The 72,089-nt window shown below is 40.6% G+C and overlaps 1 protein-coding gene and 1 long non-coding RNA gene across 6 annotated transcripts; one reads left to right on the top strand and one right to left on the bottom strand.

Annotated features, from left to right (window-relative positions):
- Nucleotides 1-30,322: 30,322 nt before the first annotated feature.
- LOC120559813 lies at nucleotides 30,323-31,008 on the top strand. The gene is made up of 2 exons (XR_005639366.1): nucleotides 30,323-30,678; nucleotides 30,791-31,008. It is a non-coding gene; the product is annotated as an uncharacterized LOC120559813 (long non-coding RNA).
- Nucleotides 31,009-46,651: 15,643 nt separating this feature from the next.
- LOC120558307 lies at nucleotides 46,652-57,609 on the bottom strand. 5 transcript variants are annotated; one of them, XM_039799230.1, is made up of 13 exons: nucleotides 57,424-57,609; nucleotides 55,479-55,588; nucleotides 55,258-55,361; nucleotides 54,717-55,170; nucleotides 54,512-54,592; nucleotides 54,317-54,433; nucleotides 54,134-54,208; nucleotides 53,926-54,006; nucleotides 53,708-53,779; nucleotides 53,578-53,617; nucleotides 53,292-53,309; nucleotides 48,492-48,700; nucleotides 46,652-48,409 (listed from the first exon to the last, which is right to left on the bottom strand). In XM_039799230.1, exons 4-11 carry the CDS (start codon nucleotides 54,816-54,818, stop codon nucleotides 53,302-53,304), a joined length of 576 nt encoding a protein of 191 aa, XP_039655164.1. In that variant the 5' UTR covers nucleotides 54,819-55,170; nucleotides 55,258-55,361; nucleotides 55,479-55,588; nucleotides 57,424-57,609; the 3' UTR covers nucleotides 46,652-48,409; nucleotides 48,492-48,700; nucleotides 53,292-53,301. The 5 variants fall into 5 exon arrangements, with proteins under 5 accessions (XP_039655164.1, XP_039655160.1, XP_039655163.1 ...); XM_039799226.1 differs by lacking the exon at nucleotides 53,292-53,309; XM_039799229.1 differs by having other exon boundaries at nucleotides 48,492-53,309; nucleotides 57,424-57,608.
- Nucleotides 57,610-72,089: the final 14,480 nt, after the last annotated feature.

The raw sequence follows: 72,089 nt of genomic DNA, 5'->3' as shown, positions 1-72,089 counted from the left end.
AGTGCTAGAGGAATAGATGGCTCAGTAGAGCAGTGACTGTCTGTCAGCCTGGCTACAGTGCTGAAAAGAAACCTTGGGTTGTTCTTATTTTCTTCTATTAGTGATGAGTAATAGTCTGATCTGGCCTTTCTTAGGGCCTTCCTATAGGTTTTGAGACTTTCTTGCCAATCCAAGCGTGATTCTTCCACTTTGGTGGAGCGCCACCTACTTTCGAGGTTTCGCGAGATTTGTTTTAATTTGCGAGTTTGAGAGTTATACCAAGGAGCTGTTTTCCTTCGCTTCATCGTCTTCTTTTTGAGAGGAGCGACAGAGTCTAAGGTCGTCCGTAGGCAAGTCGTAGCACCGTCTACAAATGTATCAATTTGAGAGGGACTGAGGTTAACATACAGGTCCTCTGTTATGTTAAGGCATGACATAGAGTCAAATGCTGTTGTAATATCTTCCTTAAATTTCGCTATAGCACTGTCAGATAGGCATCTAGTGTAGAAGCTATTATCTAGTTTAGTATGGTCAGGTAGCAAGAATTCAAAAGTAATTAAAAAATGATCTGATAATACCAAATTCTGCGGAAATATTATTAAATCCTCAATTTCAATACCATATGCCAGCACAAGGTCGAGAGTGTGGTTAAAACAGTGCGTCGCCTTGTGCACACTCTGACTGAAACCGATTGAATCCAGTAATGTGTTGAAAGCAGTAGTAAGGCTATTGCTGTCAACGTCCACATGGATATTAAAATCACCTACAATAAGTATTTTGTCTAATTTAAGGACTACACATGATAAAAACTCTGAGAATTCAGATAAAAATTCAGAATACGGACCTGGAGCTCGGTAGACAACAACAAATATAATTGGCTGTTCTGATTTCCGTGTTGGATGTTGAAGATTAAGAACAAGGCTTTCAAAAGAGTTATAATTCAGTTTGGGTTTAGGGTTAATTAACAGGCTTGAATCAAATATGGCTGCAACTCCCCCTCCTCGGCCGGAGCCTCTAGGAATTTGAGTATTAATATGACTGGGAGGAGTCGCTTCATTTAGACTAACATATTCTTCATGGCCCAGCCAGGTTTCAGTAAGACAGAATAGATCAATTTGATTATCAGATATCAATTCATTTACTAGTACTGCTTTAGAAGACAGAGATCTGATATTTAGTAATCCACATCTAATTTTCCTATCCTTTTTTATCATTGCAGTGGTAGTTTTAATTCCAATTAGGTTGTTAAGTATTGCCCCTCTATTCACCACTTTGTGTGGTCTGTTGTTGATTATAATAGGAATAGTACTAGTACTACATGTTACTGGAATAGTACTAGTACTACATGTTATCTTGCAGAAAACATTTTCAGATTCATCCACTTGTATAGTGCTATCAGGATCAATGCCTGGGGGGCATGAGTCTGTGATATTTTCAACATAATGTCAATACTTGCCTTTCAGTGTGGTCGTTATGTTGTCAGATAGCATCCTGGCTCCGTGTCGGTTTGGGTGGAGACCATCACGCTTCAGCAGGTTGGGCATCTCCCAGAACAAGTTGAAGTGTGTGATAAAGGTACTACTGCTACCGTGGGTGAGAATGGTACGCAGTTAACAGGGGTCCCGTTCTCAATTTACTTGCAGATTACTTTGGCCACAGTGCTGTCCACGATCATATGGGAAATTAATACTGCCCAGCACTAAGGTAGCCTATATCACCATAATGAATGCTGTTAGTTAACTTCAATTGTTGTAATTTGAGCAATTCGTAACAACATTTTGGCAACAACAACATTATCTACAGTTATGAGTACATTCATTATCACTCTGTACTCAAACTGAAAGGCTCTAAGCTTTTGTCAGTCAAGTTGTTGTAATTACATTTCTGATGTGGCACAAATGTGGCATTATTGTTGTCTCCCCTACCTCCTCTTACTTTCTTCAACAATGGTATTTCTTCAAGACCCAATTTCTTTCATCCTTCCTTGCTTCTATCCATCTTGCTGTTCTATTTGTCTTTCGAATCCTCCACCCATCTCTGTCACCCCATAAATTTCCTTCCTTTAACTCTCCCCTTTCCGACTCCTTTCATTCTTTTGCATCACTTTTTGTCCCCGCCTCTTACTCTCCTGTAACAATTTTTTTGCTTTAGCTTCTGTCAGCGTCTCCTTCCCTCTTTCTCCTCCCTCCCTCCTTTCATCACCCTTTCTTCCCTCCGGTGGTTGGTCCCCAGTCCACACCTTCTCCTCTACACCCATTGCTTCTGTGTGATCTTGCGTTCCCGGCAGTACGAGAAACTCACATTGTATTAATCTTCCTCCTTGTTCCCCAGTTGTTTTTTATTTCCCTTAAAGTGATGGTTCGGAGTAATTTCACCCTAGGGTCCTTTGCACCATGACCTCGAGCCAAACACCCCCCCAGAAGCTTTTTTCACCTGGGTCGAACATTGGGAGAGTTAGCGTAGAGTAGCGTTATCAGCTGAATAGCTTAGCGCAGGGGCTAATGGATCCGAAGTGTCTCTTAACATTACCCCACTAATAATGCCCGAAATGATACCAAACGTCTACACTAGTACAAATAGGTTATGCACTCATAAAACGATGGATTGGAAAGTTTGTAAGTACACCAGAAGTTTATGTAAATAACACTTGCCTGCTGGCTTCTGCTCTCTGCTGTTGTTGTTGCTGCTGTAAGACGAACAAAAATATTTATTAATTTAATGATTAAATAAGGTAATGTCTCCAAACTTACCTCAATTATAACTTGTCTCCTGCTAGTTATTCTACAGCACTTACTTAAAAAAATAAGTTAAATTAAAAAATATTTTTGTTGCATCTCTTTTCGGTGTTGTAATTTGTAGACGTCCCTAAGCACTCTTACTGCCCGGTAGTAACAGCAGCAGCAGAGAGCCGAAGCCAGCAGGCAAGTGTTATTTACATACACTTCTGGTGTACTTACAAACTTTACAATCCATCGTTTTATGAGTGCATAACCTATTTGTACTACTGTAGACGTTTGGTATCATTTTGGGCATTATTAGTGGGGTAATGTTAAGAGACACTTCGGATCCATTAGCCCCTGCGCTAAGCTATTCAGCTGATAACGCTACTCTACGCTAACGCTCCCAATGTTCGACCCAGCTGAAAAAAGCTTCTGGGGGAGTGTTTGGCTTGAGGTCATGGTGCAAAGGACCCTAGGGTGAAATTTCTCCGAACCATCACTTTAATGGTTTCAATGTGTTCCCTCAGCAGACCAGAAACCCAACAGCATATGTCATGTCTGCATGCAGTGCAGCCTTATTGTAACACATTGACATTCCTCTTTTCCACTGATTCGCTATGATCTGCATGTAAACCATTCTCTGTTTTCCTGTTGCAACATGATTTCTCACAGTAACCTGGTTTCTTGTGTGTATGTAAATGTGTTGCCCCGTTCTCTTTTTTTAATTGCTCGAAGTTTCATATTTGCATGAATAAATCTTTTGATCTAATGCTCTGATCATAATCCTAAACAGAACATGATTAAAAAAGTGTCCTCTCAGTTGGACGTGCCTAATCACCTGACAGCCACCCTGCAAAGGAAAAAAACTGAATGAATCATTATGATTGGTGAGGGTTGGAACTCAGATCGACTGCTTCGCAGCTATGCCCACATTTATGCGAACTAGTCGTAATACCTGCATCAATCTACCTGGCGATTTTGCATTTCCATTTTACCCTCAACACCATTTCACAGCAGAGAACAGTGTATTTTACAATGTCTTCCTCCAAATTCAATTCAACTTGCTGCCTATTAATTAATTAATCACACATTAATGTCATAATGTGCTGCTGTTTTATTAAATTTTAAAACCTCTGCGCTTATGATGCATTTCTATACAGGAGTATAGGAGTAAATACATTCTTTTTTGTAACTGTCCCTTTATTTTTCCTTTATGTCTCCCTCTCTCTGTCTCCGTCTCTGTCCAGATCTGTCCCTGCTAGGATGTCATGTTTTCTCTTTCTTTGCTCGCTCATTATGAAAACATGGGCTGCCCCACTGAGGCTGTCCTGTCTGTAAAATCCCTCCTTATTAGATCCAAAACCCAGCCAGAGAAATGCATTAGCAGAACCCACAGGGCTCTCTGAATCACTGCCAAACCTGCCAAAGGGAGGGATAGAAACAACTAGATAGATGGAAGAACTGAGCGAGATGGAAGAAGCTAATAGAGGGAGGGATCGTCTCAGAGCATCAAAGAGTGTGCTGATGCTCAGACCACGGACAGTGACAGGAAGACTGACAACCCAACAATGACTCCCAAAACGACAGATATGACGATGATATTTACTGCCTCACCGGGCCATTTTAAACGTGACTGCAACATGTGACCGCGGTGGAAATTTTAATCATGTGTTCTATTTAACCCTTGTGTTGTCTTTGGGTCAAATTTGACCCGTTTTCAAAATTTCTATATCAGAAATATGGGTTTCTTTTTGACTACCCAATTTGAATTACCCAAAAATAACATGGAGGATTCCATACAACACACTTTGCAAGTACAACAAATCAGAGCTCTACTTTCATTGGATTTTGGGTGTTTTATTCAATATTTTAGCATTTGAATTTTTTTGTTAAATGTTTCAAAACAGTATACTAACTAAACGTTGACATATACCAGTCTGTGATTATCTTCCTTTAATATTATTCGAAATAATTCATAATTTCTGCTTTTTTAACTCAAGAATAAGGTATAATTTCCTATAAATGAGGTTTATTGACCATGAATTCCAAAAATAAGTGTAAAACTAGTGGTAATAAGTTGGTATTACTGGTGTTTATACATGGTAGGGAGAAGAAGCGCTAAATGTAAAAAAAAAAGCGCCAACAACATTGAAAAAAGCGCCAAAAGTGTCATAAAAAGAGAAAAAAACGTCAGAAAAAGTGTTGATTTTAAAGGAACACGCCAACTTATTGGGAATTTAGCTTATTCACCGTAACCCCCAGAGTTAAACAAGTCGATACATACCCTTCTTATCTCCTTGCGTGCTGTAAAGCTGTCTGACGGCTCCAGCGGCATCAGCCCATAACAAAACAGGCAGGTGAATGGTTCCAGTAATCCTACTGCTCCGAATAAGTGACAACATTAACGCAATAGTTCCTTATTTACACATGTTGTTTTAGAGTTACACAAAACAACGTAACATGAGACACAGCCATCTTCTAACCGTAAACAAACCGGGAACTATATTCTCAGGCGGAAGAATATAGTACTTGGGCGGAGTGATATGCTCGCAGCAAGCCTGTCTGAGAATATAGTTCCCAGTTTGTTTACGGATAGAAGATGGCTGTGTCTCATGTTACGTTGTTTTTTGTACACGCTGTGACTCTACAAATCCCAACATGTAAATAGGAACATGTTGGTGTTATTTTGTCACTTTTGTCACAATTCGGAGCAGTAGGCTAGTTGGAACCAGTTACCTGCAGGATCTGTCCTGGGCTAAGCTAATGCTGGAGCCGTCAGACAGCGTTACAGCACGCATGGAGATGAGAAGGGTATGTATCGACTTGTCTTACTCTGGGGGTTACTGTGAATAAGCTAAATTCCCAATAAGTCGGCGTGTTCCTTTAAGTTTTGACCCAGGAGGATGACAGGTGCACGGTCCAATGGAAGACAACACAAGGGTTAGGCTAACTTATTAAGTTTAGGCAACAAAAATACTTAGGTTAGTAAAAGATTAGGGATTGGCTTAAAATTAGTCACGTAAAACTACAAAAATATCATCACGGTTAACTGCTGCTGACTAAGCTGCTGACAGTTGACATTTGGTTTCACACAGGAAATAAACCCCGGCCTCCTGAGTAAAAGTCCTGTGTTTGTTTGACTCAACCACCACCCTCTCGCATTGCTAGACCTACCTCCACAGTGCTGCGGAGGAGGGTCTGGCTAGTACACACAGCATTCCTGGATGGGAGAAAAACCCCAACCTACCTCCTCACATGGAATTTGGTGCTTTGATATTTTGTCACCTCTCCTTCTTGTTTGCTCTCACAATAATGACTACAGCCACGAGTGACTGATGGAAACAACCATCTTTGAGATTGGTCCAGTATGAAGCTGACTGCAGTTGACAGTCAGCTAAACAAGCTACAAAGTAAATTAATAGGGCACCTGCATCTGCAGCTTGTATTACGTTCACAAAAGTGCTTATTTTGCCACTGAAATGCTCAGATACTTATTTATTTCAAGTGTCTGACAACATTATGGAAAGGATCCCTACAGAGGAAATTTCTGTTAAAGATTAAGATCCTTTTTTTTAAATATAAAAACATTCCCAACATCGATCTCAGAGCTGTTTCTTGTTTAAATAAAGAGGATCTTACTCTTAAAAAAAGGTCTATCTCTGTAGGGATCCTTTCCATAATGTTGTCAGACACTTCTTCAAAGTCAGTGTCAGTGGCAAAAACAGCACTTTTGGGTGATGAAATTGATAAAGCACATTTGCCCTATAGGATAGACATTGTAGCCCGGTTCGCAGCTGCGGGGCCAGCATTCTCGCTCAATACGTGACCAATTTGGAGCATTTTTAGGCCTTTATTGACAGGACAGCTGAAGAAATGAAAGGGGAGAGAGAGGGGGAATGACATGCAGCAAAGGGCCGCAGGTTGAAGTCGAACCCGGGCCCGCTGTGTCGAGGAGTAAACCTCTGTATATGGGCACCCGCTCTACCAACTAAGCTATCCGGGCGCCCACGTGACCAATTTCAAAGAATGTTGTTCACATCAGACGCTTACACACAATAACATAGGAAAATGGGGGGAAGATTGAAAACTGAAGATAACCTTTAAGGAGATTGGCACCAAACTCATGCTGCAGCATCTACAACTATTGCTATATCAAGTTAATGTAAAAATGAATTATCGATTTCATCGTGTGGTCTCTAGTCTTTGTTAAAAATCATAAAGCATCCAACGTGTTTTTTAATATTTATTCTGGCTTCTGACAAAACAGACAAAGAGAAAGACATGAATAAATGACAATGAATAAATCAACAGCTACTAATTTAAAGCTACAGAAAAGAAGCTCCCAGCTTTGACGTTTTGTCTTTTGACAGATTCCTCCAGTAACTTAAGTCTGATACATGTTCAGAGAGATCTAGCAGTTCATGTTTAGACACACATCACAGTGTGCAAGCAGCCTTATCTGGGTTATTGTAAATACTTAATGAAGTTTGCATGGAAAATGCTTCATTGAATAATGAATACTGTGATCATTAACTCAGGATCTTTAAAGGGGTAATACAATGCAAAAACGATTTTACCCTGTCATAGTTGAATAACGACAGTTTGGAGAGTAAATAGGACATACATAGAACCTCAAAATCCCATTGACCCGGTTTGACCAGGACAGTCCCGATTTTGAAATGAATGTCCCGAGTCCCGACAAAAGCCTGTCGGAACGCTAAAATGTACCGGTTTGCACCAGGAGCAGCGTGAGCCGATTTTTCCAGGGCTTCAGCCCCGAATGTAACTTTGTCCAGTTTATTCTTCCGAGGCGAATACAACGGGCAGCTATGTGAGGTGTCCGACCATACTGTATTTGTTGCTATCACCTAGCAACCGTCTCTACGTGACGAAAGCTGTGAAAGGTGAAGTTTTCGGAGGAATCATAGCCAAATCAGTGGAATACATTGATACCATCAACACAAAGTTTAGGAGCGCAATACTAATGATTTAGTTTCTCTAGGTTAGTCTACGGTTAAGACTCAAACACACGACGGAGCTCTGAAGCAGACCTGTGTGTCGCTTAGTGTCCGCTCTCTCTGTAAAATGCAGCGCAGCTTCAGGTTTATATGCGCTCAGCTGTGGACATGCTGCAGCAGATATGTTGCGTTTGAGCTCCGTGTATTTCTGCAGTAGTTTCAGGTTTCCACCTCCGATGTATAGCAGCGTACTGCCACTTCCATAGCTAAACTCTTTGTCTCATTCAGACACCCAAACGGGGCTCTGTGTCTGTCAGAAGGTCTAAGATCTACCGTATCAGCAGAGCAATCACGTAATGCACAGCAGACTATGGTGCAAGTAGCCTATAGATTATTTTCTGAAATATAGTGACTTTATTATTGTAATATTAATATTATTGTATAAATTATTATAACTTTATTTTTCTCAAAATATCACGACTCCTCCAAATCACAGTGAACACAGATATACTGTATTTTGAATGTGCACAAAGTTTTGGACATTGCTCAAACACATCTGAAATATTACAGTCCAGGGGTTTATTAATACATTAACTACAAAAGACGCCAAACAGATAGACTCAGATATCATTTCAATCAGGAGAGACTTCGTTTGCAGATATGCAAAGATATTTATTGGACAACTGTATGATATTGAATGTACAAAGTCTTTTGGAGATTGGACTCCATCGAATTAATAATCTTCTTAAAGGGGTAAGGAATAGGAACACAACCCCCCGATGGAGTCCAGACACTGGTGGCGGCGGCGAAGAGACCAGAGACCGGACCGAAGAGGCAACGGAGCGGTCAGCCGTGAGAAACACAATGACCGGAGGTGGCAGGGGAGGAGGAGGGTCGAGCGCTTTGCCTGAAACGACAGCTGACAGCACAAGGAGAGAAAAGATTTAAAGCAGAGTTGTAAGGCTGTGATTGGCCCTTGAATCTTGTGGCCAAGTCTGATTGGTTTAACTGACAGCGTCACTTCTTGAACAGCTGATTTGATTTAAGAATGAGTAGTGATTGGGTTAATGACGTCTTCCTGAAAGAATTTGCGCTGAGCTTCATTAGAGAAGTCGATCTACAGGAGAATACATAGTTGAAAGCAATGCAGAATGCCTGAGAGCCTTACTTCAATATATTCCATTATGTTTTGATTGTAATCTATGTTTCTCTTCACATAAAGATATTTGCAGCATACATTGATTCAGAAAAAGGTAGAAATAGGTGCATAAAAATTCACCAGAATGCAGGAAATTAAGTGTTTAATGCTCAAAATTTTCAATAAATCATTTTAGTTCTTTTGGAATAAATAACACTTAAAAAAATATTTTTTTAGAAAAAATCTCAACATAAATCTCAAAATGAACTGAAACTGTTGCTGTAATTTTGTTAATTTTAACGGAAAAAAACACTTATTAGATGAGGAGCCTACGATCAAAATAATGAAGTAACTGTCTGTGTAGATGTCTGACCTGGGCTGTTACATGTTCATGTTAAAAAGCGTGTGCGTGCACAAGCACTACGGTCACGCGCAAAGTGTCCCGGTTTTAGCTCCGGGAAATCTGGTCACCCTACCACTGACACCACTTTCCTCTGCAAATCTCACAATTTGAAACTGCCTCTGAAAACGGGCAAATCTGAACAAAGCTAAAAGTTGACGTCAACTTCTCAAATCCTCCTCATTTGGCTCTACCTTCTATCTTTGTAACGCCCCCCAAAATTTTACATACTAGGCCAATAACTGATCTGAGGTCAGTTAGTCTTCTGAATAGGTCGGGCAGATCTCAGAAATTGTGAAATCTGCTGTTTTACCACTAAATTCACTTCTAAGACTTTTTTATGCGAGAAATCAACTATGTAGAGGTCAAATATGGTTTTAGCTGGGCTGCGGTTACTGTAAAACACGCTTTAAGGAGCTGTGATATACATCTCGTGACGAAATTCAAACTGTAAATATACGATAGTTATGCCGAAAGTGTAGCAACGATCTTTTCCCATAGGATTAAATGGGACACACAGCCTAGCTAGCAGCTCCTCCTAAGGAGACAAAATGCACAAAAATGCATTAAATTGAAATCGGACACAATTGTTAGCTTTGTTAAGACCTTAGGGAGCTGTTATATAAGTGGTGTGACGAAATTCAAACTGTAAATATACTCTAGTTATGCCGAAAGTGTAGCTAGCTAGCTGCGATCTGTACACATAGGATTGAAGGGACACTAGCAGCTAACGAAACCCCTCATGTTCACAAAAATGCATTAAATTGAAATCGGACACAATTGTTAGCTTTATATGACCTTTGAATGGCTGTAATATAAATGGCGTGACGAAATTCTAACTGTAAATATACTCTAGTTATGCCGGCAACTGGTAGCCGGCTAGCTCTGCAGAGCCCCGAGCCCCGGTAGTAAGTAACCGAGAAACGGTGACTTTCACTGGGTATGGAGGTTGCCGCTTTCTCGTCAGACTGTGTGGAGCTCCTGAAGTCCGACACATCTTACCAAATTTGCTATTAGCCATACATTTTCATAAAATGGCCCATATTTGAGCTTTATATAGTTGATTTCTCGCATAAAAAAGTCTCAGAAGTGAATTTAATAATGAAATAGTAGACAATGTATAACTTTGCAGTGTCTGAAATATGAGACCTGCTTTCTCTTCTCCAATGTGTTTCTATGTGGTTTGCTCAAACCAGTCAGCGCACAGCTCATCTAAATATTCATGTGCATACCATATTTGGAAGAAAAGCTCTTGTTACAAATAGGGCCATATTCACAGGGTAGTTAAGGGCCCATAAAATAGCATTCGGGCAATTTTCAGCCCAACAAATGTTACATACCCTAGGAGACCTTAAGGAACAGGTTGAAATACCCTATATAATCAATTCTATCACCCCTTTAAGCTCATATTTGACTTCAGTCTACAGCCCAATTTGGAAGCATTTGATTGTGTTTGACGCTAAAATGGAAAATCATAACATTGGTACAAATATATCTTTTGGAATGTGAATATAGTCACAGGCAATTTACAGTGATTTACCAATAATTCATTCACGGCAACAGAAGTCCATGCTAATTAACTGTTTTAAAATATGCAATTACACTCAGGAAAGCCCATTTCCTCCGTATCGTCCCACTTTATCTCAGGGTGCCAGTGCAACCATTTCTTACCATCTAAACAACTGCAATAGTAGGATTTAAATCAAACTCATGACAGCAATAGTGACAAGTAATGCATGTTAATAAAAATAAAGTGGAACACATTCAGAAGACAACGGAATAACTTAAACGTTAAACACGTTTATTTCAGATCAGAGCGGCAGCTGATTTAACACATCAGACTCCAGGATTAAGCTTAGCCTGCCTGTTAGCCTGCTCTGGAGCAGGCTAGCCGCAAAGAATAAATCTCCATGGTTACTTGGCTGGGTTTACTTCAACCTGCTTTTGTGCAACCAAGTCAAAGCTAAATTCATCCAGGATAACTTGAATATCCCAGCTTAATCCCTTATCCTGGTTTTGTGCAACAGGCCCCTGGTTACATAAATGCACACCCAAAACAATAACAGAAAATCATTAAAACATACCTGGACGAAGAAAGGAACTGTTCAGAACACAGTCCCATGAGCCTTTGCAGTGCTTTAGCGCAGAGCACAATGGCGTCCTGTCGGCCGTTACGGTGCACACAACTATGCTAAAGTTAAAGAATACAAACCCCCTTGTATTCCCCGTATTAGCCTACTGCTTGTGTCACATCTTTTGCGCTAATTTACGTTTTTTTTTAATGTGCCTCTGAGCACTGTGGCATCTGTTTGGTTTGGTTGTCATGGCAATCAAAGGCAGTGTTGGGAAAAGGGGAATGGGTGCTTCGGGAATGAAAAAAATAATAATCAGATACATATTTTGATGACAATGACGTAAATTATATTTGTCAACACTAAGCCTGCTACACATCAGATTAATATTCAAAGTGTCTGACAAAATTATGGAAAGGATTTCTGAGGAGGTCGACCTTACCAAGAGTAAGATCCTTTTTTTAGACATAAAAACATCGCGTTCATGTAAGCCACCAGACTCCATGTAAATAAACAGTAATTTTAGGATTGTAAAATACAATTCAATCAAAGTCAACAGAAACAAAATAAAAAATATTAAAAGGTTGAAATAAATACATATTTTACCGATTTACATGTGAAAATATGTTTGCTCTTTACACGCTAAAAGTATTTCTTTTTTAAATGGAGTCTGGTGGGTTTAGCACTAGCGATCTCAGAGCTGTTTCTGGTTAAACAAAGGTCTCAAAGAGGTTTTAAAGGTCTATCTCTGTAGGGATCCTTGTTAGCCTACACGTCAAAATTTCAGTTTATACTGGTTCCTTATTTTGTTTACTAAAAAGAAAAAATTTTCCATTATCCATGCATGGTTTGTGTCTGTTCTCTCCCATGATCTTTCACTCTGAACTTGCGCTTAGCCTTATGAGGGGGGTGGGGCTGGACCATGGGCATAGGTTTTGTTTCCTCATAGAGAGGCGAAGTCCCTCCCCTTCCAGTGGACCTCATGGGACCTTAATTCGGAAAAAATATGAACAGTAGTGAACGGGGAGAGGCAAATTATTTGATCCCGTTTGAATTGAGCCATGGATTACAAATGGCTCAATTCAAACAGGATAAAAAAATAATTTGTCTTTCCCAATTCACTCACTTTCATATTTTTTCGAAAGATAGGTCCCATGGACTGGAAGTAGAAGGGCGTGACTTAGGCTCTCTATTGGAGGGGGGGGGGGGTGCACACAGAAACATTTCAGCGTCAAACACTTCATTTCCTGCATTCTGGTGAATTTTTCTGCATCAATTTATTGCTTAAATGTCTTAATATAAAGGAAATTATTATTTTCCTGCATTGTTTAAAATGTTTTGCATATTCAGTGCGCTACAAGGTAAGGATGGTTTGGTCCACTATAGGGGGGTCTGAAATCGTTGGGAAACATATTTAGAGGTAAGGGGGATATATATACACGTTTTAAGCCCTATGAGTGGTTATTTATAGGGATAGACTGATTTAAGGCCGTTTTTTTGCAGTTTGCAGATTGTGTACCTGTGTTTTATTTGCCTGATAACCGATAAAGTTAATTAAAAAGTGGGCTACTTTGGCTCCACTACTCTGTACTAGCTCTGTCTCAGTCCCTTTGCTTCGATTTCGCCCATAGACTGTATAATATTGATGGACAGAGCATGTGTGACGTCACCCATTGGTTCTACAGAAACCGACCTCCTTTAGCACCTGTCGACCCCGTGCTGGAATTCAGATAGAACAACCCAGTCTCATGGCAGTTCGTGAAATGGTCACTTTATTTAATCTATTGATTCGTGTTCACGGAGACCTTTTTGTCGTTTTTTTCATGGTGGCCAGCACGAAAATGTAAACTAATGTATTTAAATGGGAAGCATATGTCGTGGTCACAGCATGGCTACGGTAGCGAGTAGTATGAAATGCCGAAAATCCGCGTAAGGAGGTTGGTTAGTTGGTGGTGGATGGGTCAAACAATTCAGGACTTTCACCCGGGAGGCCGGGGATTGTGTCCCGCATGTGGCGTTTTGTTTGTTAACCGTCCCATTATTGTCGCACGTTCCCTGCGGCCGTCTCCCGGCGTGTGAGGCATCCTTTCCCCGTTGTTTTTTTCCTTAACCCAACCTCTGCCATCCCGTTATTGTCGCGCGTCCCCTGCGGCCGTGTCCCAGCGTGTGAGGCGTCCTTCCCCGTTGTTCTTTTCCTAAACCCAACCTCCGCCATCCCGTTATTGTCACGCATCCCCTGCGGCCGTCTCCCGGCGTGTGAGGCGTCCTCGCCTGCGGCCGTGTCCCGCGTCCTTCCCTGCGGCCGAGTCCCGGGGTGTGACGTTTGCTTTCCCCGTTAATCTCCGTATAGACCATTTCGTGGTGGCCACCACGAAAAAAACGAGAAAAACGTCCGAATCAATAGATTAAAAATAACGTGACCATTTAACGAACTGCCATGAGACCATGTTGGATAGAATGCAGGTTTAAGGCACTTCCGCATTTGCAGCACTTCACTGAACCGGATTTTTTTTTCCATTAATATTATACAGTCTATGGTTTCACCCAAGGGGGTAAGCTTTGCTTCAGAACTCGAGCCTCCTATGGCGCCATTTTGATGCTACAAAACTATCACCTCCTGTTAGCATTCCGTTGACTGCCATTCATTTTGACGTCACTTTGACAGCAAATAACTTTACATCTGAAGTGTTTAAAGACTCTATTTGTCCATTGTTTATTTCTAAAGAAACACGACAATGTATAAAAGGCTCCATTACCTTGTACCTCACGTTATGGCTCCATAGCAGACGTTTTTGTAAAAATAGGCTAACGATTGTGTCATAACCAAGCAACTTACTGTCACATACTAGAGGAATTAATACAGGAGAAGCTCGCAGGCAGTTTTGACTTACATGAGCTGTTTAGGTTTAATTACTAATGTTAACTAGCATTTTAGTTAGCAATAATTAGCCTGTGCCCATGTTATCTCCTTACATATACCTACGCTCTCCGTCTCTGCAAGATTCAGAATTATTGAGATTTCTCTTGGCACAGCTACCAGAAGACTTACAACTTTCAGACACGTAGCTCACGTCACATTTACGTCATCTCTGTAAGTTGGAGGCTGCGCAGTAACGCTCAGCGCTCACCGGATAAGTGCTTCTAATATCCTTCACTGGTCTCTGTCCAGAGCAATGGGATCTGTTGGTCCAGTTTATATACTGTCTATTGTTTCACCCCAACTCAGAGTAGTTTCCTGTATCTGTCACATGGGCTCCCCCACCGCCAGGCCTCTTTAGGAGACTAGTGACAGGTCCTGAGTGGATTGATTCCAACGGAAGAAGTGAACGCGAAAACAGATTATGAGCAATTCTTTCGCCCCAAAGTGATCAAAGTATATATTGGACCGATTTTTCACAAGCCACATATCTCCAGAACATTCTGACACTAAAATGGCATTTTTCAGATGGACACATCAGGAGAAAATTAACTTAGTTTGAGACCTGTTTCTGTCTCAGGACCAAACTCTCGCGAGATCTGGCAACAGAGAAGCTAACGTCAGCTAACATTGGTTAACGCCCTAACATATATAATCTCTGTGATGCTAAATATGTCTTTTAGCTGTGTAAATATCTAACGTTAGCAAAAGAACATATTAATAAATTATTTAAATATAACTTTTTATTAACTTTTTATTCAAATGAGGCCACGGCCCTTTAGGAGACTGGAAGTGAGGACTGTTTCACACCATCTGTAGTATAGAGGATCTTTGGTTTCACTCACCACTGAGTCGGACTTAATGTCACAACACTATCTGACTCTCCGTTATTGGGTATTATTTTGAAAGTTTCTAATTTATTAAATAATTGCTTAAATCATTTAAACAAAGTTTTGTGTTGGAGTTTGTAACATTCCAAAGTCTTAATTTTGACTTAAAGATTTTCATTTTCACAGTAAATGCATATCGGTTCCAAATATCGGTTATCGGCATCGGCCTTTAAAAACCAGTATCAGGCGATCCAAAGTTATTTATACCTGCTTTGGGTAGTGAGTTGTCTGTCATGTTTTTGAGGGGGACAAATTTACCTCTTCTAAAGATTGGGCCCCCCCCCGAAATCCACGCCTATGAGCTGGACCATAGCGGGGATGTTAGCTGGACCTAGAGGTCGAGCTGGACCAGCTTAATGGCACTGCAGTGAGCAGCTTCTCCCTTTGGCTGCCATGTTACTGATCAAATAAGTAAAGCTCACTCACAATGACTCACTCTGAATAGGAGTCATCTCACTGCTGTAATATAAAAGTAAACTGGCCTTGAATGTTCTACAGAAATTGAAAATGTAGTTAAACATTCACTGAGCAAATAGAATATAAAAGAATGTTAACTTATTTTTCACAGCTCAGTGGGAAACAACGATTGAAGAATTTACACAAGCATGTAAATGTCAAAAAGGTGAGCTCAAGCACAAAACTTTGATTGCAGCAATGTTGTTTTATTCCTGACATCAATGTCATACTGGAAGAGGTGGAAGAAGGCAGTTCAACTTCAATTTCATTTTTCTTACTTACTCAAATGTTGAAACACGTGTTCTTTCTCTAAGGATCCTTCTTTAAAGTTTGCAGCCAAAGATAATGCTGCCAACCTAGCACATAACACCATCTAATATTCATTTTGTGCATCATTCATTTCATTTGAATAGGTGTAAGTTGTTTGCAAAGTACCGCCAGCTCTGTGAACACTAAATAACAGGGAGTGAGAAAACAAAGATGCGCTGCAGATTTTAATGCAAAATTTGAAAATTTCTTGATCAATATGTGTTGGAATGATTAATACAGAGTGATTCTTTTTCATGAAAGGCAGTTTTATCAGATTAATTATTTTTGTGACAAAAGTGATAATAAATTAAAAAAAAAACATAACAGGCTCATGAATAAATCAGGAGCAGATCAATAGGCCTTCTGTCTTTCACATGAATCATGGCTATTAGGGGAGAAAAAAATATAACACAGAGGGTCGATTTCTGCAAATGAATAGAGTGCAGTTAAGACGACATACAGCCGAGGAACACACAAAGAATGAAAAAATGTTGCCATGGTGAGGATCGAGGTCAGCTCTGTAATGTTTTCTGAGAATTGGTCCAATAACTTAGATTTGTTTCTAAAAGGAAAAGGTCTTAAAGAAGAATCATTGAGCGGAGATTTCTTAGGGTTTAGTCATCTGGGTATCATAATGTTTCTTTCAAATGTTGTTTTTTGTTGTTTTTGCAGATGTGTGGCATGTAAACAGAAGTGTTGTGATTTAGATTTTTCTGTTGATAATACTGATAATTGCTTTGCTATGTTGAGTTTATGGCTACAGTTTTTCTACAGCAGCAGTGGTAACTCCCAGTCAAGAGACCACAGACACAAAGCCATATCTGATGCAACACATATGTTGTGAACTAATAAAATAACATTACTTTTTCGAAGAAGTGTTTGGTAGTTTTGGTCATCGTCCCTGTTGGTTAAGATGACATTCTCCAGTGTTACAATAAAACAAACATCCGTCGGTCCATCCATCGCTAGACTCTTAAAATTGTGTGTATCATCCATACATCCGCCCAGCCATCAGTCTATCTATCTAACTATCTATCTATCTCTAGACTCTTAAAATTGTGTGTAGTGATGTTACCGTATCACCAGATCTCAGCAATAAAAATCAAAATTCAAATGATTTGAGAAATTGATATTAATGACATTGATTATTTTTCATTTCTACAAATTCCTTCAATGTTCGGAAATACACAGAATGGCACACATGTACATCTTTATAACATGTTTGTTCCAATAGCTGATTCAAACTTGAGTGAAATACGGTATTCAAATATGTCTTTTTTGCCTCCATTATAACATAATTTTTTACACATTTCTTTTACATTTCAATCCAACATCTTTGCTATCTTTGGAAACGTTGGGATCTCCTCTAGGATTTCAGAGATAATTAACAAGGAGAGAAACAAATTACTGTAATCCTAGCCTGAGCAGTTGCTTTCTTTTCAAATACCACCATGACAGAAACAGCTGACAACACAAATGTCAGAGTACAATTAATTTCAACTGTCATGTGAACCTTTTGGTTGGCCTAAATTAAATGAATTACAATGATGATACATTTCGAGTGCCTTGCCTGATTAAAATGTCATGTTCCCTGGTTGACACTTGACACTGGCCAGCAAGGTTGCACTGGCACTTAGATTATTTGCATTTTGTCTGGTGAACACTTTTGCACTCAATGCCAAATTAAGACTGGCTTTTAAAGCTTTTCAAATGGACCCATTCTTTGTCATTCTCCACTTCTGATGGTCTGCACACTAACAAACCACACACTCATCAACATTGTTTGGCTTCTGAGAACAAGTTAATTAGTTGTAATCAGGAGGGAGAACAACCTGTTTGTAGTGACATTATTTCGGATGTCAGCTGGCATTACACAGTGTGTGTGTGTGTGTGTGTGTGTGTGTGTTGTGTGTGTGTGTGTGTGTGTGTGTGTGTGTGTGTGTGTGTGTGTGTGTGGTTAATACATAGAAAGAATTACAGAATAACAAGATGACATTGAGAGTCATTTATATATTCCAAAGATGTGAAGTGAATGCCATGAGAGATATATGAGTGTCTGTAAGCTGCTTTGCCGCTAATAAGATCATAAGCAGGCATATGGTCTTAATTAATGCCAAATGCAAGTACTATTATTGGACATAATGAAGAGGGTAATAGGATTTTCACAAAGCATTTAGACATGTCTAAGTGGAAACAGTAATTTGTATTTATATAAGGGAACACATTCCAAGGTAAACCTTCATAGTGAGACACTTCTTACAGCGAGAAAAATGTGTATTGGCATTTGTTTATTGACCCAGTTAGCACCTGCAATGTGCTGCACACTGCTCCTGACAGTACGCCTCCATTGTAGCTCCACTGGAAGGAAAACACACACAGGCGTTTTCACACCTATAGTATAGTTTGCTTTGGTCCGAATCAGTTGGAGCAATTTCCCCTTGGTTCGGTTTCGTTTCATAGCTGGAAAAATCCATGTGTACCAAAATGCGTCATTACAAACCATGCAAGAACGTCCACTTATTATCCGACCACTCTTATTGGTCGGATGTGTCTGGGCCTGGAGCAAGAAAGTAAATACAGGAAGAAGGTCCTGTGTCTACTAGTGCATATTTATTGCATCTCCAAGCTCATTTCATTTAAATAATCAGACCTGTCACCGAGACTTCCCTCTGCTGTGCCGGTGTCTGTCTTCAACTTCAGCGGCGGCTGGTTTGACTACTGAGATGAGTGACGGACGGCGAGCTTGACCGCAGTCTGTTTCTGGGAGAGAAACATTGCAAGCTGCTACAGTTTGCTGCTCTGGTGCATTACATATTGCTAAGCACACCTGACTACAGGAGACATTAGCTCAGACTGAAGGATTATATATAGTCGGATCACGTTCTCACCACAAACGAAGCGCTCCAGTGTTGGATTGAAAGCGTACCGAGACATCATCAAGCAGGTCTCAGTACACTTGTTTGTTCCGCTTCTGGTGCGCATTTGAGTTTGATTGCTGTGTTCACACCTGCCCAAATGAACCGCACCAAGGGGGACAACCAACTCTAGTGCCATAGTGCCAACTAAATGAGGCAGGTGTGAAAGCCCCCTTTAGTTATGTTATTGTGTCTTTGCTGTTTTCTGTCACTGGATCTGCTGTAACTGCAGTGAATCTACGATGAATAGCTGCTCTCCTCAGCAGAAGACTACAGGGGTTTAGTTAAAAAAAAAATACAGTATGCAATACAGTACATATACATAGTGGAGCATTCCTTTAAATAATAGGTGTAAATTGTGAATGTCTTTAAATGATAGGGTATATCGCAGCCACCGCACTTGGCAGGACTTATGTCCTACTCCTTATGTGGGGTGGCACCCCACTTCACCGGTGTTTCGTCAACTAGCCCACGACACCTCAATGGGGCTTGACAGCAGAACCAGCATCCTGGAACTGCTGCCTTGGCCATTCAAGACTTCACCACTCAGCTCTGACCCCCGCCTCCTCTGCCAGCCTGGTTTAGCCACCGCTCACTCCTCTTTAACCACAGCCATCTGGACGCTGCCTCTGCCTGCTTTGATATGTTGTTGGGGTTAGCCCAAGCATCCCCAATACTCTCCACAGTGACTGTCCCGGGAACCCCCTGCAACCCACCTCCACAGGTAGATTCCAGGCTCCCCAACCCCTCTGCTGGCTCTCAGAGATGAGGGACTGATACTTCCCTAGCTTGCATTCATGTGCCTCCTCGACAGTGTTGGTCATCTTACTTTAAAAGAGTAATTAGTTACAGTTACAAATTACTTCTCCCAAAAAGTAACTGAGTTTTACAATGTGGTAACTGAGTTAGTAACTCAGTTACCACATTGTAAAAGTAATTAGTTACTCAGCAAAGTAACTGTGACGTTATTTTTTATGTTCTACGGTATAACGTTATTAAGTTCTATAACATCTTTAACATCAAAGATGTTTATATTAACTGACTGAAGAATAAAAACACTATTTACAGTATTTTAGAACATTTGGTATTTATTTGAACTCAATAGATTGCAGCCTGCCATATGATATGCATAGAAATAAAAACATAAAAAATAAATATTGAAAATAAAATTCAAGTGCAAAATGAAGACACACAAATGTAAACTTGGGTAAAAAGAAACAAAGGAAAATCTGCAAATCTCTGTAAATGTATATTAGGCCTACTGCACAATAAACAGAACACTATCCAACTCGTTTAACAGAGTGGCTCCGTCTCCTTCGCTGGAGCTCATACTAGCTGCATTTGGGCTTGGGGTTGGGTTAGCAGCAGCAACAAGTGTCGTGTTAGCATGTGTTGATGTGAGGTGCTTCATAAGATTCAAGTTGCTTGAGGCAGACGTGGATAAAGTCTTTTTTCCTGGGCATAGCGTGCATGTTACATAAACATTCTTGCCTTTAATTTCAATGAGCAAGAAGTAGTGCCGGCACTACCAGTTCGAGAACGCTACCTTTGAATTTCCCTGGCTCGTCGCCATTGTTGCTGTCTTGTGTTTAGTGGTAGTCAGAGCGTGCAGTGAGACAGCATGAGCAGGGCATCCGCCCACCCAGCCAATCATCATCGCATCTCTCCAGACAGCTGATGTGTAGCCAAAGCCTGACACCTCGCGCTTCATTCAACCAAATTGTAGTAACGCGCCACTTTACATTCTCAGTAATGATAACAGCGTTGCAACGATTGGAAAAGTAATTAATTAGATTACTCCGTTACTGAAAAAATAACGCCGTTACTCCCAACACTGCTCCTCGATCCTTTCCTCCCAGGGTACCGTCAGCTCTATTAGGGCCACCTGCCTTGTTGCTTTGGGACCAGAGCACGATATCTGGTCGGTGGCTGGTGACGGCAATCTCCTCTGGAAACTTGAGTTGCCTTCCGAGGTCAACTCTCATCTCCCAGTCCTCTGCCGTACCAAGGATCCCTAAACATCTGTCCTCCTTGCCTGCCTTCTCCCCAGGCCTGAGGAAGCCAATGAAGCGGGGGGCTTTGTCTTGGACCTTGGCGCTTTTCCACTTCCTCTCCTTCTCCAGTCCATCGGCCAGTTGCGCCAGCACATGATCATGGCGCCACCTGAACATCCCCTCAGTCAGTCCTGCCCGACAGGACGACAGAATGTGCTCCAGGTTTGCTGCAGCTTGCTCAGCTCTTTTGTCAGGTTGATATTGACAAACTCATTTAGCTGTGATTGGATAGTTGCTGACTGAGTGTGAGATTGGTGTTCTTGGATGAGTGTTCTCGGCCCCTGAAGTACATAAATTGAAGGAAAACTGTGTAGTGAAGCTGGCCAAAACAAAAACACATTCATTTGTATGTGAATACAGAGGTTTGCGGGAATTTTGTCTTGGGGTTTTTGCTCGTGTGTATTTAGTCTGTTCTCTTACCAGATTATCATGCATGAGAGGAGTTATTACATAACCATGTAGTTGTTAATGTAACCATGACAAATGACTCTACGAAGTGTAACGTTAGACAGCCAATCAGCACCATTATTAGATCTTGTTAGAAGCATGCTGCATGCTTATTGGCTCCCTGACGCTGATGAGATTTACTCCTCAGGTATTAAATTTATTAAATGATGAGACTTTTATCGGGGGCACCGCACATTATAAGGCAGCAAACTCAGACATATAAGGGCCAGCAGCCATTGAAAAACTCCTACCTAACAAATATGAAGAAAACCAATCAAGGGCTCTCCCAGAGATGCCCACCCAGTCTCTGAGCCTAAGGAATTTCCCCAGTGTGGGATTAATAAAGTCTATCTTGTCTATCATGATGCAATGATCAACAGTATCTGAATGCTGATATCAAGCAGCACCAGAACAGAATTATTTTCAGCATCAGAGGACATCATAATGTCATTTGAAATTTTGAGGAGACTGGTCTCTGTGGAGTGCTTCTGACGAAAACCTAATTTATTAATTTATTAAGTATATTGTGGTTTGAGAGCTTGGGTAAGCTGATTTGAACGAACCTTTTCTAAAAGTTTGGATATAAAGGGGAGCTTTGACATAGTCTGTAATTGTCGGGTAGGGATGGATCTTGTTTATTTTTTTTTATGACAATTCTTTCTACAGAACAAAAAAAAAAAAAAAAGATTACAAAGGAAATAAACCCTCTATCACCCCTCACCCTCTGCGGTCTTGAGGAAAACAAAACAAACTAACCAAAATCCCACCAGCAGCAACCTGAAGTATTTATTTTGTAGACAATTTACAGTACATCTCTTTTACGTAAATGTGACTCTTGAATAAGCGGCACGTCTATGTTCTCCCTTCTTAAATAGTCCAGGAATTCAGCTTGTTTAATAGGCCCATTCAGCCCCTGAGAGGATTGAAAGCTCAGCCATCCTCAACATTTACACATATACATGTCTTGATTACCCTACCGGCATTTGCTTGTAAATTTGTAGCAAAGGGTGAATTGTTAGGGCTAAGCAGAAACATAAAAACATTAAATAAATCCCCTAACCCTCTGAGACCACAGACCTCCTCCCCTCTCTGTAAGATATGTGGCCGCAACAAATGCTGCTCGCACAAAACCCCAGCCCAAAACTGCCCCCCCCCCTCACAGTCTAAAGTCACAGGTTAACTGACACAGGTCTAGTCAGTCCTATGTTAAACATGAGCAATGTTACAAAAACCCTAGAACTAGGTCTCACCCATATATAGGCTATATAAAAAGAACAAAACCAGCCATGTAAGAGTAGTAGACATAGATTATAACATTTATGTTCATCCTGTTCTTTCAGTCTAGAAGCACACATAGGTTTTATATATATATATATATATATATATATATATATATATATATATATATATATATATATATATATATATAAAAACCTATGTATACATATACATATATACAGTATATATATATATAAAAAACAGCCATGTAAGAGCATTAAACATAGATTATAAATTGCAAAATCCACGGTCATCATGTTTTCAGCCTAATCAGATGTCCCTTTAAAGCTTGGCTCCCAGACTTACATACAGTGTCTTCGAGTCAAACGTGGAAGTCACATCTTCATCGTCCATATCCAGATCTCGACAGAACATGTCCGCATCCTTGGCTGTAGTGAATGTGATCGTTCTCCCTCCGCGGTTTACTTTCAGGGTGGCTGGATAAATCAGAAAGTTTGGGATGCCTTTTGCATGTAACTTTCGCTGTACTCCTATAAATTCCTGGCACTGTAGTCAGGTTTAAAGCGCAGCGTTGCATTGGAATCCCGAATCTGGTCAGCCTGTTGTACTTGTCTTGCCCCCTGAAGGATTGCCTGATGGTCCTGGTATCTCAAACACCTGAAAATCAGCGTACCCTTGCCGTAAATTCTGTGAGCTCTGTCAATTTCGATGATAGCCCTGTTCAGCAAGGAGGGGATCCACACCGGTAACTGCTTTTACAGGAATCCCCCTGGGTCATCTTTTTCGCTGCCCTCCTTCAGTCCAATGATGCGCACGTTTTAATATGTCGACCTGTCCTCCATTTTGGCTAGCTTAAACTCAAATTTCTTCTGGTCATCAATGCAGGCTTTCACCGCGTTTCTCATCTGCCTGTTGTCTCCCTGCGCTTTATCTAGTCGTTCAACCAAGTCCTGTACCGTAGCTCCCTGCCTCTCAATCTCTGTCGTGATGTGTTGCAGCGAGGTGTCAATTTCTATCACACTGCAGTGCGATGCGTACCGCTGATCGAAGCGCATTTTGTTGCTTTTCCAGGACCCTTGTCATAGCCTGCTCCATGCATAGGTCCGCGTTAGCATCAGTAGCCGTGCTAGCTGTCGCCCTGTTAGCCATGCTAGTAGACCTTTGTTCTCGGGTAAACGGCAGCGAGAACGGTTTTTTTGCTCCTGAAGGCATTTCACATTTTGAGGTCCATCAAGGTAATTAGAATTTGTCTTCTGGAGATCATGAAAGCCTTTACAAAATGTCCATCCAATATTTGTTGAGATATTTCAGTCCAGACCAAAGTAGTGGACTTCCAGTCCAACAGTTCCGTGACAAAAGAGAAACTCAATCTGCTGATGAGAGCATGGTTAAAACGCTTTGAAACAAGCGACCGATTTCCAACATCAAGCATGAATTGTCAACCTCTTTAAATAATAATTTGGATGGTTACATCACTGTAGCTCTTCATTTGTCGCTAAAGCAGGCTCACAAATGATTGTCAGCTTTTTATGTGGTTGCCTAGCAATGGCAAGATACCTGTCACTGCCAATAATATGTCAATGTGATGGGATCAGAAATCTAAAACATGGCAGTGCTTTTTCTCTCGTGGAGGCAATTATTGCCCCTTTGGAGGACAAAGTAAAATGTCAAGCATAAAATCATCTCAAGCCACACACTCTTAAGGCAAGGTTTTACATGTGTGATTTATTCCTAATTGTTTTTCTCTTTTCTTTGCAATGTAAAATGTGTGTGTAAGTGGGTTACACAAAGTGAGCAGGGAGGGCTGTGAAGAAACAGAGGTGTGGTTGCTCTTGACATCAAAATGAATCATATGACTTAAAAGGATGGAGTTGAAAGACAGACAGAGAGATGCCGAGGCGTTCCCATTTGGCCACTCAGACTGTTTCCCTGCTGCTTTCTTGTCATCCTCTCTCCATCTTCCGCCATCTGGAAGCCAGGGTGATGCAAAAGAGAAGTAGGAGGAGGGATGGAAGTAAATGGTACAGGGAGAAAATTCTGACTAGTCTGGAGGAGATGAAAGGAGTGGGGGGAGGCAAGCAGCACTAATGGAGTTGGGGTGAAGCGTATGTGGTGACTCAGTGGGCAAAGTAGCTGCATCCAACCAGAGAGGAGACCTGCCAGAGTCACTGCTGCGGTGGCGATTAGAGAGCCATTAATAAACTCTAACATTTGGTTACCTGCAATCCTTCAGGATATGGGCTGATGCTGTTTTTAAAAGGGCAACATAATACACCTACAGTGAATATGCCTTGACTCTCAGGAGTGTGAAAAAGTAAAATAGAAGATTTTAAAGACAAATGCAGGCCTGATACGTAAAACTGCATGAGACAGTGAGTTCTTTTAACTCTTTGTAATTATCTGTCCATCTCCTTATGCACCTCCCACCCAAGTCATGGCCTGCTTTACTTACTGCAAGCAAAACTTTTTAGTATCTAATATCGCGTCTCATTTATGTACACAGTCTTGTACTTTTGTATTTTTTGCCATTCTAAAAAAGAAAATATTTTTGCACCAGATCAAATGTTTTATGGTCATGAGTCCTCTCGTAGCATGTTGGCTTGGTTCCAGACGTTAAAGCGCCCATATTATGCTCATTTTCAGGTTCATAACTGTATTTTAAGGTTGTACCAGAATAGAGTTTACATGGTTTAATTTTCAAAAAACACCATATTGTTGTTTTACTGCACAGCTCTCTCTCACTGCTGCAGATCCTCTTTTCACCTGGTTTCTGTTTTAGCTACAGAGTGAGACCTCTTTTCATCTTCTTCTTCTGTACTATCTTTGATTGCACTCGCACATGCGCAGTAGCTCAGATGTAGAGCATGTCAGCTAGCTAACTCTAGAGACAGTAAAAGAAAGGCTGTTTCTTCAACTTTGGTCAGTTACAAGGCAGGATTAGCTGGGAGACTGCTCCCAGCACTACTTGTGCTGGGAGCACATGTAAGTAGTTCTTTTGTAGATTATGGTGAACTTGTGTGTGTTGTAGCAGTGCTTTGCTATTGAGAACGACGTAGCATGCTAGCGTTAGCGTTAGCCGGCTAACGCTAACGCTACGAGCTAACGGTTGTGGTTAGCCAGCTCATTTCGGACTGTGACGTCACAGTCCGAGGCCGATTTTGAACAGCTCACTAGGAGACTGAAAGCAGGACACATTCAGAAACCGTATCTCACTCAAAACAGCATGGATGGATTTTTTTCAAAGTTTGTATGTGTGTGGAAGCACCAGAGACACAAAAGAACACCCCAAATCCCAGAAAAAGTGTTTTTTTCATAATATGGGCACTTTAATGGAACAATTGAATGGGGAAAAACACTTCTGAAACCAGAGCCGTCGTTGGTGGTAGTTAACATGTTGAAGAAGCAGGGGGAACAGTAGTCAACAGTGATGGCAATGAATCATGCGATTCACATTCATTTTTATACACTGCTAGATTTATAATGTGATGATCTTCTGATTCCAGCTGCAGGACTTGAAGCTCTGCGGTGTGAATTTCTAACAATCTAGAACTAACAATCCTGCAGGTTTCAAGATGCTGCTGATGTGTGTGTTTCGCCGCTTACCTCTGCTGAGATTGTTGTTGATTTTCCTGTTTCTACTACTTGTCACTCGAAATGTGTCACCGCTGCTGGTGTATGACCGCTAGACCCGGTTAAGTATCTGTAATTCTATGGAGAAAGTGCCGATCTATGGCTCTGGCGGACAGTCAAATTTCCTGGCGTCCATACCGGCCTATCCACTGCATGAAAAGTGGGATTTTCGTCAATAAGCGGCACTGTAGATTGTCGTGGAACTTCAGGTTTACGACTGTACACGGCAATTTACAGATAACACCGAAAACTGCCGTCCGTCCAAACGAATTCTGTAAACGTACGGCCTGAAAACGCACTTTTTTTAAACCTGGTCTCAGGGTCTCTTTTGGCTTCGTTTGGATGGCGAATACGAATACGTCCGTATCGATGATGTCATCGCCACACCCCTCGACCTCTAGTGCACGGCCACACACAACTTCACTCACTGCGGTGAAGCTAAACGAGCATATCCCATCTCCACGGTCAAACCAGCTCACTTCATCTAGCTAAATAGTTTGTCTCTCCTCCCTGACACTTCCCTCTGCTCTGCCGCTCCTGGATTCTACACAAGATATATTGCTAACGTTATGTAGCTAACGTTAAACATCGCTAAAGTAGCTGACTGCTACAGCAGCGACGTAACGCTAACGTTAGCTGTTATGGTTAGCTGTTTATAAAGTGGAAGTAGACAACTAGCTAGCTAATCTGTCTGCTTATCAACTCCTTGAACAGATTATAGTAACTTTTACCACGGCTTATTGTAGAAAGCAGGGCTGGACTGGGACAAAAAATTGGCCCTGGCATTTTTGGCCCAGGCGGCCCACACCCACCGTGCTTGGTCAGACACATTCCCTGCAGACAGTCCTCTTAAAATATGCGTGCATTCTATGATATGAGTTGCCTAGTGTTCTGCGTTCATGTGATCATTTTGGATCCTTCAAGAGGGGTCTAAAGACTTATCTGTTGATTTTACACTTAAATAATGAATTCATTCTTAGAGTTATGATTTGTATATTTATGGTATTTTTATTATTTGTTATTGATATTTGATATTGTATTGCCATTATTGTTATATTACTATTTTGCTTAATACTACAACCATAACCCTTCCCAAAAGCTACAATAAAGCTGAGAGTAGTACAGTAGGCCTATATGCCCTGGAAAAGAGCACCAATACAAGAGAAGCTAACTAAGCCATTCAAGGAACACTGATGCTTGTATCAACACTGATTTTATAGATCACACAGACTTTCCAGCTACCCAACAGGCCAACCGCTAGCATTTTCAATGTAAGCTTAAACAGTTAGGTTACCTGACAACCACTAACTTGAATGTTACTGCCAAACTGCTTGTTATCGTTATGATGTGACACACCCACACACACACACCCACGCACACACACACACACACACACACACACACACACAAACACACACACACACAGTTCCTGTTAATTTGCCTACTCCTTACCACGTCGTCATCTACTCTCTCTTCCATCTTTTCCTCACTCGCACCCATGGCCCTGTCATGGTCAATCTCCTCCTCCTCGGCTTCTTCATGTCACGTCATGATGCTGTTTCTGCTTCTCTGTATAGCCAGCCATCTCTCTTACCTCCTCGACTTCAGGTAATGCTGATGTTGAAGCAGCTACTGCTGTAGTAGCTGCTTCAACATGTCAGAAATGTTGGCACATTTTGAGGAATCCGCCTGTAGATTTTTAATCTTTTTCTCCTGTAATTTCTCTGCACCTCCCTTGCACTTTAGTGTTCGTTTGTCCATATTAACGTGGATGCTAAACTTCCAGCATAACTATTTTACAGCTCGTGTCTCACGGCTGGGAGGCGTGGCCATAGTGGGAATCATAAATTTGCGGCCCAGAGTGGGGAAGGGGGGTTCCTGGATTTGATTGGGTCAGGCCAGTGCCAATAAAGAAAATTAACCAATGGGCCGCTGTGAGTTCTTTATGGGCTGGCCTGGCCATAAAATAAAAAAAGGCCTATTTATATCAGTGATTCGGCCCAAAAGTGCGTCGGCCCACCGGGAAAATGCCCGGTATGCCAGATGGCCAGTCCAGCCCTGGTAGAAAGGCTACCGCAAGAAAAACGTGTAGATTATCAAAAAGACATTGGATCATTAATGTTTGTTTGACTGCCGATGTAAGCTAGCAGAGCTAACGTTAGCGCGCTAATGTTAGCTCTGCTAACTAGCGCGCTGCAATCATGTCTGATGGCAGACAGAATTGCAAAATAAAAAGCAATCCAACAGTCCCAACCATTTGTCTTCTTAAAATACTGACAAATTCAGCACCATATTCACATGTCCATGGCATATGAAGCTGTTGGCTCTGCTGAAATGGCCTCATAATCTAGACTTCAATTTTCCTATTGTTATTAATCTTTCCCAGTATTCCATTAAAACTCTATTAAAACCTATTTTTACAAAAACGTCTGCTACGGAGCCATAACGTGAGGTACAAGGTAATGGAGCCTTTTATACATTGTCGTGTTTCTTTAGAAATAAACAATGGACAAATAGAGTCTTTAAACGCTTCAGATGTAAAGTTATTCGCAGTCAAGTGGTGATGGCCAGGTAGCAACAAAATGGCGCCATAGATGGCTCGAGTTCTGCAGCAAAGCTTACCCCCTTGGTTCGCACCCTGCTGGTTAATCTGCTCCTCTTTGTCTTCTCTATCACTCTGCCCCGCCCCCTACCACCCACCTTCACTGCTTCGATTTGAAAAATAGGGAGGGTGATGACTCCGAGAGTTAGAGCAAAAGCTTCCAAAGTATGGGAGTATTTCAGGCCAACTAGTAAAAGAGTTGTCTGTACACTCTGTCAAACTTCACTTGGAAACACACAGGAGTTGTTCAAGATGTATGGAGAGTTTTTTTTTTCTCTTCCATCTCGCCTCAGGGGCTCCGTAAAGATGCGCCCACAGAAAAGAAAAAGACAATGTAAGTATATGATTATTAATGAAACGGCGAGCTAGTCTGTACTGTTTATTAACTCCTGAGAAGTACAATGACTGTATTTGGATGTTAAACAGGCTACTTAGACTTGGCAGTAATGTTTTAAACCCCACCATGCACACAAGTTTAAACCATTAAACTAGGGTGACCAGACGTCCCGGTTTGACCGGGACAGTCCCGATTTTCAATTGTTTGTCCCGAGTCCCGACAAAAGCCTGTCGGGACTCTAAAATGTCCCGGTTTACACCAGGAGCGGAGTCAGCCAATTTTGCCGGGTCTTCAGCCCTGACTTTTTTGAGTTTAGCCCCGAATGTAACTTTGTCCAGTTTATTTTTCCGAGGCAGGGTCCGACCATGCCGTATTTGTTGCTATCACCTAGCAACCGTCTCTCCGTGAGGAAAGGCCATAGACAGTGGGAAAGCCGGGTGAAGTTTTGGGAGGAATCCTAGCCAAATCAGTGTAATATATTGATGCCATCAACACAAAGTTTAGGAGCGCAATGCTAATGATTTAGTTTGAAGTTCCTGTGACGTGACTTTTCCAGTCTACGGTTCAGACTCAGACACAAGGAGCTCTGAAGCAGACCTGCTTGTGTCCACTCTCTGTAAAATGCAGCGCAGCTTCAGGTTTATGGACGCGCTCAGCTGTGGGCATGCTGCGGTAGATGTGTTGCGATTGTGCTCCGTGTATTTCTGTAGTTTCCGTTTTCCACCTCCGATGTGTATGGAGCTAGAACAGTCTCAATAAAGATAAATGCACACACTACATGCACACACAGGATTCATAAATACACACACAGGATACACAAATGCGCACAAAATTCACAAATACACACACGGAATTTAAAAAGCACAGGAGATTCACAAATGCATACAAAATTCACAAATGCATTTTGAGACTCCCCTGACGTGGCTCAACACACAAATGCATTTTTTTAAACAGGGAATGAATTTTACCCAATCACAAGAACGCACCCCACATGACATACGTCACGATTTGGGAGGTGCCTATGGCCTGAGCCCGTCCACCATTTCGGCATACCTACGCTATCGGTAACCAGGGGCAACCATAGACTGTATAGGGGGCAACACTGTGAGCGCTGCATTTCAAAACACTTGAAGAAATTGATGTGGAACTGTGAACTGGGCTTTTTAATTTGTTTTGTTGAGTTGGAGAAAGTGAATCAGCGTCAGTCTGCTCGCAGGAGGAGAATATTCTGTCGGCAACTTTGGCCGCAATGTGCGAAGTTAGGTAACATTACTGACACTGATAGGCTACCGTTTTCTCTTATTTATCCCATGTCAATGAATTAAAAACTTTTCAAACGTTCATGTTTGTACTTTGTGTTATGGGAGCGGTTGTTCTCCCATCCTGTGTGTGTTCTCTCTCTCTCTCTCTCCCCTTTTCCCTGTCTGTCTGTTTTGCTGGAGCGGCTGAAAGTAGGTCAAGGGGCGTGGCCGGGCGATCTACCTACCTGCACGGCTGCTGGCAATCCTGCAATCACCTGCTGCTCAGCGGTTGCTGATTCCCCTGATCACGGCTGCAGTATTTAGACTCGGTTGGAACCTGTCTTCGGGGACAAATCGTTACAGCTACCAAAGTGGTAACTTGGCTCCCAGTTGCATCGTCATTTTTTCTGTGCTCGTATGTTTGCCTCAGGTTTTTTCCCTTGTGCTCCACTTACCTGTGTGTTTCTTTTTTGTCCTCTGATCCAGACCTACACCCCCCAACCTGTTGCCTTTAGACCGCTGGTCCGCCAGCCGTTCGTTTCTCAGACCTACTATCTCCCTGCTTGGATTCCTGTGAGAGTTGTTTTGGACACGCTACATTCTGCCCACGCCCACTGCAGTCCTGTCTTCCCCACCTGCGCAGCTAACTGTCCCTGGCTGCTTTGTTTGTCCTGTGACGATCATTAAAAGACTTTCGAAACGTTTTCCTCCGTGTTGTGATACTCTGTGTTCTGGGTCATAGCCACAGCCATAACACTTTGTAGTTGTCATAACACTTAAATTACATTAAGCTTACAGTAGCTAACAGTTAGCACATTAGCTAGCTTGTAGTTTACTGCATGTATGTAACATTAGCTCGTTGTCCAGTAGCTTCTATCTTTCAAATAAATGCAGTGCAAAATATGATCAGCAACTACAACAAGGTAAACACTACCAGCTAATGGAGGTTGCCACAGGTACTATGATATGCTGTAAACTGCAAGTGAGAAAGGTTAAATAGTACTGTAAACATACAAGGCTACAACCAACATAAGAGCTAGGTGTAGCTAAGTGTGTTAAATGATCAACAGTCAGTTAAGACCATGATAAATAAACTACACCACTACACATTTACATGAAGTACCTTAATGTTACATTATGCTAAAATATACTTTATATACAATTCTAATCTTACCAGGACAGGTTGGATAACTACTGGACTAACCTAAAGCTTTCTCCTTCTGTCTGCAGCCTGGAAGCAACACCATCATCGGCAGCTGAGTCTGATCGTCGCTTCATGTTGAATATACTTGTGTTCAGTATATAGTCATTTTTGAATAAATGTTAGATACATGTTTCGTTAATGTCTTTTAAGAGCTTGTATACCTAACTAAAACAGGTAGCATCTGAGTATAATTATTCAGCTAGAAGTTTCCTGTCTCCAGGTCACAATTTGATGGAAAGATAGACATTGAAAAACTGTTTACATATATATATATATATATATATATATATATATATATATATATATATATATATATATATATATATATATATACACAAAAGACACAGACAAATCAGTTAATTTGATGCATTTATTTTTTAAATGGAAATCTCTAATATAGCAAATAATCTATTCAACATCTTTATTTGGCCTCTGCCTCCCTGCTTGTCTTTTGCTTTCCCTCTCCTCCTCATCTCTCCCTTCTGGTGATGCTAGTGCAGCCTCCGTTTGTTCATTAGTCCCTGTTAAAAGACAGCAGCAGACACAAGACAAATGTTTACCGTTATGAATGCTCTTCACATGGGAAACTACTTATACATTTTAGCTTTCATTTAACGTTGCTAGTTAAGTAAACAAGGTGCAGCTCTACCTCCCATCCTGCAGCTACAACTGATAAACACACATTTCTAAGTCACTGCTAACGTTACGCATATACAGTAACAGCTTATAAAAAGAGATGAAAATGCCACCTGACATTAAACTTTACAAACACAAATGGCACGAAAGACAGCAACCCAGCTAACAGCCTTGTGTTAAATGATTAGCATGGGTGTATTCACTTATGCTTAGCAAGCACTGTAGTCAGCTAGCAGGCTAGGCAACAACGTTAGCTAGGTGCACTTCGTGGCTTTAAGAGCCGACAACATAAACACATTTTAAGAGAACTTACCCGAATGAATATGAAGAGAACACACTCCCATCAACTGGGAGATGAGGTCGAAAGTAAAGTTCTTTCTTCTAATTGCAGCCACCCGATAAATACGACGTCTCTAGAATAAAGACCTCCGCAACCAACATAAACAATGAACATGAGCAGTTCAAAATGGAGGAAGGGGGATCTCTGGGGGCGGGGCGCTGTTCCCAAGGGGGTAAGCTTCGCTTCAGAACTCCAACCTCCTATGGCGCCATTTTGACGCTACAAAGAGATCACCTCCCGTTAGCATTCCACTGACTAGCATACATTTTGGCGCCACTTTGACAGCGAATAACTTTACATCAGAAATGTTTAAAGACTCTATTTGTCCATTATTTAGTTCTAAAGAAACACGACAATGTATAAATGCTCCATTACCTTGTACCTCACGTTATGGCTCCGTAGCAGACGTTTTTGTAAAAATAGGCTAACGATTGTGGCATAACCAAGTGACTTACTGTCGCACAGTAGAGGAATTACCGTATAGTACAGGAGAAGCTCGCAGGCAGTTTCGACTTACGTTAGCTGTTTAGGTTTAATTACTAATGTTAACTAGCATGTTAGTTAGCAATAATTAGCCTGTGCTTATGTTATCTCCTTACATATACCTACACTCTCCGTCTCTGTAAGATTGGGAATGATTGAGATTTCTCTTTGCACAGCTACTAGAAGACGTATAACTTTCAGACACGTTGCTCACGTCACATTTATGTTGTCTCTGTCAATTGGAGGCTGCGCAGTAAAGCAAGAGATCACCGGAAAAGTGCTTCTAATAGCCTTCACTGGTCTCAAAATTCACACACAAATGCAATGAAGTTCACAGACCGCAAGCCGTTTGTAAATCAAGATATATTTGTGTGTGCATCAGAAATACATTTCTGAATCTTGTCCTGTGCATTTCTGAATCTTGTGTGCATTTGTAAATTTTGTTTGCATTTCTGAATTGTGTGTGCATTTATGAATTTTGTGTGCATTTGTGAATTTTGTATGCATTTGTGAATCTTCTGTGCTTTTTAAATTTTGTGTGTGTATTTGTGAATTTTGTGCGCATTTGTGTATCCTGTGTGTGTATTTATGAATCATGTGTGTGCATGTATGAATCCTGTGTGTGCATATGTGAATGTAGTGTGTGCATTTATCTTTATTGAGACTGTTCTAGCTCCATAGATGTGTAGCAGCGTTCAGTTACTTCTCTAGCTAAAACTATTTGTCTCATTCAGAGACCAGAGACCCAAATGGGGCTCTGAGTCTGTCAGGAGGTCTGAGGTCTACCGTATCAGCAGAGCAATCATGTAATGCACAGCAGACTATGGTGCAGCTATAGATTAGTTTCTGAAATATAGTGACTTTATTCTTGTAATAGCCTACTAACCTAACTTTATTTTTCTCAAAATGTCACGACTCATCGTCTCCTCCAAATCACAGAGAACACAGATACACTGTACTTTGAATGTGCACAAAGTTTTGGACATGAGCAGAAATCTTGCTCAAACACATCTGAAATATTACAGTCCAGGGGTCTATTATAAATTAAAATGAATTAATGTATCATTGAGGTGAATAATTGTCACATGCACATTTAAGGAGGTTACTTCCTCACCAAAAGACGCCAAACGGGAGGGAGGACTAAATGATGCCTAGGCTACAGATATTTGCAGGTTTATTCAGAAAAAGATAGAAATATGTGCATAAAAATTCACCAGAATGCAGGAAATGAAGTGGTTATGCTCAAAATTTTCAACAAATCATTTTAATTATTTTGGTGTTATTGGAATAAATAACACTTAATAGAATCTTTTTTAGAAAAAATCTCAACATAAATCTCACACTAAAGTGAAAAAGGCTGTTGCTGCAATTTTGTTAATTTTACAGGAAAAAACACTGTTATTATTAGATGAGGAGCCTACGATCAAAATAATGAAGTTACTGTCTGTGTATATGTCTGACCTGGGCCGGCACATGTTCACATTAAAAAGCGTGTGCGTGCACGAGCACTACGGTCACGTGCAAAGTGTCCTGGTTTTGGCTCCGGGAAATCTGGTCACCCTAGTTTAAACGTGAGCAGCACAGCAGTGTACCTGGGGGCTTTCAGTGCGATTCAATAGCAGAGCTAAGCGGGTGAGTTGCTTTATAAAAGTGTATTTTTTTGGTCTTGTAATTTACAGGAAGCAGTACGCAGTCTTCACAACTCAGAGAAATTGTAGCAGGCGCTACAAACGACACAACAACAACAAGGGTAAGATTGAAAGAATGTTTTCATTAAATGAATATCATTCATTCTGCTGTATAAGGACATAGATACGTTAATAGATACTGATCTTAACCGTACATTGTTTTTTACAGACTAACCTCGCCTCATAACGAACATAAATTTGCTCGGAGCTATGTCTGCAAGTCCAGATTTACATGACGCTGATAATGACGCCATTGTGTGTAAGTAACGTTTACTGTTTTATCCGGATCCTTGTTTAATTTTACTGTGACTTATGTTTTTTCTTTATTCATACCACTCTCATTTAATTGTTTTCCAGCTGCCTGTAAAATATATTACGAGACAGTACGCACAAGCTTCAGGTAGAAAAAAACAGATCTGGCATCACGGGTAGAAGCTGTGAAGAGCTCAGCTCTGAGTCGGTCGAGAAGAAAAGAGGGTAAGATTAGATCAATTTGTGGTTAATGTGAATATTTTTCAGGTGCATTCATAGATGTGTTGTGTCCATAAGCAGTGCATCGCACAGTACTGATTGTCTTTATTGATTGATTTTACAGCTGCTGGAAGCTAGACAGAGTGTGCTGGCTGCGGTTGAGGTGGACATTTGGAAGTGCGCCACCATAGACCTGATGATCCGAAATACAGGGCAACACACCACAGTCATCTGCAAAATGGACCATATTCAGATAGAATTCCGCCAGTTACCTACAGTTCCAAGGTGGCCGCGGCAGTCAGACAGTTGACGTTGAAGTTGATTTGGCTTCTCGTGAGCGTGGGATATTTGCTGTGTGTGCTGTATGTCTCCTATGCTTTGTACATAGTTTTTTTCTGATTGCGATTGTGTTTTGTGTTAATAAAGCTCTATCTTTGAATAAACAGCACGTTCCTGGCAACTCATTTTCCTTAGGATAACAAGGACATGAAAATACAACATAGCATATATGAAATAAATAAATATATATAGGCCTAAATATATTATTATTATTATTATTATTATTATTATAATGACCCAGGGTGACGAATAGCCTAACCCATTTCAGACCTGCCAACCAATCAGGAGTGTAGTGGTATCATCCAATACTGAGTGAGGAAATTCCAGCCAGGCCAGACATTCTCTGGCCAGGCGCGGTGTCGCTGCTATTCATATGCTAATTAGAGCCATTCACACCACCGCGGGAGCTCTCCACATACGTCATGGTTCGTTTCCATCAATATGTGGCACAGACGAACGCGACATTCACAGGCTGTAAATTGTCGTTAACTGCCAAAAATTAGGCCGATTTCCGGGCATTTATGGGGACGAAAATCCCACTTTTCATGTATTGATCTACGGCGTCAGCCCTGCCTTCGACTCCGCAACAATCGCTGCATCATCATCTTGGCCACACCTTGGATCTCATCATCTCCTATGGGCTTTCAGTTTCACTCTGAAATAACAGAAACTGATATCAGGTTCAGGTTACTTTATTGGTACCCGTAGGTAAACTAGGTTTACAGTCTAAGAGGCAGGCCATCCTTAAAGCTTTGTAGACCACCACATAACATGTAACACACAAAACATTAAAACATATAAAACAGGCAGTAAAACATAGATAAAAAGAATAGAAGACAGTACATGACCAAATTGCTTGTGCGTTTTGTGCAAGTAATTTTACAGTTTGTTTAACAGAGTGATTGCCGCTGGGACAAAACTGTTTTTAAATCTTGTAGTTCTGCAACCAGGAACTTTTAGTCTCTGTCCAGAAGAGAGATACTGGAATTCCCTATTCAAACGGTGTAGGCTATCTTCTTTGATAGCCAAAGCTATCCGCTGTAGTTGTTTAGCATACAGGGATGTGGGGTGCAGCTGGAACTCACCAGTCAGCTTACTTGACCATTTTACAATTAGGCAATTCTTTTGCTTGACTGAAACACACCCAAACAATGCCGAAATATGATGGTTTCGATAAAAGCATGATAAAATAATGTCATCAAGGTCTTGTCTATATGAAAATGGTACAATTTTCTCAAACAGTATAGACGCTGTTGTCCTTTTTTACAGACAGCTTCACAATTTTCCTGGAAATTTAATTTAGAGTCAATAATTGTCCCTAGATATCTATAGGATTTTACTTGATCCACTATTTGACCATTTATAGTTATGGCCTCATATCCTGGCATTTTTTCCAAAATCATTGTACATATCTTTTGTTTTGGATATGTTCAATTGAAGGTGTGACTCCTCACACCATTGGACAAAGTCTTCAATTATTGGACCGTGGCCTCTGTCATTTTTATGGAGCAGACTCGCTATGACGGAGTTGTCCTCATATGTAATGATGGTCCTATTTACATTTGCTCTGACACGTGTTCGTATATAGAATGAACAGAAGGGGTGAAAGTACCAACCCCTGTGGTGAACCTGTAGAAGAGCAAAGCTGACCAGACAGAGCTCCATTCACCTTTACTCTCTGTGTCCTGTATGTTAAAAACTCCAAAATCCAACCAACGAGATTAGGACAATAATCAAATTGCGGTTGGCTAAAATATAAGGTTCAATTGAATTAAAAGCGGATGAAAAATCAATAAAAAGAATTTGTGCATGGGACCCATTTTCCTCAAGGTGTTTGAAGAGAAAATGAAGCAAAGTAAGAGTGGCATCTTCTACACCCCTGCGTGGCCTGTAGGGAAATTGCATGGGATCCAATGCATGTTCAGTGATCCTTAAAATCTGTGATCTTATATATTTCTCAAAAGTTTTCATTAAAATTGAAGTGAGAGCGACAGGTCTAAAATCATTGAGAGTTTTAGAACAACTACATTTAGGGACTGGAACCACTACATTATCCTTCAAGATTTTTGGTAGACATGTTGCGTCTGCAGGGATTTATTAAAAATATATTGGAATAATGTGACTCGGCTCTCTTTAAATGTTTAATTACACGCCCACAGATCAGGTCCATGACTTTTATTAATCTTTGTCCTACTAAAGACATTTTACACATCTTTATATGTGATGTTGAAGTGCTAATTATCCTTGAGTTTGTGTTGGAGTTCTTGGACCTCCTGGCTGAAATCAAACTCGTCAAAACGTGTATAAAAACAGTTGATCAGACTAACTCCGGATTTCCACTGAATGCAGAACGTCTGCGGACCGGCTCCGCTGCGTGTTGGTTGCGTGCTCCGCCGTCCATCCACTAGGTCCGGATTTGTTTGCCGCACGGCTGTGGCCATGACTGATAGCTGTAGTCACGAGGACCCACAAGATCGTGAATTCACATAGAATAGAACCACAAAACAAACATTTTATTTTGAAAATTAACCGGATGTTTATTTTGTTTCTGTGCTCGACTTCCTGTCCCGCACTATCTGCCGTGTGCTGAATTGCTGCGGAGCTCTCCGGCGTCCGGCAAAAATGCGTATCTGCGTATCCGCTCCGGAGGGCTGCGGATCGCCCGAGCTGTGCCGGAGTCGGAACACAGCCGTTCTGCAGTCATTGGAAATACACACATTGACTGTAATGGAAACCTAATGACTTAGTTTCAAGGGTTTTTTGTAACATTGTTCATGTTTAACATAGGAAAGCATTAGACCTGTTTCAGTTAACCTGTGACTTTAGACAGGAGGGGCAGTTTTTGTGCGAGCTGTATTTGATGCGGCTACGTATCCTACAGAGAGGGAAGGGGGTCTGCGGTCTCGGAGGGCTAAGGAATTTATTAAATTTTTTGTGTTTTCACCACACTGTGCTTTGATCTAACAGCTCACCCTTTGCTACAATTTTATCAGTGAATTCCGGTAGGGTACTTGAGACATATATACACGTACATTTTGAAAATGGCTGAACTTCAATCCTTTCTGTTAACATCAGGGCCTAAACGGGCCGATCAAACAAGCTAAATTCCTGGACTATTTAAGAAGGAAGAACATAGACGTGGCGCTTATTCAAGAATAACATTTGCATAAAAGAGATGTAAATCGTCTACAAAATAAGTATTTCAAAGTTGCTGCTGCATCTAGTGACGACACCAGAACCAAGGGCTCCATCGTTTTGCTGTCACAGAGATGCACACTCACCATAGACAAAAGTAGTAAAGACTCTTCAGGCAGGATATCATATATATGTGCTACGATAAGGAGTAGGAAAATAGCCTTTGTCTAAGTATACGCACCGGCTACATATGATGAAAGCTTTTTCCCACGCCTAACCAATGAATTCTCTCAATGAATCTCATTGAATAAAACTCAAGAATGACTCATTAATTATAGGGGGAGACATGCATGCGGTACAGACTTAAATCGGGATAGATCAGGGGTCAACCACACGAAAGCCCAAAAACACATATTGGAGATGTTTAATGCAGTTGTGGAATCCCACGATCTTACAGATATATGGAGAATGCACAATCATACATACAGCTTTTATTCAAAGCTGTATGAATCCTCCTGCAATCCAGATCCGACGGAGTGCTCAAACTACAGGCCCATCAGCCTCATTGGGACTGATATTAAGCTTTATTCCAAAGTCTTGGCACTACGCCTAGAACGCTTCATCAAGAAGCTAGTCCACCCTGACCAATCAGGGTTTATACCAAAGCGTCAAGCTGCAGATTACTCTATGTAATAGAAGAAGCCAAAAACCTCCCAACAACGGCAGCAGTTTTATCACTGGACGCGGAAAAGTCTATCTCCCATGCTATTTGCGATCTCTCTTGAACCGTTAGCCCAGGCCATAAGGCAAAATAAAATATGTAATGTCCAGATTAAATCCAATAACAACTTAATATTGTTATTTGCAGATTATATTTTAATGTACATATCTGACCTTGAGGACTCTTCCAAAAAAAAAAAAATCTTCAACGAATTTGGCTCAATCTCAAGCTCAGATTTATTCCAACTTATTTTATATCTATAAAATCAGTTGGAATAAATCTAATCTGCTCCTGTTGAACAACAAACAGGTGACATCAGCTATTAGTGATACAAGACCAACCCAAAGCAAAATTACATATTTGAGCATCACGATTCACGCATCGCTACAGCGAGTTGTCCAGGACAATTATGAAACTATACGTAGTGTTCAAAAGGATCTGACTAATTGGTCTGCGCTGCCGGCATCGCTACGGTCCAGGATTGCTGTTGTTAAAATGAACATAGTTCCTTGTGTGAACTTCTTAAGTACACTGATCCCCTTACCCCCATCAGTAAATTTCTGGAAGAAACTTGATACTGTAATCCGGCAGTATATTTGGAATGGTAAACAACCTAGGCTAAAATACTCTACCTTGCAGCGTACCACGAACACGGGAGGCCTGGCCCTCCCCAACATTAAAGTGTACCAAAGAGCCTTTCAGCTACGGGCCCTCAGAGTGTGGATAAACCCCTCATCTACAGTCCCATGGAGAGAAATAGAGCAAAACCTCACGGGAAGTCTAAGACAGCAAGACCTGGCCTTTGCAGGTGTGTGTCCAAAAACGTGTATGCTAGCCTATGGCTCTATTATCACCAGCACATTGACCAGCTTTAAACAGGTGGAGGAGCAACTACACTACACCAATAAGTGGCATTTGAGCACCCCAATTTAGCACAACATGCACTTAATGTCTGGTAACAAACCTTTTGTTTGTAACCAGTGGAGTGACAGAGGTATTTATACTCTAGACCAGTTATTCAATGGGGAAGGTATGTTGAGCTTTGAGGACCTGAGAACTAGCTTTGAGATCCCTAGGACATCCTTTTTCCTTTATCTTCGCTTAAGGTCAGCCCTAAAATGTTATGGAGTACCATGGGGAAACGGTCTTGAGACCCACCCAATCATTTAATGGCTTGTTGATTTTCCTGTGAGAGGATTAGTGTCCAGGATTTATGATACTTGATTTACTTACAAGTATCCGTAAGAGAACTCCCAATAGTAAAGAAATGGGAGCGAGAGCCGAGTCTGGAGGGGAACGCAATTAATTGGCAGACAGTTTGGGACATTTCCCACTGTTCCAAGAACCCAAATCACCAGCAGATCCACTTCAACATATGTCATAGGACATATTGGACACCTCAGAAGAGAGGAGTCTCTAAAGGCATTCCTACTCCCTATTGCATGTTCTGCCAACCTGAGCAAACTGGAACTTTCCTGCACATGGTCTGGGAGTGTGAACAGGTGCATGAGTTTTGGAATAAAACAACATCAATTATATCTGATGTGATAGGATGTTGAATTCCTACTGACCCGATTGTTTTGTTACTTAATGCCGACTCTAAATTACATCTGCTTGTGAAAAAAAGAAAAGTTTGGTTAGCCAGCTCAACCGCAACCAAGAAAATGATAGCTCAGCACTGGCCCCCCCTCCGCCCCACTTGCTTTGTATTAAACAGTGGTTGGCGTATTTTCTGGACATAGTTATGCTTGAGCTCTCTACAGCAAAGATTAACAAAGCCAAATCATCTACTATAGACCTATGTGTGGCAATGCGAGCGCTCGAGAAAACTAAAAATGTCCGACAACGCCACTTGGGATAGGCCCAAGACCTTTAAAGCACACAGATCCGTTCACCAAAATCAGGGGTCAGAGACAATAAAGTAATTATAAAAGTATACAGTTTTATTTAGTTAAATATTCTTTTTAAAATGGCAAGATGTTCTGTTAAAAATGACTATATGAGTAATATTAGAAAAATAATAAACAAAACAATTCAAAATCAATAAACCATCATGCATAATGAAAAGAAAGAAAAATCTAACAAAATCAACCAAAATAACAAGTACAAAAACCCACATGCAATATGTACAACAGTTAATACAATATATACAGAGCCAATTTTGTACCAGTTTCCAGACTGCTTTTGTACTAGTATTCAGACCACTTTTGTACTAGTATTCAGACCAGTTTTACCGGAGTCCAGAATGCTTTTGCCGGAATTCGGAAAGTTTTTCCAGTATCCAGAACAGCACCAGTGGGTTGAAGAACGCGCCGGGAGTACTGGCCCTTTAATCAGTTGTGGCACCACGATAGCCCCACAGCAGCATGTATGAGACTGCAGCACGGTCCAGCTGTGTGGTGAAACACACCGTTAAAACAGGACCACAATGAATTTAAAGCAAGCAGGCAGACACAGCAACTTACCGATATATAGGACATGCCGCCCTCAGACCCCGGCGGGGGCACCCAGTCCGCGCACGCACGCAGCGGCCCACACTATAACAAATAAGACCTATGTCAGATCTTGATAACGCCCAAATGGGTCGAAACAGGGAGGCATGCAGCTTACCGAGACACCCAACGCCAGCAACACAGGTAGGCTATGCACACGGGGACATCCCCAGCCAAGACAGGGTCGGCTCACACCGCAGCAAACGGACGACCTAGGGCAGTGGCAAAAGGTGTACAGCACGCCAGCCCCGACACACCTCCAACAGGAGAAGACAGAAAAAGAACGAGTCTACACACAGGCTTAAATAGAGCCCCGACCTGCCCCCAATTAAAGGGAATGAGCCCCAGGTGAGCTAGTGCGCACTCTCGTACACAGGGAAGGGGGAGGGGCAAACCTCATCCTGTCACATATGGAAAGGTACAGCAGCACAGGTATCAGTCCTAATGACCTCAGCATCACAAGAAGTAGAGGAGGGAGACTAGGCAAGGTGTGATTAGGGGTCCAAGCCCGAGGCTGGAAGAATCGGCGGTAGCGAAGCTACGCCGTTCGCACAGCAGGGCTGTGGAACCCTATTGCTTTTCTAAGGTTTCTTTTTATTATTATTCTTTGGCCGATAAAACAGATTCTACAGCCTTATCAAAAGAATTTTTGTTGGATGAAAATTTCGTGAATTACGCACAACCAAATTTGTGTAGCTAGCTACGAAGACACAAACATTGCCATATCCCGGCCAAAATAAATGGTATCATCGCGAATCTTTAGAATCTTGTTTGGCATGACCCGCTAAGGCTCCCCAACCAGTTTTACAAAAATTGGCCACTAGGGGGCGCTACAAGTACAAAATGTTTATATCTCATGAACGGCTCATCCGATTTTTACGAAATTTTGCGTGTACCATCTCGGCCCGCTCCTGAGGCCACGCCTACAGTGGTGTACTGATTCGTCAAAGTGGGCGTGGCCTATGGGATCCAGGTTTGGATTCACCACTTACACTAATGTGAGCAACTTAAAATTTACAGCGTAGATGGGCAATGGGTCATGGACCTTACCTACCAAAAATTACACACATGCACCACTAGGTGGCGCTATAATGACGCAAACCGTGTTTTTGCCTATAACCCCCACAGTCTACATCGCAGATTATAAAACCTTATATCCACGTGTTCCTTGAATCCATCTGAGTCTGATGACATAGGCCTCGCCCATCTGGGCTAAGATGTTTTTTCGCAATATCGCGCAATGCGCAAAACCAACGTTTCGAACTCGTCCTAGGCCGTGCGAGATATTGGTATGAAACTTGGCAGGTAGCATCTCCATACGGACCTGACCTAAAGTTATCAAAAGAATTTTGCTACGTTACACCATTCGCAATTTACAAGCAAACTAATTTTCGTAGCTAGCCACAAAACACGAATGTTAGCATATCTCAACCAAATTAATAGGTATCGGAGCAAAACTCGGTATTGTTATTCGACATCCCACTCTGAGCCTCGCTACCAAATTTGGTGAAAACCGGCCGTTAGGGGGCGCTATAATGAACGTAGAGGCCTTTTGGCAAATAAGTCAATGCATTTAAATGGGAATAATTTGCAATGTAATATCTCTGCTGCAGTAAATGCTATCATCACAAAACTTGAGATTATTGTTGGACCTGCCACTCTACGGCTCTCCACCAGATTTGGTGATGATCGCCCTTTAGGGGGCGCTGTAATTGAGGTAGAAGTGTCTCGGTCTTTTACGCGATGAAGAGGAAATTTGCAATTGCATTTTACTACAGACTTTGGAGCTCGCACTTGGTCAAATTTCCTGACTTTTGCCTCGCCGCCATCGTGCTTTGGGTTCTCCTTTCGCGGGCTCCGCTTCCGTGGGCTTTTAGCGTCGTCAGGGGCGACTCGCACCAGGGGGGACTGGCGCTGGGGAATAGGTATCAGAGCTTAACTTTGTATCATTGTTCAACATCCCACAACGATGCTCTGTACCAAATTTCGTGAGGATCGGCCATCAGGGGGCGCCATAATGAACGTTGACACGTTTTGCCAATAAGTCTATGTATGGCAAATTTGCAGTTGCAATTTCTCAGCCACAGTTCATGCTATCAACGCAAACCTTGAGATTATTGTTTGACATGCCATTCTGAGGCTCTGTACCGAATTTGGTGACATTCTAAAGTTCTATACCAAATTTGGTGAAGATCGGCACTCGGAGGGCACCATATTCGAGGTACTGTGCATTGTGGCCTGTAAATCAATCAATGTAAACACACACACACACAAAAATATAAAATATAATGGAATATTATTATAGTCAGTAGTCCAGGAAGGGGGTTTTCACATCGGGGACATGGGCCAGATACGACAACACTTGACCCCCACAGTCCAGTTGTTTAGTTAGCATGAACAGGGCTTCATGGTAACTTTTTTTCCCCTAAGGAGCACGTTTTGCTCCCAAGTTGAAGAATGTAGGATTGACTTACAGAGGCTACTGCTTTTACTGCTAAATTGTACAATAATACAATCATGTTACAAAACGTTATGAAGTGTAATTCTTTCTACATTCTATTGATCAAAAATTATCAGTGATGAGACTACAGTGAAATGGACCACCACAGTTTATGCATAGCCTACATGTGAACCGCATTGCAGAGTTTAACCTTCATAGTGTAAAACGTGACACTACGTGAATGGGGCACAGTAGAAAGATGGAGCAGAGAGACGCTGCTTGTTCAGGGTTGTCATGTGTAATCCTATAGGCCTACACTTCGCATTAGGTCTTAAAACCAACTGTACCAAAACAATACGTTTTTAACCGGTAATGAAACTGTCAATTGAATACTGATGCCGTCAGATGGCCGCGCAGACAGACAGCAGTTGGAGCTCCGGCGAAGCTCTGCGCCTGTCAGCAGTGGCTTCTCGCTGCTGCAGCCGGTCCCCCAGAGCAGCATGATCACTGGGAGAGTCCGGTACAGCCTGAACCATGCAAACAGAGATCCCGTTTGAATGTGACGTGCTTGATTTTGACTGAATGTCCCAATTTGAGTAACTTCTGATTGGGTGGGTCTGCTCATTTCTGGACCAGGTCGGCCGTTGTCGACTGACCAAATGCTTAATATGCATTGTTATTATTATTATTATTACCATAGTAAAATCGTGCAAGCGATAAAAACCCAATCCTATGCGCTGTCGGCCTGTAAAGACAATTTATTTGTATAATACAAAAATAAATCTAACCAGCCCACATTAAAAAAATGGTCCAGCCCCTCTGGCATTTGCCAGAATTGCCAGATGGCCAAGTGGTGTTCTGTATGTGTCTCAATAAGTACAAGTATGTCTATGCAGACAGTAGTGTGTCGAAGCAGCTGACAGATAGAAACATGTCAGGAATTAGTGTTTAGGCTTGTTTACATGTAAAATTTGATCAGCGGTGGAAAATAATTATACCGTACTATTGTACGTAAGTACGTATGTAAGGTAATTTTAATTAAGTATTTTCTCCTACTTTATATGTTCCCCAATGTTCCCTAAACGTTCTGTGTTAGTGGGGATACCTCTACTCTATTGCAATTCAGTGGAGTCCAGTAGGCCTATTGTACGTTTTAGCCTACTTCACTATGTTTTATAGCTATAGTTACTTTGCAGATTGCGATTAGCTGTGTTGGGAACCGCAATTACAGTAATGTATTTCTTTTTGCTGTAATGCAGTAATATAACATATTACTTATAACATTCCGGTAATATTATACTCTTTACAATTTCAGTAATGCTAGTTACAACACAATTTAACCTGACATTTAGTGGTGTTCTGTTTTTCTAAGAATTCTCCAACACTGCGAAACATTTTGGCACAGAAAAAAAGTCTGAGTAAAAGCATTTCCTGTTGATGGATTCAATGAATGCAGAGACAGATACATTTGCGAGATGGACTTCATTTTCAGGAGTTTTTACACTGCATTGAAGCAAGGTGCTGTCCCTATCACTATTCTCGTGGTCAGAGCCAGAACCAGAGACGGTTAGGACAATATCTGTGTCCCAGCAGGTAACTACGCCAGCTTGGAGAGCTGTGTCTGAGCAATGTAGCCTATAGATATAAACATAAATTTGTAGGCTTGTTATATGTATTATCGTTACATTTTATCAGCAGTGGAAAGTAACTATGATGTATTTCAATATGTATGGTAGCTACATTTGAGTATTTTCATTTTCTCCTACCTTACTTGCAGATTCTAAAAATGAAATTATGATGTATTAGTGGATAAAGAGACTTCATTTATCTTGTGGTGAAAGCTATACCTGCCAATTCAAACTTATATTTTGGTGAAAGTAACTCAACAGTAACACAAAAGTAGTGTAACACATTACATTTCAGAGACAGACATTTTGTAAATTATTCTGAAATGACAGTAATTGGTTATCTATAATGTAATACATTTTGGAAGTAATTTGCCAAACACTGCAGATTAGTAATCCAAAATATTATGAAAAAATTATTAAATTGGATAAAGATTACTTTATTGATCCCAGTATGTTATTTAACAGCAATATGTACTGGTATTTTAATGTAGGCTTATAAAAAAAATAAAAGACAGTAAAATCCACTGCTGAGTGAACAGAAAAGCCTGGGTCGTACTACTGTCTGTACTTGATTTAAGTCAGTGAGCTGCTCAGTGCCTTGAAATCTCAGTCATGCCAGAGAAGCAGGTACAACCGATATTCATATTTACACACTATATAAGCGTTGAGGTGTTTTAAACTGTTATGTCAAAAGTAACCTCTAAAATCTCGTTATAAAATTAGCCTGACGTTTTTTTCTTAATATAATCCATTTCAGAACACTTCTCAGGTGATTTATATACCATTTAATAAATTGCAGCAAACAACTCTGAACATTTAAACAGAAATACAAAACATGGTGAAATACTATGTAACTATTCCAGCTTTGGTCCACCACCAATTCAGTCCCCCTACATGTTGTCTTGGAACTACAGCAAGCAAGCAAGCCAGCAAGCAAGCTTGCGAGCTGTAGTTCTAAAGAAACAATCTGTAGAGGGACCACAGCTGGAAAAGTTACATAGTATGCCTTTAAAACACCAAATTTTTAAACGCAGTAAAAAAGGTAACGCATTTAAAGGCATACTATGCAAGTTTTCCAGCAGACAACCTGTATGGGGACATGCATAGTTTAAACAAAAATACAGAGCAGCACTTAAACCGTTAAAGTGATGGTTTGGAGTAATTTCACGCTAAGGGCCTTTGCATCTTGACCTCGAGCCAAATAACCTCCCCCATAAGCTTTTTTTCCCTTGGTCTAACATTGGAGGAGTTAGCATTTTCAGCCGAATGCCTAAGTGCAGGGGCTATTGGATCCAGGAGTGTATCTCGTAAATTACCCCACTAATAATGACCGGAATGGTACCAAACTTCAACAGTAGTACAAATAGGTTCTGTACTCATACTCAAAGTTTGTAAGTACACCAGGAGTTTATTTAAATAACACTTGCCTGATGGCTTCTACTCTCTGCTGCTAAATATTCCAGAGTGGTTATTTTACAGTTAGTATTTGGTTTGACACTGCTAACAGCCTTTTTTTGTAAGAACATAGACGAAAAAAAAAAAAATTAGGAAGTGTTAGAGAGTATTGTCAATTCCAATCCACAGATTTGGAATACAAGGATGGTAATATTAGGGAGGCAGTTTCTGGAAGATGTGTGCTCTATGATGCTTCTAACCCTACAGTCACACATGCTGCAAAAAAAGAGCGACAAAGAGACAGCTTGCCATTCATTTTCAGTGGGAGCGGCCTCTTGCCAGCGTCAAGATGGTGAGGAGTGTCGAACTTGCCGCTGCCACGAGCAAGGCGGGGCCGAAATAGACAAGGCTATTTTATGTAAATGCTGAGAGTTGGGACAAAGCAACTGCCAATTGGAGTAAAGACAGTGTGAGGGCAGCGTGACATATGCATGTTGGTTTCTCCAGTCAAAGAAATAATTCAAGATGGTGGAAAACGCTTCAGGACATCGTATTTCTGTATATATCTGATAAGTTTGGCATTTTATCTCATATATTTTGTTACTTTTATTGAGAAATACACACTTCTAAATCCACAACATTCTTGTGACTTGAAAATACCTCTAAAGTGACTTGTAAGACATGCTTGAAGGTAGCACTGGAGAATTTCTGTTTACTGTTGCCAAGCAACCAGGAGTAGGCTAGACACGCCCAGGAGGCCCATCAAGCGAATGCGTGTCGCTCTCTTGTAGCATGTGTGACTGTAGGGTAAGACTGCCTGTGATATACATTGCCAAGTTGTACACATGAAAAGGTCATAATCTCACTTACACCATATGCTAAATGAAATACCAAGACTTTGACATGGCTAAAATCATCATATGCCCATTAAAATATGCATTCCCTACAGTCTAATGACAAATGTGTCAATAGTCCATTCATTTTCTTTTTTGAAAGGCACAGTCTTCCTTGTTAGTTCTGAGAAGCTCCTTCTGCTCTTGTGTGGGGGCATGTCTTGCTGGTCCTACATTGGGTCCAGCTTTCCACTTCAGCTTCCTTTGAATTAATTTCCTCCATGATACCACACCAGTCCACTATTTGGATGAAAAAGCAACTTTTAGTGTATCATACACTCTACACTGGATTACACAGATATTGGGTCAGTCTCTCACTTACATTCCACACGCATTGAACCAATTTCCTCTGAATCCTGTCAGGCTCGTACACACCGCCTGGCACTGGTTCTGAGCTTCGTCTCACACCGGTGTGGTTGACAGCGTCTCGTGTGCAGTCCAAACCTCAGTATCAATCCTCTGGTCTGCTCACGAACCACCTACTCGCCACTTGCAGTTTGTTGTATCTTGCTCTGCCGGCCTTACACCGGTCTATAAAAAAAAAGCTTAAACACATTATTTTAGCCATGTGTAATAGAAAACACAAAAATGTAATCAAACCATATGATAAACAAGACAGACAGACACTATTGATGATCCCTCCATCTGGGCATGGCTCCAGATGGAGGCCCTGGGCTTCCTCTGGGCAAGGTAACTCTGCATCTTCCTTGATTACTCATTGGGATTTTGGACCACTCTTTGTCTGGCCCCTCACCTGAGATCGCTTTGCCATGGGAGACCCTACCAGGAGCACAAAGCTCCAGACAAAATAGCCCTCAGGTTCATAGGGACACACAAAGCTCTCCACCACGATAAGGTGATGATTCCCGGAGAGAAAAATAGTATAATAATAGAGTATAATACATAAATAAATACTTAACATCTGCAGCAGGCAGCACGATTATTTAAAAACAATGATTTGTCAGTAAGATAAAGGTTACTGAGTATAATAAATTAATAAATATATAAATACTTAACATGTGGAGCAGGCAGCATTATTATTTAAAAATGCAATGATTTGTCAATAAGATAAATATATTACTGAGTAATAAATAAATACTTCACATGTGCAGCAGGCAGCATAATTATTTAAAAACAATGATTTGTCAGTAAGATAAATATTTTACAAATGATAATAAATAAATTGACAGATATAGCACAGTCAGCATGATTATGTGAATGTAGGAACATTTACAGGATGGATCTGAAACATTAAAGACACTTTAAGCTAGTGGACATTTAAGGCCAACTCTGGGACTTTTTTGATAGATTAGCTATGTAAAGGACACAAATCATGAATGAAATGTTTTTTTTGGGCAGCAACACTCCCTAAGACTGAAGGCTTGTCTCTTGCAGTGCTGTACCCCTATGACAGAAATGGTTCCTCAAGTGCATAACTAGTCTAGTCCTACACATGGAAAAAGCTCATAAACTCACTAAAAGAGCCCCCCCCCATGGTAATACAGACTTTCCACCTTCAGAGATGAATAAAGCTAACCCCATTTAATTTAAGTAGATACAAAACCCATACAAATACATTCATGATAACTGTAGTATGTTGACATTATCTGTACATTTACAATAGATAGCTAGATAGATAGATAGATATGATCAATTACTGTCCCACTCTGTTGTAGGTGAGGTTACGATTTGACTGTAACCCTGTTATGTCATTAGGCTTTCTATCGATTTTGAAACTAGTACATTTTCATTAAAATCTCCCATTATTATTTTACCACCTGATAGTTTGTTTAAACGGTTGACTACAGCATTACGTTTTGTTTTAAAATGGCCAATTTTGTATGATGGTGGTCTGTACAAAGCCATGCAGTTATAGTTCATAGGCTGAACATTAACAGTATGGCTTCCAAGTCACTAAGTTCCACATCTGGGGTGTTACAGATGTGTTTTTTGTGATAGAAGCCTACACCACCATGCTGTTCCTTCTGTAACTTAGAAAGTGTCATGTCACTGTAAGATTGGGATCTAGCCTTGTGATGAAATGTCCATCCTGGCATCACAATGTTAATGTGTGATGCATCATGGTGCAACCATGTTTCTGTTAAACAAATTACATCAGCATCCAAAATCCTGCGATCATGTTTTAAGTCATTGATGTGAACATCTAGACCTTGAATGTTCTGCAAAGACTTTCAGAAAAAAAGCTGGTCTTGCTAACGGAGTCTCAATGTAGGGTTTCATAGCCTGTAAATGTTCTTCTATATCGGGTTTTGCATAGATAGCAGTGGCTTTAAAATCCTGAATAATTAGATTTTCTACCGATGTTACACGACTCAGAGCTACATACGCTTGGCCAGCGGAGAAAATCTTTTTAAAAAGGAAACCACTGCTTTGTCCAAAGTTAAGCCTTGAACTTTATGTATTGTGCAAGCCCACGCCAGGCGTAGTGGGAACTGACGCCTAACTCCACCACTGTTTGTTACTTTGTCTTTATCAAGTCCAATTGGTGTTGCATTTTCAAAGCCAGGTACTGAACATGAAAAATCCTTTTGTCATCAAAATTAACAAATTGTTTTGGGGAATTTAGCATTTTCATCAAATTTTACAAGACATACAGTACCAAAAACTCCATTAACAAGACCATCTGAAATGTCTATATTTCTAATCAGCATGACTCTAGCATTTGGACCAACACTTAATCTATTCAAATAGGTCTTTTGATCAAAAGGTATGTGAAGTACTCTTTGGTGCAAAACGACCTGTTTGAGGATTTTTATCAAAGTCTTGGGCTTTGATTTGCACAATCAGAACACACTTTATGCAGCATATTTCTACATGACTATTTGTTGCAAAAATGTGAAGATCCTCTGTGTCTTCACCTAAGCCTGTCTTGCATTGTTTTAACATTTCATCTTGCTCATTAAGTTTTTCCCCCTTTCTTATGTTTTCTGATGTGATTGAGCATCACAGCAAACTCTTGATTTTTTGCCTAACTATTTCTTTCAACTCAACATGACTAAAAGTACCCTGCCATAGGTTCATCCCTGCCTGCTCTGAGTAAAGAGGTTTCCATTTAACTGGTTGAAGTTGAAAAAAAATCACCAACAGCTATGACTGACACATTACCAAAGGGAGACCTATCACCACCTTGTTTAATTTGCCGTAGTCTGCCATGGCTATAGGTCAACAGTTTGTGATCAACCATCGATATTTCTTCAATTACTAATATCTGTAGATCTTTCAAATTGGCTCTTAACGCATTTACTTTTTCCTCCCTTAGAGGTTGATAGGGTAATGAGACACTATTATCAATAGCAAAGCTGTGGTGTATTGTAGTAGCATTAATGTTATAAGCAGCTACGCCAGTAGGTGCCGTTAGTAAAACATGGACATCATCTGGATAATTAGACAGACATTCTTGCTAACAATCTGGACGACTCAATACACAGCTTTTATCAAATGAGATTTCCCTGTGCCTGCTCCACCAGAAACAAAAAAAAGGATTTTCGTACTTTTTATTACTTGTTTGTAGATTACTTTCTTTGTACTCTGGAACAGTAGCATATCTGTGTTGTACCTTTATTTTTTGCGCTGATTACATTCAGTGTCCTCAGCATATCTGTATCTCTTTACAGTTTTTGCTTTCATTACTAATTTTACGCAGTGAAAGTACATCACTCTGCCATTGAGTGATCATTTTCACAGAGGGTATTTACACTAAAACATACACTAGAGGAAGTATCCTTCACACATAACTGGCTCATAATGACATTCATTGCATTGTTTAAGATAAATCCCTTTGTTACCACATTTCTCACTCCTTGACCTAAACTTTAACCACTTATGTTGACTATATGTCTAAATATCTACCTCAAACAAATCTGCAGCGGCTTGAATTTCGACTTAGGTAGCCCAAGTTCCAACAAGTTTCATTTTCGAATTTCTAACATACTGTTGTACAGATGTAAACCCCAACCTGAGATTATGATGGTACACATCAGGACTTTGTTCAATATGTTTCACTACAGCCCAGCGAATATCCCTATGATATGTCTGTACTCCACTAAAAACATGGGACAGAGCACCAAAGAAACAATTACCATCTGACTGTATGTCAGTGGTTGTGCAAGGTACAGCCTGCTCAAATTCCTTGCTATCTACAACATCCTCACGATGTAAACTGGGCACAATACCAAGTTTGTTGCAGATCCTCCTCTTATCAAAAAAAGTCAAAGGTTTAAATGTGACATTGGCATTTGTTTCAGACACTAAATAAACATCACCGTCTGTCCCTGCAATTGTCTCCAACTCAAGATCAATACGACTTATCTACCGACACCTGGTCACAAACCACAAATTCACAGTCACCATCTACATGCTGGACACTAGCTGGACCAGCCTCATCAACTAAAACAGCTTTAACACCAGTGACTTCAAAGATCTTGCCGTTCACATAATCATCATCACCATACAGGGAATGGACAAGATTACTGACATGTTCGTATGCCATGGGCAGAGTGTCAAAGCATGCTACAATGCTCGTACAATGTAGCTCCAAACCACCATCGTTACCTCTTGCATGCGGATCGAACACAGCAAACCTCGACCCCAGCTTAAACAAAGCACACATGTTCCTTCTAATAGTCAGTAAACATGAATCTGCCTCAATTTATTGCCCTCTGCAAAGCTTCATCCAGAGGCATGGCCAGATCTTGGACATCTGGAGCATACTCCTCCAAGCCAATAACTCCAGTGCATGGGGCTAAATACTCTAAACTGACCTTCCTATTGTTCCACACAAGCTCCGTGGGTAATTCGTTCACTAAAATGTACCCACTGCCACAAGCATCACCGATCATGTTTTGTTGCTTCTTGCAAGTGTACAACTCATCACCATGGACCAAAATGTCATCTATATCCTCTGTTGTCCAGGTCAACACGCTCTTTGAAACATGTGACGATTGCTGTGACACTATTCGTTGCACACTGCTTGTGGCTATTGCTACCAAAACGTTTGTGACCCTGATGAAATGACCCCCTAGTAAAAGACATGACAGTCATGACTCATGTGGTCCAGTTGGTCAACAGCACCAGCAGTCACAGCAGGAGCAGAGATTACCACCTCATCTGTGTCACGGGGCTGCCAAATAGAAAAATAATTAATCACTAAGTAAAATTAGCAACTCCATAACATGCAAATAATCACTACAATACATATAGGAAACATGCAAATAAAAATATATATTTTTCCCAATAATACAAACCAAAAAGTCTGTTATGGACTAATAACTTATTTAAAAAACAGAAGTGACACTGGTAAAATTATAAGTAAACCTTTAAGAAATGTGGGAAACAACCTAATTTAAATGTAACACAAATTGACATAAAAGCAGTGTACATAAACAAACCTGCTGCACAGTCTTCCTTCTGGGACTCCAGATGCTTTGTCTGAGAATGAAAACAAGTTGGTTATTTTTAGCTACTAATTTTATAGTTCAAAACATTTAAAATCCCATTATTGTCAAAATTGTTACAAACCTTCCTGGTGGCCTTTAGTGGAGGCCATTCATCAGCATGGAAAAGCTTGGACGACTCCACCGACACCATTCGCTTCTCATCAAAAATAAAAAAAAAGTGTTACACCACCATAAACATTTACTTAATACAATCAAAGCTGTTAAAGACATTTTCAGCTACTAATTGATTTATCATTCAAAACATTTTACACCCCAGTACTGTCAAAAATTGATACAAACCTTCCTGGTGGCCTGTAGTGGAGGCCATTTGTCATCAGCATGGGAAGGCTTTGATGACTCCACCGATGCCGTTGGCTTCTCCTTAAAACAAAAAGTGTTAACCACCATAAAAACACTTATTAACTTAATATAGCCAAAGGCACTAACTATGTTATGTGCCAAAACCCTTTTACAAAACATTACTGTGAAAATAGTATGAGATATCCACCTTCCTGAGGGAACCCGGTGGGCGCTTTGCGGTAACACTTGCATAAGATGTCCTGGACGATGCCACAGATATCTCCTCAAGATAAGAACACACTTATTAACTTCATACTTTTAAAGCTACTAACTCTTTTATGTATCAAAACCTTCTACAACATGTTACTGTCAAAATTTAACTATGGGTTACCTTCCTGGGGTCCTCCAGTGGCTGATCCGAAGAAGGTACACCAACCTTCTCCTTCACAGCCACTCTGCCAAGACTGGCAGACGAAGGACCGGGGGATTCCATCGATGCAATTGCCTCCTAGAAACAAGAATTAAGAACATGAAACCACTAGACAAATCAAAAATGGTAACCACTACTATAAAAATAGTTACAAACCTTCCTGGTGGCCTGTAGTGGAGGCCATTTGTCATCACCATGGAAAGGCTTGGATGACTCCACCGATGCCATTGGCTTCTCCTCAAAACAACAAAAAGTGTTACACTACCATAAACACTTATTAACTTAATACACTCACAGCTAATTTGTTTGGACGAAAACCTTTTATACCCCTTAAAAAGGTCAAATTTGAACTATAGGTTACCTTCCTAGGGTCCTCCAGTAGCTGATCCGAAGAAGGTACACCAACCTTCTCCTTCACAGCCACCGTGGAAAGACTGGCAGACGATGGACTGGGGGATTCCATCGATGCCGTTGCCTCCTCCTAGAAACAAAAATTAAGAACATTAAAAACCCAATATATGCAATCCAAAAATACTTGCCTTGGGCCAACGGCTGTGGACGCTGGTCAGGAGCTTCTTGAATTCCGCCCCGGCCTGCTCTGGATTCCTACTGGCAATCACGTCATTACCAGGTGCCAACAGACAGACTGCATCTGGGATTTGAGGGAGATCGGCATTCAGCACCTCAGTCCTCAGTTGTGCTGCAGAGGCCCCTGGCATGGACATGAAGCCAAAGGACAGGTGCTCGTGGTCTGGCATCTTGACGAATCCATCCACGAGAGATCGTAGATGGGAGTCCCCGACAATCGGAATGAACTACAACAGAGAATTCTTTTTTAAGAACCACCAATATTTTTCATCCCATACATGTATCAAAAAACTTCCTCAATAATACAACCATACCTTTTTGTCTGAGGACGTTGCAGGAAAGACCAACTTATGGAACAGACCAGTAACTGCTGAACGTTGCCAACTGCGAACTGCATGACAGTACCCTGTACCACGGCCTGTTAATGAAAGATAAGAATAAATTAATTAACAGTTAATTGACCATTACAAAGCAGCAATTAAAATTTGTTTATAGCCAGGTAGCAAACAATTGACTATATACATAATTTACTCACGTGGCACAAACGTGTCACCATGGTGATGCAGTTCCACGTTGAGACGCTGCCACTTGCCAATCCTGTCCTTGGCAGCTAGCCAACGGTTGTGACCCTTGAGACGAGGCATTCTAAATAAATGTAAATCCAACGGACCACATCAATATCAGAATAACCAAAATAATAATAATAATAATAATAATAATTTATACTTGTCTCAAAGATTAAGACATGCAAGTTAGTACACACAGCCAGTACAGTGAAACTGCAAATGGCTCATTAAATCACTTAGACACAGAGAGAGAAACAGAGGCAGCTTCACATTAGGAACATATAAATTAGACAACTGTACCGATTACAGAGTACAACTGGAAGTTTTAGCCCAGCAGAGAAAGAAAGCACACAGGGCATTCTATTCAATGAAACATCAAATCTACATTACAATACATCTGGCTCAAATGATGTGAAACTGTAATAGAACCAATTCTCCTCTATGGTAGTGAGGTGCAGGGTCCTATTTCCTACCATAATCCAGCCCATTTGGACAGAAACCCAGTTAAAATCCTGAATCTAGAGTACTGTAAAACTATCTTACAAGATGCACAGAAAAAACACCAACACCACCTGCAGAGCTGAATTAGGCCAAATCACATTATTCATCAAAATCCACAAAAGTGCAATCAAATATCAACTACATCTAAAAAAAACAATGACCGCCACTCCTATCAGCAGAAAGCCCCACAATATCAAGACATGAGCAAAGAGAAGAGTCCCCTCAATTCACTAACTGACCCTGTTCAAACAAAAGCAAAATGCAGTGCATCTGTCCCTAAAGATAGTACAGAGTGGCAGACTACCTGACCACAGTTACAAATATTAAACTAAAAGCTACACTAAGCAGGTACAGACTCAGTGAGCACAACCTGACAACATAGACAGGAAGACTAAAACAGACATGGCTGCCCAGAGGGGAGCATATATGTGCTCCCTGCTCAACATGGCATATAGAAACAGAGATAAACTTCCTCTTCCACTGTAAAAAAAATTATCTTCACTAATACATTTATACTTTGTAAAAATAACCAAAAAAATTGCGAATTTCCGCAACGTTAACATCAGAAAAGAAGCTGGCAGTTCTCCTAGGGGAAGGGACAGCAGCTCAACGGGTGAACTAAATATTTACCCAAATTCAAAAACAAACACCCTACATTTAAATAATTCATGAATAGATGAATAGCTTGTTTAATAAAAATCCTAACATATATCAATGGATAAATATCTTGTTCAATATAATGTAATTGCTCTCCGGATGCTATAAACTGTCCAATGTCACACACACACAGTTCAAATGCAGACATGGAACTCTATATATATATATATATATATATATATATATATATATATATATATATATATATATATATATATATATAGTCATTAAAATCCTGTTAAGCAATTCTGGTGTTGAGCAGCCACGCTTCAAAGGACGCATGCAAACAAAAGAACCCTGCTGTCTCACAGTGGACGCCTTAAAATGACTAATAAAAAGGTTTCTGCCAACAATTACCTTAATACTGTCGAGTCAAGGTTAGGTAAACCTTGCTATAGCTAGATACTGAGGTAACACAAGCAAACTAACAGGCTAACATAGACCCGAACGAACCAGCTAGCTAGCTAGCTAGCTAATGTTTAGCTACCTCAACCACCCACACACACACAAACATAGCTACACATGTGAACAAAAAGATGAGGCAAAAAGCTATTTACATAACTAATTAAAATAAACGTCAAAGAGTTTTGCATTGTTTCTTCTTTCTTAAGCCGTAACACATACACAAATATACACGGTGTAATTACGACAGGTAAGCCTTGCATGCTAACCGAGCTAACATTACACCCAAACAAGCTAGCTAACATTTAGCACCAAATTCACAACAATTGCAATTGACGTTAAAAATAAACTTACTGTCCAGACGAAGATGTTTATCCTTAAAAGTGCTGTGTAGTAGTGAAAAGTGCTGTGTAGTAGTGAGATTGCTCTCAAAGGGAACCTTTGTCTGTTTAACGCTGTGGTGCATAACGGACCAAAGGCAAGTTCAAATTCATACCCATGTCTTTTATAGTGTAGTAGCATTGACATATATATATAAGGTAGTACGTGACGTGGTGATGTCATCACACTGGAATATTCCATGACACTAATAGCAGAAAAATATTTAAAAACATATTATTTTGCTTCAGAAATTATGTAAGCCATTTACTAAAATATTTAAAGTATGTCTAGTTAAAATTTTAAATCCTAGAAAAATAAAAAAATTCCGTGCATTTCTCTGCTGCTGCTCTTGATCACCTGACATCTCACAGAAAAAAAGGTGATACTTATGCTGCGTTCCAGGCAACCCGTAACTCGTGTTTTCACAACCTTCTACTCGTGAAAGAACCCTGGAACGGCAGTCAAACCTGTAAAATACTACCCGTGAACTCGTACCAGATCGTTGTACTCCCAGTTACAGTTTTTGACGTCACACACACATAAACAACAATTTGATGCTGTACAGACGCCGTTTGTTAACAGTGATAAGTAGAAATAAATAGACATAAATAGGCAACGTAAAGTAACCTAGATAACTAATGTCAACGTTAGGTAGCCACTATCTAACACTAGCTAGAAGGGTTTGGCAGCTGCGTTCCAGACACAGTTTTTAACGCGTAAGTTACGACTTCAAGTCACGACTCACAAGTTGGTAGCATTCCAGGCAAAGTCACCACAAACCCTTCTACCTAGCGGCTACCTAACGTTGACGTTAGCTATCTAGGTTACTTTACGTTATGCCTATTTGCTATTAATTTCTACTTATCACTGTTAATAAACGCGCGTACTGTACAGCATAACGCAGGTCGCCATTGTTGTTTATGTGTGTGTGACGTCAAAAACTGTAACTGGGGATACAACGATCTGGTACGAGTTCACGGGTAGTATGTTACGGGTTTGACTGCCGTTCCAGGGCACTTTCACTGGTAGAAGGTTGTGAAAACACGAGTTACGGGTTGCCTGGAATGCAGCATTACTGCCAACGGAAAATCCCATTCCTTTGAAATTCATTTGGACTACTCCAACTGAAGTAAGTAAGAATGTCTAGGTATTGCATTTTTCACAATGTTTTATATGTTTTATTCTTTGTGGTATTAAACATATGGCTTAGCCTTGTATTGTTCCACTGTGTGTAGGCTAATTGCAGAGTTTCTGAAAGCCCATTAGATCAAGGTTGACTAATCTAAAAAGCACATGGCAGGTTAGCATAATTGTAGCCTGGATGCCAGCCGAACTTAGCCCCGCCCACAAAATTCGAGGTCGGAGTAGGACCACGTCAGGCTAGCATAATTGCTTTGAAAGGATGAAATTTGGTGATTAACTTGGATGACATTCTGGTTATGAGTGTGATTTGTCTTGATTAGGCTAAATAATAGTGTAAATGTTGCGTGTTAAAATACATGATTTTTTTGCCATTTTTGCCATTTTTTTTGGCCATTTTTGCGTACAGGACGGTACGCCACGCCACTATTTGGTCGGTAAGTCTGGATTTTCTTATTAAATATTTTCGAAATCTCAGCCAAATGTAGTTTAATGTCTCGAGAGTCACTACGTAACGTTAACGTTAAATAAGTGCCTATTTTATCACCATGTTTCATTTGAATTTGTTTTTTGAGCGGGAGCCGTTCATATTACATTCAACTTAGCTAGCTAACTTTGCGGTGCTCCTTCTCGGTTTCTGTTTGAATTGGTTTGCCAACTGACTGTTCAGTTTACATTGCGTGTTTACTGCACCGTGACTGTTGCGTTAGTGAGATTTGGCCATCGAGCAGCCTCTGCTAATGTTTTCAGCGGCATTAAGTTAGCGATGCCACTCCCCCCTACACCGTTTAATAATGAGACCATGAGCAGACTGAGAGGAAATTAAAACAAAAACGGACACGTTAACTGGTGTCTGCTCTGTCTGAAGCAGTGGTAGCAATAATCACGTAGCTAGCTAGCTAGCTACATAATGGAAACTCTTGTCTTTTTTTTGGGACACAAGCTGCTGGCTTTGCACAGCCCAGTGTTTGAACATGGAACATGGTTAGTCTCTCTCCTCATCAGAGAAGGCAATAGTCACATTCATTATTTGATATTTTATAATGGTTTATGCAGTGTACCAAATAAAGTTGCCAGTGAGTGTACATCTAATGTATGTTTATTGAAATACAGTCTTGTAATGCCTAGATAATTTTTTCCTGTTTTGCTGCAGAGTGACAGACAAACTCAAGTCTGCATATCACCTGGAGTCAGCTGATGGATCGTGGGCTCACGTTTTTGTGGTGAGACCAGGACATTGTATTTGCTCTTATAGTTACCGTAATTATAATGCATTACAGAATTTAATGAATTGCTCAGCACTTGCAATATTCCATAGCAGAGCCCAGATGATTAACCATGCACAGTGCACGCAATGATATGACGGGCAGGTGTAGATTTGATGTTAGAAATGTCTTCTAAAATCTGTGGGCTGTGCCGTTTTTTAAAAATAATTTAATGTTGTTTCGGATAAACATGGCGTTTAAGCGCATCACAACCATGCCTCTACAATCAAGGTTTCTGTCGCAGCTTGACCTTCTCTCTGAAAAATTGCTGAGAGTGTTTGCAAAGCGACCGGGAGAGCAGAGCAAAAAGATGAAAGACATACAGTAGCTGCCATGATGACGGTAAGAATTTTTAACTCTAAATTGTTTAACTATAAAGTGGATATTAGGGATGCACCGAATATTCGGCCACCGAAATACTTTTATCACCGAAACAATACGGCCGAAATGTTGTGATGACGCACACAGAAACCGCGACCTGCACGTGTGTCAGTACCCGATCCGTTCCACCTGCAAAGCGTCTCCTAAGCAAAGAGGTTGAGACGGACCACGGAGTGAAAACAATGAAAAGTACGCTCTTAGAGTCTGTCAGCACACGTTTCAGTGAGATCTATTCGGATCCTCTGCACTTCATCGCGACTGTACTTGATCCGCGTTATAAAGACCATTACTTGGATGCGGAAATAAAGCAGGGCGCACGAGAAATGATCCAGGCCGCGATGGATGCGGAGAACCCGCGTGGAGACGGAGCACGCACAGAGCAGCGCCCAGCGCAGGAGGAGATCAGAGCGCAGAAAAAAAGACTCTTCTCTCTGCACCAGATGAGGGGCATGCACCCTCGTTGTCTGATATGTTCAGTGAAATCTTGCAAGAAATTGCCTCAAATAATAATAATAATAATAATAACAATAAGTAAGCTATTCTGTTCTTAGGCTACTATATGCTGTATGTGACTATCAGATTGCAGCCATATTTCTGGTAGATATTTTTTTTATTAAACTTTAATATTAATTTATACAATTGCAATGCCTTGATTTTAGTAAAGTTAGTACACAGTCATAGCCATAAATGCAATGGTACTAATAATTGGCATAATTTCTTTCGGTGTTTCGGTTTTCGGTCTTGGTTTCCTCTTTTTTCGGTTTTCGGTTTCGGCCAAGAATTTTCATTTCGGTGCATCCCTAGTGGATATGCATTGCATTAGGTCAGTAAAAGATTTATGTGTCCATTGCAAAGCTCAACTCCCTTTACCTGTGAGTACTGATTCCACAGAAAGGACCCAGTCATTTTTATCATGCATTCACTGTCCCACTGTAAGAAATGTATCTTTTTGGATACAGGGATGACATTGATGCCAGAAGGGAGTCCCTCATTAAAGGACTATCTGAATGAGAATCCCGACATCTTGGTGCATTGTGGCTTTGCTACATTTTAAAACTGATTCGGTTAACCCTGTGATCCTTCTTGGACTATTTAGGTCCATTTGCCCTCTTTATCACCTTGGCAAAGTGATTCCAGTGCTGAGATTAAAACAAATGGTCCAAACAGTCCAATTTTTCTCCATAGTCCCCCATTATGAAAGTGAAAAACCACCTATTTTGACCCCTCTGCCACAGAACGAAAATATATTGTTTCACTTACATTAGGGATTACACCAGTGTGAAAACACATCAAATTTGTGAATCTAGCGAAAGAAGGAAAATTCTTCCTACACTGCACTGACCCTCATCTGACAAGGGCAGAATTGGGACTGGGATACAGCCCATCCAGGAAAATAAAAACAACTTCCAGAAAAAAATGAGGATGAGAATTCAATCTTTACATTAGTTTGCAAAGCTTGAAGGCTCCTCTTCATTTGATCTGGAATCATTTTTTTTCTTCAGAAACTGACCACGAATGGCAGCATGGGAGGGCGTTCTTTGCCTGTAGTAATCTGCTATGCTGCTTACATGGGTTTAAATAAATTATAGCATTAGAATTGCTGCATTCAAAAGCGCTCAGTTTAAAAAAACAAACAATATAAAAGCTTAAAGAAATGTTTTATCTTTAACCAGGACATGACTGAGTGCCATCGAGAAAACAACAGTGGGAATCTACGTCACCAGAGAGACGCCAGGCAATGACTTTTCTGATGTTGGCATCGTCATCGAGGGTGTGGTGGTTCTTCTTCAAGATCTGGATAATGTGGCCCTTGCAACAGCCTTGCTGTTTGGACTTTTTTACTCTTTGAACATGAGGTATCCGTCATAGATCCGCTACACTTTCGAAGTGATTCAAAAGGTGGTAATGGAGTTGGATGTGACTCAACTCTCGAGGAAGGCCCAAAGCTTAAAGACAAAACTGCTCCAGTAAGGAGAGCTCACTGTTGTTGTGCACGTGAGGCTTCAGGTTGAATTTCCAGATGAACAATCAGCAACCAACAACAAATCACAGCATCCATTGTGAAGTCCACCAACAAAAAGAAAGTGTCAGTCGGTTTATAGTTCTCCTTCACCAAGTGTTTATTCCTTAAAGGTGCTCTAAGTGATGTGACGAGTTTTTTAGGCTACATGTTTTGTCACATACAGCAAACATCTCCTAACTATCCGCCAGCTGCCTGTACCCTGAACACACTGTAAAAAACCGCGGTCTCTGTAGACAGCCCAGCATCCACAACCGGCAACAAAAAAAGAAGGAGTTGGTTGAACCATGAATACGCATTGTGGAAGTAGCCTACGTGCTAACGCTACTGCAGTGATGGCTGTATGTGATGAAAAATGTTGTAGCCTAAAAAACGCATCCCATCATTTAGAGCACCTTTAACTGCCATGTGGACAGTGCCAGTTTTTTCCCTCTTCTTCTCCTCTGCAAGTTCTCTGATTGGCAGCATTCTTCAATCTTAGTTTCTATTTCTCTTTACAAGTGAAGAGATGGAGAACTGTACACATTCAAAATAATTCCACCAGGGCCGTGTGAAATGGGATGTTTCAGTTGTAGTAAAGAATTTCAATACTTCTAAGAATACTGTTTTGAACCAAGATGTCACAATGAGGTCAGTGTTGGAATTTTTGACACTCACTGTATTACTGTTTATCCTATGGCTCTTGAATAAAGGTTTTGACATGCAACTGGTAAAAATGGGTAATGTTAATAGAAAGGTATTAGACATTAAAATAAATGATTGCTGGAATGGCAATGTTAACTAACGTTTTTGCATTTCAAATCAATAATATAGTTAGAATTGTTTAATTACAATTGTTAGTTAATTTAATCTTGATAATAGAGACCTTGAACATAATATTTGTGTTGTTCTTTTCGAAGATGGTTGCCTGTAACCTTTTACAAAAGAAAAAGTCTAATTTCCATTCTGTGACTGAGTCGGTAAAACTGAAAAACTGACATTACTTGTTCACTGTTGATTTGTTTAACAGTAGAACAGTAATGTCAGTTAAATTATTTACCTACTGTCACTGCAGTGAAATTAGGCATTTTATTTTGAAAGGTTACTAGTGGTTACAGGCAACCATCTTCAGAGAACAATACAATCTGTTTTAAGGCCTAAAAAAAAAATAATAATTGTAATTGACACTAGAATATAATACTAACATGTAATATGAAAGAAACGTGTAGTATTTGAGTGACCAAATAGTTTTAAAGTAAAATTTATTGAATAGTGTTGAAATAAAGTGATACAATTGTGAAGGATTAAAATGTTCCAATTACTTTATCAAAACATGTTTTAATTGCACTGTATCAACACAAAATACACAGGTTTATTGAACATGAATAACTTGTGTTAATTTAACTCAATTGTTTAAGTTGCTGACAAAGCAAAACATTTGTGTGCAACCAATGTCCACTATTGAATAAAATTAATCCAACATGTTCTTTTTTTCAGTGTTGTTCCCCCAGTTGATTGCGGCCATCACTGGGATTATGGATGTGGTGTGCCGGGAGCATCGCCGCAGGAGGGCTGTTGAAAATCGTGAAAGGTGGCTCCGGCGAACGTTGGAGCAGGAGCGGGATAGCCGTAGGAGAGAGAAAGAGGCATTACAGCAGCAAGTGGAACAGCTCACGCAGGAGCTTGAGCTGTTCCACTTGATGGCAGCTTTTAGAAACAACGGTAAGGGTTTAGTTATGCCGCATATTGTCACAGCTATGACTGTGATGGTATGACTGTGTAATACTACCTGTTAAAAAGAAAGAAAGAAAAAGTTTTGACTAGAGTCAGGTAACTGGGTGGCCAGACCAATAACCATAAAATAAGATAGATTTTATTAATCCCACACTGAGCAAATTCCCTTCTTACAGCAACTCAAAACAAATGCACGCACATCAAAATAAGAAAAATACACATAAAGTAGACATAAGAAAATTATACATAAAGTTTTATAATACATTTTTTTATTTTACCTTTATTTAACCAGGTAAACCATTGAGATCAGGCTGTCATTTGCAAAAGCAACCTAGAAAAACATAAGCGTGGAAGACAACATACAGTTTCACGTTCAATACAATACAGAATACAAAAGGCTACATAAAATGCGGATTAAGTCGGCATTACAAGGTCGGCGCGAAGTGTAAGTAAGTCAAAGGATATGTGAAAGTGATAAAGTAATAACACAACAAACATGAATAGACAATCTCTGTCACTGCTGAGATATAGTAAAGAGTCAAAATACAGTATATGCAAATTGTGGTCTGTAATACATAAATAAATATGCATAGTGCAGCATATTCTCAAGTGATAGCTCATGTTACTTGGTTTTTACTCTTTTAAAAGGATAGGCTATTAAATTAAAGCAGTCCTTAATTTTTGCATCAAAACCAGCTTAACAACAAATGTTACTAGCAGCAATAAAGACAGGTGAAAATAAAGATTTTCCGTTCAGGAATTGACATTATAAACACAACTATCTCTGTAACAATTCACCCACTATTTAGCACATGTAGTGTGTGAAATATAATGGTTTCTTGATAGGGTTATTATAAGATTATAGTAATTCAAAAAGGCATACTTTTTTATCTTTCTTGCAGACGTTGCCCAGGCTGGGGCGGAGCAGAGGGAACAGGAGGAGGAAATGACAGTACAGAGAGGTGAAAATTAATTTACCATCCTGGAATTCACATTATAAACAAAACTGACTCTCTCTTACAATTCACCCACAATTTAGCACATGTAGTGTGTCATTTGGGACAGCAATATGGAACGTGTCAAATATAATGGTTTCTTGATTGGGTTATAAGAAGATTATTGAAATAAAAAAGGCAAAGTCACAATGTATGTATTTTATCTTTTCTGCAGATGTTCCTAATGGAGAGATGATGCTGGGACGGAGCAGCAACAAACTTCAAGTTAGATTTTTAATTTTATTTTTTTATTTATAAAGTTGTTCTATTATGTTCATTTTCAGGATGTTATTGTATTTAGAGGTTGTACCACAGTAGGTTTGTTTAATTTTCAGAAAACACCATATTTTTGTTGTACTGCACATTGGTGCAGCTCCTCTTTTTACCCTGTGTGTTGAGCTCTCTGATTTAGCTACAGAGTGAGACATCTCACTTCTGTTCCATCTTTGTTGGGAGTCGCACATGTTTTCTGTTGGAGATGGTAAGTCCTTTTTGGGTGGACTTTGGAAACATATTATGTGCACAAAAAAGGATATATAACACAATAAAGTAAAGCACAAATATTATGAGCACAAAAAATAAACGTTTTGTTGATAATGAGTTTCAAATGGTATTGTTTTGATTGGAGTTGGGGTTGTTGTCCCAAACCTAGCATCATACTGTGTGTCAAATCGCGGTAAAACTTTGTATCAAATTAGACCATAACTACAAATGAAAACAAGCACACATTAATTAACGGCCTAAATCACAGGTGGGGAACCTTTTTAACATCAAGGGCCATATCAGTTTTAAAACTTGTTTCACTGAACACACACAGAGCACACACAGACACTTTTTTACCTAAGGGTGAGACCACAACAAAAGAGGGAGTCGAAAGGTTGGATTTTAACAGAAATATGAATTTATTAATCAAATTGTATTAACCAAACAAACAAATAGTGAGATGAAACCAAGTCAGTAGTCAGTAATGAATGAATGTTGTATTTGAAATGTGTCTGACTGCTGTGTTGCAAATTACAAATGGCCCTGTCAAGCAGTCATTTTACTTGGACTTGGCTGCAGCTCATCAGCTGATTACCTCCTGATACATCTGTAGACAAGACCCACAGAAAAAAGAAGAAGGCGTCACACTATTTTTGTTGTGGATCAGTGTCTGTCTCCCTGTCCCTGCCTGTTTTCCTGTTCCCCTTTCCCTTGTGTGTGTTGTCTGTGTTTGTCTCCACCGGCTGTGGCATGTCACTCCAAGAGGATCTAGGTCAAGGGGTGTGGCCACTCTCACCTGCTCTGCTCCAGCCAGCTGCAGCTCATTCTAGTAATCAACCAGAAGTTATCAACCCGGGCTGTTCACCTCTTCAGCGCCAGTTCGTTGCAACCATTGTCGTGGTAACGTGGCTCTACTCTGTGCTCGAGAGAATTAAGTCCTGTTTTCTCTGTTTCTAGCGTAGTTGTTGCCGCATTCTATCGCTGTTCAGATTCCGCCTCTGGACGTGCTGCTCATCAGCTCTCATCTGCCTCCTCGCTGCCTACTCACCTCGCCGCTCCGTTCTCAACCAGCCATTCCACCCAGCCCTCATCTTCGCTGCCTGGCCACACACCCGCCTTCTGATCTCCAGCTTCGACCCCACCCGGAGCTGCTCTCCTGGCCATTTCCCTTCTCCACAATCTACATTGTTTCTAATAAACACTCTAAACCACTCATCTGTGTTTGTGTGCCTGTTCTCAGTTCTTGGTCTAACTGGAGCGTAACAATTTTGGGAAAATTTGCAGTTGCATTTCACTACAGACTTTGGAGCTCGCACTTGGTCAAATTTCCTGACTTTTGCCTCGCCGCCATCGTGCTTTGGGTTCTCCTTTCGTTGCTCCGATTCAGTGGGCTCTTCAGGGGAGACTCACGCCATGGGGGACTGGCGCCGGGGAGGCTTGGACCCCGTTCATAACTGCTTGCAGTTCTAGTTTCTGTTTTTTTTTTTTATTTGTTCGTTTGTTTTTTCTTTTCCTCGAGACTGCAGAGGATTGGGGGTGCGAGAGGGTGGTTGTTCTTGTTCAAGTGTGTTTGTCTGCTCTGTTTAAAATGAAAAAATAAATAAAAAAATATATCTTTAAAAAAAAAAAATCATACAGGTACAAGCCTTTTTACAACAGAACTCTGTTTCAAAAATTTCAATCTTGGTACAATCTGATTCATATCACAGAAATATCATTGTGTTAGCTCCTATTTGGCAAATAGGAGCTTTTCTGTCATGATTGGTGACCTCTCCTCGTCAGCTGCTCCTCTCTCTTGTGGGGTACCCCAGGGTTCCATTCTTGGCCCCATTCGGTTTTCTATATGTTGCCTTTAGGGGCTATTATAGACAAGCACAACCTGTCATTTCATTGTTATGCAGATGATTTGCAAATTTATTTGCCTATGAAAGCAAATGACAGTGTCACACTAAACTCCCAGGCACGACCTAGAAAAGGCTATTCATGCCTTTATTAGTTCAAGGTTGGATTACTGTAATGCTCTTTATGTTGGTCTGAATCAGCCCTCCATTACACACATTCAACTTGTTCAAAATGCTGCTGCTTGCTTTTTAACAAATACATCTAGACATGCACACATAACTCCTTTTCTCTACACCCTACATTGGCTCCCTGTGCGTTTTTAGAATAGATTTGAAGATCTTATTGTTTGTTTTCAAGGCCTTAAATGGCCTGGCCCCAGAGTATTTGTCCGAAATTTTAACTTTGCATGAGCACAACCGGTCATTGCAGTCTTCAAATCAGCTGGTTTTAGAAGTCCCAAGGTCAAGGTATAAACGCTGGGGTGATCAGGCTTTTGCAGTTGCTGCCCCGAGACTCTGGAACAAGTTACCCCCCTGATATTCGCACTATTACGGATGTAGCTCTTTTTAGGTCCAAACTCAAATCCTATTTGTTTAGACTGGCTTTTAATACATAGTAGTGGTGACGTGACAATTTCACTCTCCTGTTTCTTTGTAACCATTTCTGATTTTACTGTGTTATATGTTTCATTCTTTTTATTGTATGATATGTTGTTTTATACTTGATTCCTGGTGTACAGCACTTTGGATACCTGCTGGTTGCTGTAAAGTGCTATATAAATATAATTGATTGATTGATTGAATTTCCTCTTTTTACTCTTGGGTGACATTTTTGTGATTGAAACTGGCTTAGATAAAAATATGGGGGTGTTGACTGTGTGAATGATCAATCTACAAATGTGCACTGACTCATGGAAAGATGGCATTCATCGAGCTGAAAACAAGCCATTTGAAAATGGCGCATTTGTGGCGTTAAGAGAGTTTGGAAAATCTGTCTTGAAAAAAAACGTTTAGGATATAAATCTGAATATATCATTGCATGAGGCCCAATGTTTTCCCTGTCGCTTAGTGGCACTGAATGGATGATACGGAGAGTGAGAGATAAGGGTGAAGGAGAGAAGGATGAAGGAAACATAAATGGGATCTGTGTCAAGATGGGCTGATTGAAGGTAAACAGAAAAGGATGGAGAGGAACAGAAAAGGAAGTAGAAAAGAACAGACACAAGACACTGACACATGTACATTCATATTTATTAATGGGTATTGTCCCTTTTTGATGAACCAATAAATAAAGGCAAATGAAGAAAGGGACAGCAGGTGCAGATAAAAGGAGAGAGAGGGAAAGATCTACAAGGAAAGTTTTTAACAAGCCCAGCCGCTGTGGAGACAAAGGTCAAGTTGGACACACACACACACACACACACACACAGAGCTACCCTTCACCCACTCTTACGCAGAACCTTTGTGACTCACCCTATATACCCACATACACACACTTTTTGTGATCATGAAAATCAGATTGCTCTCCTCTCTGGGGGGAAAAAGTGCAGAGGACCTAGTTTAATTCTGCGTTTAACAGCCAGCTGTTTGGCCGTGTTAGCATAGATAACGGAACCACATAAGCAAGCTGTTATCTGTCAGAGAAGATGTTATTTCCAGAAAAATGTGAAAAGGTTTCCCTCTCTGGGATTTAAGCCAGCAAATAGAGATGATGCTCTATAGTAGAGGAGATAACAGGAGTAGTAAAAGTGTTATCAGGCTAAACATGCCAGTATTAGTATTGCTTTGCATCGGAGTCTTGCTTCACCCTGAAGGGGTTCAAGTTGTACAAATGACCTTCTCGATCTATTTTATCCCGCTTATCACACGGCTACTTACTAAAGAAATCAATAGTCTGACACAACATATAGTTTTAAAACTTATTTTATTAATTTAAAAATGGTCCACAGAGTCGATGATCAGAACTGCATCTATAGACCCTTTGCACGTGACGTCACGCTCTTCTCGCGCGAATTCTGAACGCCATGACGGACGGCGGAAGAGCTATGCTGTAGACGGACGGCAAGCCAAACGAGTACGTGTTCGTTTTCGTTCGTGTAATAAAATGGTTATTTCTTGTTGTGCGGTGGGCTTTGCTAATAGACAGGGTAAAGCCAATATATCTTTTTATCGAGTACCATTTGATGGGGAGAGAAGGCAGCGATGGGTTGCTGCTATCAGCCGAAAGGACTGGCAGCCTTCCAAGTACTCCAGGATTTGCAGCGAGCATTTTTTACAAGGTAAGATCATGGGTAAGAGAGACCCGGTGCTAATACGGCACCAGTGCCTTAACGACCGTTATCTACCGGACCGAATAGCAACGCGGATTTCAGTGCCACTTAGGCATGTATGCGCTCTCTCTGATTCTCCTAAATGGACGTTAGAGGCAACCGAAACATCGCCACATATGAGGCTAGTTAACACTACACTTGGCACGTCCTATGGATGGTAATTGATGACCGACTTACTGATTTTTTTTATCAGGACAGAAGAGCGATGACCCGTTATCCCCTGATTATGTGCCGTCAGTGTTTGCGCACACCAAGTCCCCTGAGAAGCGTCGAGCGCTGGGAAGTCTAGGGAAGTATGAGGTCAGAGAGGCAATGAAGAAAAAAAAGCGGCGGGAGTCGTCCAAACGCGAAGCTGCCAGGGCACTCCTCAATCTCTCAGCTGAGAGGAATGTGTTAGGCGAGGCTGAAGAGGAGATTGTTGAAGAGGAGATTGTTGAAGAGGAGATTGTAGAAGAGGCTAGTATCAGTGAAACTAGTGGCAAATGTGATGCAATGTGCCAAACAGACCTCACTTCAGACTACATTCACTACAGTCACTTGAATTTGAGTGTCAGCAACTCCGGGGTGATACTTTTGCTCTGAAGGAGAAGCTGAAGCCCTCAGATCTGGAACAGAGCACTTTTGAAAATCCGGAAAAACTTAAAACATTTACAGGACTGCCCAACTGTAAAGTGTTTATGGCAATGATTGATCTGTTAACGCCATTACTTAAGGATACGGCAAACATCACTATCTTCCATCAGCTACTGTTGACATTGAGGATCAGGCTTAACCTTCCAATTTCTTTTTTGTCATATCTGTTTGGTGTTCATATGTCTACAATTTCAAGAGTTTTTACAAATGTCATTAATATACTAAATGACAACTTAGTACCTGTATGTGTGGTATGGCCTGACAGAGATGATGTCCAAACATCTCTGCCAATGTGTTTCAGAAAGTCTTTCAAGCATTGCATGTCAGTAATAGACTGTTTTGAAATTACCATTGACAGACCTAAAGATTTGAAGGCAAGGGCACAAACATACTCCCAGTATAAATCACACAACACCATAAAATACCTAATAGGTATAACTACACAAGGGATAATCTCCTTCATCTCCAAGGGCTGGGGTGGGCGGACAACTGATGCTCATATTACAGCAAACAGTGGGTTTTTGGATAATCTCCTACCTGGAGACTTGATCCTAGCAGACCGTGGCTTTAGGATTCAGGAACAAGTTGGCTTGTACTGTGCGAGGGTTGAAACTCCTGCCTTTACACGGGGGAAAAAACAGCTGGGCGCTGTTGAACTGGAAGATTCCAGAAAACTTGCAGCAGTCCGCATACATGTTGAGAGGGTAATTGGTCCACACAATCCAAGTACAGAATGTTGCATGGAGTTCACCTCTCTTGACAAAATAGTCAGTGGCTTGTGCCCTGACAAATCTGTGCCCCTCCGTGGTGCCAGCTGATTAAATCAGTTCTAACAATTCCAAGTGTAAATAGTTGTACCAGTACATTAACAATCAAATGTTTAACAGTACTGTTTTGAGTTGCTGCATAAAACCAATATTTCTAGATCAGAGCTCTTTTAAGACCATATATTATATTGTTGAAGTTATGTAGGCTATCAGTCTAGTGGCTGTGTAATGTAAGATGGTGTGTACAGTGGGTCCAGGCGACTCATAGGCCATGTAGAAGATAGCCTTTGTCATGCATGTAATCTCATCATCGGCTTCTTGAACAATAAACACATGATCGTGGATGAATTTGCAGAGGGGTCATATTTTTGTGGTGTGGTGAGATTAAGATGTCACCAGTATTAAATAGGGGGAAAAGTAGAGCATTTATCAGTATTGTGTCTACGTCACACGGTTTCACCGAAAAATTAAGCTGTCACTCTGTCACTCACGCTGTTTTATAACCCTGTTAGAATTGTCATGTGTCAGTTCCCCAACACATTCACACTTTGTACATAATTTAAACATGCAGGACAAACGTTACAAAGGAAGTTGTATATGAGTGTACATTTAATTTACGTTGGCTTTTATAAACGTGTCGAAAGATGTTTTTCCTTTTTTACTTTTGACCGTGCTGTTTTCCTTTATAAATGAATATTAAATGTATATAGAATTACACACTGACAAATCTCACTAAAATGTAACCAAGTACTGTTGTTTGATTATATATACATGCATACATACATACATACACGCAACCAACATTTAAATCGTATTAATTATTCTTCATAAACACTACACATGTTTTGAACAACGCCCTACTCCTCCTTCAATTCTTGTGAGTCTGTGGACTGTGTTTTGTCTGACAATAGTCTATCTGGGCATGTATATGTCTTGGCCAATAACTCAGATAAAACGGCTGACCTATAGAAGGCCTCGACATTCTGCACTGCTTCTGTAAAAAAGTCAGCATCAGGCAAAATCCTCTGTAAGAAAAAATCGGATGTAGACCACACCATGAAGTCGCAGAAC

This window comes from Perca fluviatilis, chromosome 5, assembly GCF_010015445.1.
Source record: "Perca fluviatilis chromosome 5, GENO_Pfluv_1.0, whole genome shotgun sequence".
NCBI lineage: Eukaryota > Metazoa > Chordata > Actinopteri > Perciformes > Percidae > Perca > Perca fluviatilis.
The sequence above is the reverse complement of the archived record's forward strand: the minus strand, read 5'-3'. Positions and strand labels throughout refer to the sequence as shown.

Excerpts from the sequence above, each read along its gene's own strand:
- LOC120558307 (XM_039799226.1), bottom strand. The coding sequence starts at position 54,818 with ATGGAATCCCCCAGTCCATCGTCTGCCAGTCTTTCCACGGTGGCTGTG. Across the intron at positions 54,209-54,316 it reads CACTGGAGGACCCCAGGAAG|GAGATATCTGTGGCATCGTC; the intron begins GTAACCCATAGT and ends TCTTATCTTGAG. Across the intron at positions 53,780-53,925 it reads CACTACAGGCCACCAGGAAG|CGAATGGTGTCGGTGGAGTC; the intron begins GTTTGTATCAAT and ends TTTGATGAGAAG.